This window comes from Thamnophis elegans, chromosome Z (assembly GCF_009769535.1).
Source record: "Thamnophis elegans isolate rThaEle1 chromosome Z, rThaEle1.pri, whole genome shotgun sequence".
NCBI lineage: Eukaryota > Metazoa > Chordata > Lepidosauria > Squamata > Colubridae > Thamnophis > Thamnophis elegans.
In genome coordinates, this window is record NC_045558.1 from 117,111,002 (window position 1) to 117,171,949 (window position 60,948).

The 60,948-nt window shown below is 42.1% G+C and overlaps 1 protein-coding gene across 1 annotated transcript; it reads right to left on the reverse strand.

The window, feature by feature from the left end:
• Nucleotides 1–31,232: 31,232 nt before the first annotated feature.
• Nucleotides 31,233–60,745, reverse strand: FLT3LG (fms related receptor tyrosine kinase 3 ligand). Its single transcript, XM_032237509.1, has 8 exons — nucleotides 60,537–60,745; nucleotides 50,765–50,852; nucleotides 46,309–46,419; nucleotides 44,335–44,388; nucleotides 38,363–38,509; nucleotides 36,159–36,312; nucleotides 33,088–33,248; nucleotides 31,233–32,398 (listed from the first exon to the last, which is right to left on the reverse strand). Exons 2-8 carry the CDS (start codon nucleotides 50,798–50,800, stop codon nucleotides 32,375–32,377), a joined length of 687 nt encoding a protein of 228 aa, XP_032093400.1. The 5' UTR covers nucleotides 50,801–50,852; nucleotides 60,537–60,745; the 3' UTR covers nucleotides 31,233–32,374.
• Nucleotides 60,746–60,948: the final 203 nt, after the last annotated feature.

Sequence of the window (60,948 nt, forward strand, 5' to 3'; positions counted from 1 at the left end):
ACAAGGTAGCTGATAGAAATAACAGCTGGATAAATAAATTTACCACCAAGAAAAAATATTGATTGAAACCCATTTGGAAGTCACCTTCACCTCCTTTTAATTCTCAGGTGTCTTGAACATAATAACATTCAGTTCTGACTCTTCACAGGTAGTTTGAAATTCATCTTAAAGGCTTTTGAAACATGTGTTTAGATGTCAAGTTGTTTTGACTGAAATTCCAGAATATATTTTGGAAAATGTGTCTGGAGAAAGTTAAAATTAAAAAACAAACAAACCAGGAATCGGGGAGAATCCTGAATATTGGATGAATCCTGATCGTAATGGAGACATGCAAACTGCTGCTAAGACAACAAGAGTTAAAACATTTTCTAAGTCCACAACACCTACAGTAGATAACATTTGGAAACAGCTCAGACAGAAACCTCCCCAACTCATAGGAATGTAAAAAGTGGGAGAAGGTACACACACATCAAATTTGCAAGATTCTGTTATTATAGTCAATAAAATCAGTTTTAGCTTTCCTGTGGACTTGATTTCTTGAAATTCTTAATTAGTGAAGCTGATATTTGAGAAAACCTTGGACAAAATCCAAATCACACCAATAACATCCTTACTGTGGATGATAAGGAAGATGACATTGATAGAGTTATGGAAGATCTATCACCCTGGACCTCCACCAAGGTCCTCTTCCTTACTCTCCCCATTTAATTTGCACAAATCTTTTCTTTCCCCACCATTTATGGGAACAGAGTTTAGATTTTGCTGTAGCTCAGCCTTTGCCTCCACCATCCTGCTTGCATGGTGCCCATCATAAGCAACAGAACAAGACTGTTCCTTAGCATTAATTCCAGATGGAAAGATCCAGTGCAGATCTTTCCATCTGCATATAGAAATTTCACTTCCAACTGGCATAATTTCCAAGTGGCATAACCACTGATGGACCTATCTATCAAGTACTTGTTATATCCACATGACCTTCAGCACCTCTAGTGATAAGGAACATAGTGAGCTACCTAATAATGGCATCATCACGGAATCCCCTCAATAATACAATGACAGATGTTTCCTATGTGTAAACAAACTGCATATATAAACATTCACCACTAGGTGGGAACAAGAAAAACACCACTCAGATCTCAAAGACTCCCTGGAAACTCCCTAGTGTTAACAGCTTTGCAGAAGGCCAAGAGAGTCAGTGTCTGATGCGAGGTTGATGCTCCTCCAGGAAACAGGGGAAGCAGGCATCCCCATAGATGATGCTCCTTAAGGAATGGGATCTGGATGAAACCCTCTCTTCCAAAACTCAATGAAAGGAAAGAAGCCCCTGGGAGCAGGTGGCTCTGTAGATGCTCAGATCTGAACAATGGACTTTAAAGTGACAACTGCCATTGTATTCAATAACTTGTATGTGTCTCAGTGGATAACTAGTGCCCATAACTATTTGGGTGCTGTATTTCAGACCATATAAAACTTCCAAGTGGTGTTCAAGGGTAGCTTCATGTGAATGGATTGCAATAATCCAAATGAGAGATGACCAAGGCATGAGTGGTGATGAACAAAACTTCCCGATCTGGAAATGCTACAACTGTTCTTGATAGAATCACACTTGCCATCTGCTCATCCATGAGCTATGAATCCAGAAGGATCCACAGAGTACAGATTGATTGGGAAGTGTGAACCAGTGTAGAGTTAAGGATGTCATATTTCTGAAATCAGACAGCCTTCACACCCAAAGCCTTTCTGTTTCACTGGCAAAGAGCCTCCACCTGTTTCTTCCCATCTAGAGCCCCAAACCTTCCACATATCAACCACATACATACATACATACATACATACATACATACATACATACATATATACATACACTGTGTATATGTAGATATTTGGGTATCATGCTGCTGATAGCTGATTATTTCCAGTAGCTTCATGTAGATGATAAAAAGGAGGGTGAGAGTTTCAACTCTGTGGCATCTGTCTCTGCCTGCCTGCCTGCCCTCCCCTCTCTCTCTCTCACACACACAGATTGATTGATTGCATTCCTGCACAGAATGCTGCCTACTCCCAATAATTGTATATACAACAGTTCAGAAGTCCTTGATCAAAGGTATGAAAGTCAAAGAGAATTCAGGTATCAAAAGCTGATGTGAATTCAAGGAAGAGAAAGAGGGTGGTACTTTCCTTATTCTGGTCCTATTTCAAGTTGTCTCCAAAAGCAATCAAGGTGCTTTTGGTTCCATACTCAAATCTAGTTAGAAAGAATCTAGATCACCCACTCCTCCAGAGGCCTCCACAAATGGAGCCCTACAAACCTCTAAACAACCTTCCTACAAAAAAGAACATTGGAAACCAGCTTTTGAGAAGTCCATTACCCAGGCATGAGGATAATAACATTATTCATTCTTTTTAAAAGCTTACTGTCTCTGGAAGTAATATTTGGCTTTCAAATCTTTCTGTATACGCATAGCTATTATCATCCTTATCTTCCATTAAATCCACAATTTCTTTTCAAATTATTTGAAGGTAGTGGTCATCCCCATACATTATGTCTGTAAGTTCCATATGAATGGAATTTTGTCACTCCGATTCAACCTTTGAATGAATAGATATTGGAAACTTACTTTAGGTCTACTGAAATCATAATTTCCCTGTTCTAAGGGTGAGGTTCTTTTGAAAGCAAAAATAACATCCAGAAGATAAGAAATGGAAGCATGCCTAAAGAATATGAGCAGTCAAGAACATATATTTGTATACAAAGCTGTGTTAACTTTGTTATCTCAGAGGCTTATATGCCTAAAAGCTTCGTTCCTACCTTTGCTTCATATCCTTCTCTGTCACCTACTCCTGTGTTCCTTAATTTGCACATTTCTCTCTCTCTCTCTCCTTGCTAATCATTACATGCAGAGCTGATCTAAAATGAGTTGGTGAAGAACAAAATGGCAATGAACCGAAAGTTACAGCTTACCTGCCTAGAGAATGCAAAAAAGATCCTGATGTAAGCAGCCCACATGAACTAAGAAGGACTACGATGGACAAGATCCCTTTGTGTGCACCAGTTACAAGATCCATCGCTTTGTTGCTAGAAAGAAAAACAGAGAAGCAATCAACACCAACATGGACCAATGTCACACCACAGCCTATTGGTATAATTACTTACAGTCTCTCCTTCTCCTTTTGAGACAGACACTGGATCTTCTAACTTCCTCTGACTTCTCCTAGTCCAATTCTCTGTCCTCCCACACATCACCAGCCTCTTTCAGGGACATTTATACCTTTCCACCTCTTCTTGTGACGTGCTCAGCAAGACCAGGGCAAGAGGCTGGTGAAGGCATGAGGGTCCAGATCAATAGAAAACCAAGTCAACATTTTGAAGGAGGAAAAGATGGAACGGATGTGGTTGGAATGGATTGCCCCGTGTCATTCCGATCAAGAAAATAATGAGGTAGCATAAGCATGGAGTCATGACATGGCTTGTTTAAGTGGAGGAAGATGTAACGGAGATTGTTAGAGGAAGCTTCCTTAAGTAGGAGAAAGACAATAGCGAGAAATGGTAATAAACAGAATGTGTTGCAGGGAGATTGGCCAGTTAGATATGTACATTTAAGACATGTATAAAATGGAATGAAAGATAAAGACGGAAGAGTGGAACTAAGAGATATTTCTGTGCTATTAAAATTTTACTCTACTTTTCACTTCATACATTCAGGTGATTTTTTTTTTCTCCCCTAAAAAAAGAACTCAAAGCAAAATATGAAAAATAAGACCAGTATTGTAAATAAAAAGTCACAAAGGAATTTGTATCACAGCCAGTTTGGTGTAATGATTAAAATGGGATATGGTAAGTTCTAGTTCTGTCTTAGGCACAAAACCAAGAACTGGGTGATCTTGGACCAATCACTCTCTTTAAGCTATAGGAAGAAGGCAATGGTAAACCACATCTGAAAAACCTTACAAAAAACCTGCAGAGACTTGTTTGAGAATTGGACACGATTGAACAAAAGAAGAAAAAGTAGCCATAAATTAATAATAAATAAATTAAAAGTAGTTCAGAATCTAGACCAGGACAAGCTGCATCATTATGCTTAAGGGAGTGTTTCTCAATCTTGGCAACTTTAAGATGTGCGGACTTCAACTCCCAGAATTCTCCAACCACTGCCCAACCAGCATGGCTGGCCAGGGAATTCTGGGAGTTGAAGTCCACACATCTTAAAAGTTGCCAAAGTTGAGAAACACTGCAAAAAAATACCAGATTAGGCACAAATAGTGGTGTCCTCAGGATAAGGGGTGAAAAATAGCCAAAATGGTAGTCACAACCCAAAATTTAAAAAATGATGAGGCTTTGATTGCATGGTATTCCAAAGACATAAGAAAGTAGCACTACATCTTCTGCTCATAAGTTGAAGACTTTTTCCTTGAAGCAGAGAATTTAAACCAGAAACATCAAGTTTTGTGTGTGTGTGTGTGTGTAAAGAAGAAAACCTTTTTGACTTCCTCTCACAATCCAAATACTATGTAAACATCTCACAAGCACACTTACCTAACACAGGAAGAGAAAATATCAGGAGGAGGAGGAGGTTGGTCGCACAGTCAGCCAGATTTTAGACTGGATTTGGAGAAAATTACAATCTGTAACTATGAGTAGAAAAACTGTGGCAAAAAAAGAGCAAAGACTAATAATTAATACCTTGGGTGCAATCCCAAAACATCCGGAGCACCACTTAAACACTACTGGCCTTGACAAAGTCACCATCAGTCAGTTGCAAAAAGCAGTTTTACTTGCAATGGCTTACATTTGCAATGGTACCTTAGCACCTTCAAACAATAGCATCTGCCTATTCCAGTTGTTGGGAAAGACTCAATAAAGTGGATAAAAATGTCAGATTCAGTCTATACATTTAGTTGACTATTTAACAAATTAAATAATAAAAATAAGCATCTGCCTATATTTTTAGACACTACCTTAATAATTCTTAGATCATTGGTTAGGAATTGAATTGTTAAGTTTCCATCAGTCTTAGACTGTGGATCTAATTGCAAATTACCTATGCATAACCATAAATATCTAGGGCTCCATTTGAACACAACCAGCGTTGACAAAAATCACTGGCAACTTTACTTGGATCAGCTGACATCCTGTGACTAAACCTTTAACATCATCAAATGACACTATCCCAGGTCCTTGGGAAGGACTCAATGGGTAGATAAATATGCCAAATGCTGTTTAAACATCTGGATGATTGTGCAACTATTTATTCAACTTTTAAAGACAGATAATAATATTAAGGAAATTCAGAACACACACTACAAAGAGAATGAGACTGATGGAAAAGCAGAAAGGTTGGGGTCATGCATTAAATGAAGCCATAAAATAATAAACATTAATGTTTTATGTCAAGCCAACTATTAAGGTTTATAATTAAATTGTCATCTATGGCTTAATAATATTTCCTTGCTTGGTTAAACCCGCCACGGTATAGTAGCATATTTTCTGAACTTGGTCACAAGTAGACAGGAATTTAAGAGTGAAAGTCAGAAAGAATAACTAGCAATTTTTTAAAAGTGGGGCTGTATGAGGGGAGGAGATAAAATGAATGTTAACAAGGCAGGGGATTTAGATAGCTCCATTACTTCATTCTCGTTATTGAACTATTTGTATTGGATTGACCCTGCTTGAAAGGTCTTGTCAACATCGCACTAATGAAAGCGTCTTTCATACTATAAGGTGACTCACTGCTGGCCTGTCAATGGAAAGTGGATGGCTGTATGGTCCTACTTCTATTGCAGCCTCGTTAATATTGACTTCATTAGTACAGAAACACTAATAAGTTGCAGTGGATATCATTGTGGGCAAAGTAAGATGGCGAAGCGTGTGAAAAAAGGACATATTATATCGCACAAAGTCCTGAGGGGATAGACTCATCTAGCTGGAGAATACTCCAGCTGTCTCAAAGTATTTTGTGTTCTGCTTATTTCTGGGAGAAGCATCATTATGTTTTTAAGTCAAATGAAGCTCCCTAGGAATCTGGTGCAAACCATGACAACGTCACAAACATTATGGTGTCATCACATAAATGTTCCATTTAGGCAAAGATGTCATAGCAAAGAGTGTCATTTGTCCCCACAAGACCTCCTCAGGGATTCTTCTTTTAAAAAAAAGTTTATTTAGATTGTTCATTCACATAGTAAAAACTAATGTAAACTAAGCTGTTGGTTTGAGCTCCAAGCTTGGCAATTTGGTTGCAAACATTTCATCACCATTCAAGAGACATCATCAGTGATTTTTGAATTGTGCTCGTCTGTCAGAACACAGGTCTTTAAATTCCTTTTCATGAGATGCAAATTAGTGTGTTGTTTATTCAGATATTTCTGAGTCATATACTGACTTTTTATCCTTTTTAAAAATTACAATTAAAAAAAAACCTCTTCTCCCCATAACTTAACTTTTTTCTAGATGCAATCCAGAAATCACCAACCACTTCAGCATTAACCAGAAGTATCAAATGAATTATTAATCCCTGATCAAATAATCCAACGTTATATTCCTTCTTTTTTCCTCTGCACAATCTTGACCTTTAAATCATTCATGTGGCATTGCAGAATTTGATCATTCATTATGCTTTGATATTTAAAAGGAGTCTTCAAAGCTTTCATCAAGGTACTTTATGAAACCTATAAAGAGGCATTGTCAGAATTTCTTTTCATAATTGTTCCATCTCCAGATTGTTTTCTTGAATTGTCTTTTGTATTCCCATGTTGGTAACCTCAATGTTGTTGTCTTCCATGCCTTCAAACCCGATAATATCTACGTCAGGTAAAAATATTTGAAAGCTTTTCTCATCATGTTCTAAAGGTTTGTTCATTGAAATCTGTATTCTTTCTAAGAAAGAAATTAATATTATTAATTAAAATCTCAGTCCATGATTCAAAAACATGTTTTTTGGAAGAACTCTTTTTTGAGATAAGACACTTTAACTCTTTTCTGCCTCACCCTTTAGTTCCCTCTAGTGCCCAATTGAAAACTTCTTCATGCTTCAGTTCCTTAAGATGGGTTTACAGTAGTTCTATTTCAGCCATTTCCCCACTAGTACAGGTAGTCCTTTACTTATGATCACAATTGATCCCCAAATTTATGTTGTTAAGTGAGATATTTGTTAAATGAATTTTGCCCCATTTCACAACCTTTCTTGCCACAGTTATTACGTGGATTACTGCAGTTGATAAGTTAATAACACAGATATTAGATGAATCTGATTTCCCATTGATCTTGCTTGTCAAAAGATTGCAAAAGGCAATTGCATGACTCTGGGACACGGCCACCGTCATAAACACGAAGCAGTTGCCAAGCAGCTGAATTTTGATCACATGATAATGGGATTGCTACAAAAGTTTTAAGCATGAAAAATTGACATAAGGCACTTTTTTTAGTGCTAAAGTACTGTAATGTTGAACAGTCACTAAATGAATTTCTGTAAGTTGAGGACTACTTGTATAACATAGACATCTTTTAAGAAAATTTGGAAGGACACCTGAGTTCTAAGACTTTGAAAAAAATGCATAGGGACTAGTCAAAGATGGATCCCCTTCCTTCCTTCCTTCCTTCCTTCCTTCCTTCCTTCCTTCCTTCCTTCCTTCCTTCCTTCCTTCTTCCCTCCCTGCCTCCCTCCCTCCCTCGGCAGCTTTTTAGTAATGACACCTACCGAAGGGCTTGAGGTCCAAGTATTGGCCAACAATTTCTGAATGCTAACCTTGGCAATGGAAATTGAGAAATTAGAAAATAGGGAAACATGACAAGGGAAGGATTCCAAACCTCTGGTTCTTTGAGACGGAGCCTTCTAACTTAGACAAGAAGTTGATGTTTACCAAGCAAAAAGGGCTTTCATTTAAAAAAAAATTAATCTTTTAATCAGGCATGGAGATGGTGCCTTTCTGAAAAAAAGATCAAGCAATGTGTCATCTTCTCTAAAGTTCTCAGTAGTAAGACAGCAGAAAATGTTGATCTCCATAGGGCTAATTAGGCTTTCAGACCAGAGATGCATAGCCAGATATGAAACTGTGCTGATAAGTTAATAGCCCTGGCCACCGCCTTCAGAGGTGCAGTTCTGTTTGGCATAATCTTTTCTCAGAGAGTGGGTGTTTGACTTTTAGCCAGTTCCCCCCCCCACCTCTCACCCACATACGTACATATTAAGACCCACTCATATAGATGCACAAGCACATTTCTTTCACATTAGATTAAAGAACTTTAAGTCTTTAACCTATACAAGAACCAAACCAAACAGAAAAGAGGAAATTAACTTATGGCTAGAAATAATGAGATGAGCATACTTTTCTACTTATTGGTAGGTCCTTTTTCTTTAATAATATTAATACTAGGCTGACAAAATTCCCCAAGTCCCTTCCCTAAAATCTTGCCATTTAGTAGGACCTTCAAAGTGTTCCTTTTCCATGACTGGCCCTACCTTATGGAACATCCTCCCTCCAGCAACTCTTTCACCCTTTCAGAAGGCCATCAAGATATGGACAGAATGTGGATATCTGGATTGTGTGCCACATCTCTAGAGAATGACTGAGGCACCAGGTGTCCTGTTTTGGTTGCACGTTTTACGGTCTTATTGTTTTGGATTCTATTGTTATCATGAGATGCCCAGAATTGTGTTTTAACATAAGCAGCCAAACAAATCTTAAATAAATAAGCCATGCGATGATTGTGATTCATTGTGGTGGAATATAGCGGGGAGCCGGGGGGGGGGGGGGGAGGCGCATTCCTGTGAAGCAAGAGACATAAAAGTTTAGATAGTTCGGATGGAAGTAGTTGTAGTTGTAGTTTATTTGTCTTGTATGCCGCCCACTCCCGAAGGACTCCGGGCGGCTCACAATAAACAAGGGGAGGGGGATAAATAGACAAAACAACACTTTAAAAATACGCAACATTCACAGTTTCCATGGGGCTGGATATTTCACAAGCCCCCCGGCCTGCTGGAGTAGCCAGGACTTGGTAGCTTTGCGGAAGGCCCGGAGGGTAGTGAGGGTCTGGATCTCCACGGGGAGGACATTCCAAAGGGCTGGAGCTATGACAGAGAAGGCTCTCCCCCAGGGAGTCGCCAGCCGACATTGGCTGGCAGATGGAATCTGGAGGAGACCTAACCTGTGAGATCTAATCGGTCTATGGGAGGTAATCAGCAGGAGGCGATCTCTCAGGTACCCAGGTCCGATGCCATGTAGGGCTTTATAGGTAACGACCAGCACTTTGAAGTGGGTCCGGAGACTAATGGGTAGCCAGTGCAGCTCGCGGAGGATAGGTGTGACGTGGGTGTATCTGGGTGCACCCACAATCGCTCGCACGGCTGCATTCTGGACTAACTGAAGTCTTCGGACACTCTTCAAGGGCAGCCCCATGTAGAGCACATTACAACAATCCAGTCTTGAGGTCACAAGGCCGTGAGTGACTGTCTGAAGGGCCTCCCGATCCAGGTAGGGTCGCAATTGGTGCACCAGGCAAACCTGGGCAAAGGTCCCTCTGGTCACAGCCGACAAATGGTGTTCTAACATAAGCTTGGGATTCAGGAGGACTCCCAAATTGCAGACCCTCTCTGAGGGGTGTATAATTTCACCTCCCCAGCCTGAGAGGTGGAATACTTGGCCAATCTTTGGGAGGGAACATCAGAAGCCACTCGGTCTTGTTTGGATTGAGTGCCAACTTGTTTACTCCCATCCAGACCCTAACAGCCTCCAGGCACTGGCACATCACTTGTACTGCTTTGCTGAGTTGGCACGGGGCGGACAGATACAACTGTGTATCGTCCGCGTATTGGTGGTACTTAATCCCGTGCCGGCGTATGATCTCACCCAGCGGCTTCATGTAGATGTTAAATAGGAGGGGGGACAGGACCGAGCCCTGCGGCACCCCATAATTGAGGGGCCTTGGGGTCGACCTCTGCCCTTCGACCAACACCGATTGCGACCTGTCCGAGAGGTAGGAGGAGAACCACCAAAGGACGGTGCCTCCCACTCCCACCTCTCGCAACCGTCGCAGAAGGATACCATGGTCGATGGTATCGAAGGACGCTGAGAGGTCAAGGAGCACAAGGATAGAGGGGTGACCCCTATCTCTGGCCCGCCAGAGATCATCGATCAGCGCGACCAAAGCAGTTTCCGTGCTGTAACCAGGCCTGAAACCTGACTGAAAGGGATCCAGATAATCGGTTTCATCCAAGGACCGTCAGAGTTGAGAGGCCACCACTTTCTCAACAACCTTCCCAACAAAGGGAAGGTTGGAGACTGGACGATAGTTGCTCAAAATGGCTGGGTCCAGAGATGGTTTCTTCAGGAGGGATCTCACCACCACATCCTTTAGGAGGGGCGGGAAAATTCCCTCCCGGAGAGAGTTGTTAACTATCGTCCGGATCCAGCCATGTGTCACCTCCCTGCTGGTCGAGACCAGCCAGGAGGGGCACGGGTCCAGTATACAAGTGGAGGCACTCACCGCTCCCATGGCCTTGTCCACTTCCTCAGGAGAAGCAGGTTGAAACTCAATCCATAAAGTATGCTCAAGACCTTCCCCCGGTACCTCGGCTGGTACCGTGCAATTGGAGTCCAGCTCTGTCCGAATCCGAGTGACTTTATCCATTAAATACTGAACAAATTCCTCAGCTCTACTTTGTAAAGGGTCATCCATGTCCCTCCCTTTCAAGAGGGAGCGGGTTATTCTAAACAAGGCGGTTGGGCGCGATTCAGCGGATGCAATAAGGGCGGCAAAATGCGAACATTTCGCCGCCCGTATTGCCACGAGAAGGAAGGAAGAGGTTCAAGAAGTTCTCCTCCTTAGAAGTTCTCAGAGTTTATCTTTGAATTATGCAAATAGTTGCTTTAATGTCAGGTGTGAAGAATCAAGATCACATGTTAAGTTCCAATTAAGCTGATTTATTGCTCAAGTCTATATGCAATAATTTAGGCAATTAATGGTCAGCACTAAATTGGCGATAGGTAAGAATTAATGGAATTTAAGGAAGTCTGGACTTGGATCATTGTGGGAACATAAGGACTCCAGATTGATTCCTCTCTTGACTCCACCCCCAGGCTCTGTCTTTTCTTCTCTTTCATCTATTTTGGCAGGATCTCTGTCTATAGGTGAGCAATAATAAAGGAAACTGCTTGGAAGAACCTCAGTGTGTCTTTCTTGGTATTTGGAGTTTAGAGTTTTAGAGTTTTATTTCATTTGTATGCCGCCCTTTTCCCTAAGGGGACTCAGGGCGGCTCACAGCTCAAACAAGGGAAGGGGGAATACAGACCGTTGACAACAACACAAAAACAATACATAATTAAAAACGCAACAATCATACCATTCGAGATAGGGGCAACGATTCTTTAGCCCCAGGCCTGTCGGAACAGCCAGGTTTTAAGGGCTATGCGGAAGGCCTGGAGGGTGGTGAGGGTGCGAATCTCCACGGGGAGTTCGTTCCAGAGGGTCGGAGCAGCAACAGAGAAGGCTCTCCTCCGGGTAGTCGCCAGTCGACACTGGCCGGCGGATGGAATTCGGAGGAGGCCTAGTCTGTGCGATCTAATCGGTCTGGTGGAGGTAATTGGCAGCAGGTGGTCTCTCAAGTACCCAGGTCCAATACCATGAAGGGCTTTATAAGTGACGACTAGCGCCTTGAAGTGTATCCGGAGTCTGACAACAATATACATAATGTGGTTGTGGGTGCAGTTGTTCAACAGAACTTATTCCATTTTTTTCTTTGAAATTCATCTGTTTTTTTAAAAAAAACTTAATGCTGCTTCCTTTCTTGAATGTGGATGATGCTATTTCAAATATATGTGCTATATATGTGTCTTTTGAGAAAAAAACTTAATTTATTCAAAGGTATAGATCAGGGGTGTCAAACTTGCAGCCTGTGGGCTGGATGTGTGATGTGCTGGCCCCCGCCCCTGCATGGTTTAGCGATGGGGGTGAAGTCCTGATGAGTCACGTGATGTCACCGTAATGACGTGAGTTTGATACCCTTGTTATAGATCATGCTAAACCAGGATTTGGTTTGCTCTGTTTTTGGCTTAGTGTGTTGTGTGGATCAGAAGTACATAAGCCACTTCAGCTCTCATTTACGAGGAAGCAAGGCAAGTAAGATTTTTTTCTCCCTATGTCCAACTCACAAATTCTTATCATTAGCAGAGGGAATTGTGCTTAGACATAAAATTGAAAAATTCAATACTAACCAGCAAGAAAATACTCATTAGCACATGTCCAGATTCTGTGTTCAGCTAATGGCCAGGAAGGCTCTTAATGGCTATTGTTGGCTCTATGTGATCTCTGCAAACTCAGAAAAATATAAACATGCTGTTTTTAGATTATTCTGCTACTAAATTTACCTTGCATCCTTTTTATGGTTTGAGTATTTCAGGTTTGTATTAGTTTGTTTATTATGCGGCACAGTCTCTTCCATGATAAAGTATTTCTCATTTGTTTCTTTCTATTTATGTATTAAAAAAAGCCGAGGTGGCACAGTGGTTAGAGTGCAGTACTGCAGGCTACTTCAGCTGACTCCTTGCTAGCCGCAGTTCAGCAGTTCAAATCACACCAATTCAAGGTTGATTCAGCCTTCCATCTGACCAAGATGGGTAAAATGAGGAGCCAGATTGCTGGGGGCAATATGCTGACTCTGTAAACCAGTGTTTTTCAACCTTTTTTGTGCAAAGGCACACTTTTTTCATGAAAAAAATCACGAGGCACACCACCATTAGAAAATGTTTAAAAAAATTAACTCTGTGCCTATATTGACTATATATAAAGTGTTTTTCCCACGGCACACCTCACACTATGTCACGGCACACTAGTGTGCCGCGGCACAGTGGTTGAAAAACACTGTTGTAAACTACTTAGAGAGGGTTGTAAAAAGCATGGTGAAGTGGTATATAAGTCTGCTATTGCTAAATGCTATTGCTATTAGTTTCTACACTGATGATAAGAAGAATGGCAACCACCATCCTCTTACAAATTATTTCAAATCCCAGTTTAAAGTCAGTTAAAAAGACCTGGTTTCCTTCCCATTAAAAAGTTGATTGGGCTGGCAATTGACTCTCATTTCTTCAATGGATGAATGTTCAACCACAGCATCTAATGATATCAGGCATATTTGCATGTTGTGTAGTTGTGAAAACAGATATTTTTTTTCTCCACTATTAGTACTAATCACCTGTCTTCATGTATTTGGTTAGCCATAAAGCATGGAGTATAAATACCACAGTAATTGGGTTCAACAGACCCCTTGGCCAAACCCAAACTCTGCCATGGTTTAGTGTAGTATACAGGTATGAATCTATCATGCTGGCTACCTTTGATGAGTAGTCATATATTTCATTCAAAATTAGTCATTCGGAAAGCATCCATTTGCCATTCAATCACTAGGCATCTCTCTTCCAAAAGGAGACTGTAGACTGATAGAAGATAATATTTGTATCTCGGGGTTGAACTGTGGAGTTCTTGGTGCTCTCTGAACTTGATTATTTTGGTGCAGAAGTTCAAGAACTCTCCCTCCAACACTGACAGGGCAAGCCACCCAACCCTCTCTAGCACTGATGATGTTACCTAGTTGGGTCATGAAACATCTGCAAGCCAAGTTCAGAGATCACTAAGAACCCCATGGAGATCCCCCTCCAATCTTAGCACTCTGTGTATGTCCTGTGTATGCTGATGAGAAGATAAAAAGAGCTTATAGTCCAGCTATCAGAGAGAAAGTGTCCCAACAGGCTAACTTTGATGCAATTTTTTTTTACTCCAATTAGCAGTCTCCTGTCTAATCTTCTTGCTCCCCACCCCCCAAAAAAATCTGAACACCTTTTTTCACAATACCTACATCAGTAAGAATTGGGTTGTTTTTTCCTAGCTTGGTGTCTTCCTAAAGAAATAGGCAATTAGCCCATTTACTCCTACCTACAAACAATATATCTGATTAGAGGCGGAGAGATGATAGAACATTAAAATCAGAGGTGCCTTTCTGGGAAACCGGGGATAATCTCCTCAAACAAGTGTGTTGCTAAGATGTTCTCTCCTGTGGCTCATAATTTGTCAGCTTCTTCTTTCCCTTGAGATAAGGGGAGCTCAGTAAATTGGGGGGTGGAGCTTTTCTTTTTTTCCTACACGTTCATGCTTTTCTACCTGGCTACAAACTGTTCATGCTTTTCTACCTGGCTGCAGGTTTTAGGTTACCTGGATCAATTTCTTTTCCTTAGGCAAGTGGCCGTATCAGAAGACTCACTTTCTTTTGGATGGTATGTACACTGTCAGCTCTTTAGAACTTTTTGTGCTTTTCTGCCTTTCAAACTCTGCAGAGTTGCTGAACATTTCCATTGTAGAGCTGTAATGAAAAAGCTGGCCTATTTTTTTCAAGTTGGTTTCTGAGTTTTGATTAGATTATTATTTTTTTAAATGGAGAACGTTCCTTCCAGGCCTTCCTGTACTCCAGAGGTAGAGGACAGGAAGACCTGGAGGAACATAGTCCACGACTTCGCAAGTAACAACATTTTTAAAAAAAAATAGTCTAACCAAAAACCAACTTGAAAAAAAGACGCAAACTTTTTCATTACAGCTCTATACTGGAAATGTTCAGCATCTCTGAAGAGTTGATAGTTTGAAATGTAGAAAAGCACAAAAAGTGTGTGTGTGTGTGTGTTTGTGTGTGTGAGTGTGTGTATAAGAAAGCTCAGGACATTATTTGTTCGAAACATGCAGGAGAGGTCTTCATCCTGCAATGGACAGACAATGGCTAAAATGATGATGATCATCATTATTTTAGCCATTGTCTATCCATTGCAGGTTGATGTTTCGAACAAATAATGTCCTGAGCTTTCTTATACATATTTACATACATATATACATTTGTTAAAATAGTCTTCTAACCAAAAACTCAAAACTAATAATTAATAATAATATAATAAAATTATATAAAATTATAAATTTTGGAATAGTGGTAGAATTTTGGATATTTAGAAATTCTTTATACCTTGTTCATCACATCCAGATTATGTGGCTTTTAGAAGGGGGGAAAAATCCTATGAGCTGCAGTTTCATAGTTTGAAAACATGAAATTGATCAGAAGGGAGACACTGATTCACGTAATCTGATGATAATCTACTCAGAAGTAATTTCAGTTCAGTGGAGTTTATTCTGTGGTGAGTGGATACAGGATTTTGCTTCTGTATAGTTTCAGAAGGGAGCTGAAGGTTGATAGATGAGAAATCTATCCATTCTCACAGACAAAATGGACTGCAAAGAGAGAGAGAATTGAAATGTATGTCATTCCAATACACAAAGAGGCAAAGTCATAAAGAAACTTTGCTTTTTGCACCAACCCTCACCTTCTCCAATATCATCTTTTAAATTTCTATATTTTGAAAGCCATTTGGAAATATAAAACTTTGTTTATGATGATGGGCAGGAGGAAATGGGTGATGAAAGCTGTGTAAACAATAAACAACCCTGAGGTCGCTGTTGTTACTCAGGGGAGTTGGGACATTGTTTTCGTATCTAGGGCTGGGTGATCACCTCTTGTCAAAGGTTCTTGTGAAAGGCAGGGTTTCATAACCAGAGGGATTTTCCAGGTGTTGCTGATAGTGGCGTTTGATTTAAAAAGATGTTAAAACTGTAGGAAGGGTGCAGAGAAGAGCAACAAAGATGATTAAGGGGATAGAAGCTATACAATAGAGAATTGCAGGAACTGGGCATGTCTAGTCTAACGGAGAAAAGACTAGGAATGACATGATAGTAGTCTTCTAATGTTTGAGGGCTGCCACAGAGAGGAAGGGGCCAAGCTATTCTTCAAAGCACTTGTGGGCAGGACAAGAAGTAATGAAGGAGAGAATCAGCCTAGAACTAAAGAGAAATTTTCTGATCAGCTTGCCATCCAGAAGCTGTGGATGTACAATCATGGGAGGTTTTAAAGAAGAGATTAAACAAACATTTGCCTGGAATGACACAGGGTCTTCTGCTTGAACAGGACGTTAATCAGAAGACCAAGATCCCTTCCAACTCTGTTATTTTGTAATCCAGCATTCAGCTAGCCAGCTTGTTTGAATGCAAATCCTTTGAGAGACTTTAAGGCAGGGGTGTCCAAACTTGGGAACTTTAATTCTGGGTGTTGAAGTCCACAAGCCTTAAAATTCCCAAGTTTGGACACCTCTGCTTTAAGGATTTGTTACTTACTCAAATCTAGTCATCTTTGAAAATACATGGCAATTCATGATATACGTACAGGTAGAATTGATTAAGACTCCAATATTCATAGTTCTCATATCAGATTTTTTTGGGTGGCAACACAAAACTTCACTCTCTTAGAAACCCAATTCAGCCCCCTTGAATTTTATTTGTTGAATCCAATTCCCAAAATATTGTGAGGGTGGGGGTGTTTTCTTACACTTACATCTTCGTTGCCACATCTGTTTAGTGGAAGTAATGGGAAATTATTCATTTTATATAATTTTTGCTCATTGACGAGGACAACTATCTGTAAGTTCAAACATTAGTCAAGTCCATTTTAGTGATTTATAGTATCTATAAAGCTTATCTTCAGCACAATTATTTTGACTTGACATTTCGATGATTCTTGGGGAATCTTTAAATCCTTAGTGTAAAAATCATCTATAAATCTCTTCCCACAATCACAGAAAAAGATAATTACGATCCCCTAAGAGAACATCTGGCTTAATCCTACATCCAATCCAGATTCTAATCACAAGTAACATGTGGAATCTTATGTAGTCATGCAAATATGACTAAGGTTGGAGAAAACCTATTTTTGCAGCAAGATAAAATAATTTAAGCTCAGTGAAGGTTAAACATGCTCAGTGCCCAAGAAATACAACTTGGCTATGAATGAAAATCAATAGAACATGGAATGGGGGGGGGGGGAGGTCTTGAATGGCATACCCTAGGGCCTAGAAAGCTCAGAGGCCAATTGTTGCTTTTTAAAAAATTATGTATTCTTGGCCTAGAAGTCTGGGATTCAAAATCCAAGACTAGAAGGCAAATGTAGGTTGTTTTTAAATTCACAATGAAATATCTGAAAGGTAAACAAACATTTCTCCATAGTTGATGTTCCATGAAATTTTCTGTTCACTATTCCAGCTTCTCCATTTCTTCATGTTCTTCTTGTTTTTCTGCATGTGCACCCCTCCAGCAATCAGCAACCCTTGGCTGTGATTGTGAGGTTTTGGGAGTTCTTCCTTCAAAATAACCCCCCCGCCCCCAGGTCCCCTTTACAAAGTTTAAGATTCCCAAGACTGCTGATATTGTGTAGGCTTTCACAGCCGGTATCTGCTGGGCAATGTTGAGCTTCAATGGGGACAACAGTCTAGAAGACAGCAGATTTTCTGTTGTTTTGCTGGTAATCATGGCTGGCATTTTCAGAAGTATCTAGACCGGTGAGGGCTAATCTTTTTATTGTTGCGGGCTGAAAGTGTGTACATGCAACAGCGCATGTGCATGTGCTCACTCCTTTAATGCAATGTGTGTGCAACACCCCCAGTGTGTCCCATCCCTGCACATGTGCACATCCCCCTGCGCTCCCTGTGCATGTGTGCATGATCCCTCCCACGCAGGCTCACATGTCTCCTACATATGTCCCATCCCAGGGCATGGTGGTAGACCCAAAAATCAGCTGGCTGGCGGGAGTGGTGGAGTGGAGCTGAGGCGACAGCTCGCAAGCCCGAAGAGAGGGCTCCACATGCCACCTGCGGCACGCATGCCATAGGTTTACCATCACAGGTCTAGGGATAACATTGGCAGACTGAGCTTCAGAAATCCAGGAAACAGCTTGCAGATTCAATATGTAGACTAACCATTTAAAACAATTCATTCGAGATACTGCAGAGAAGTATATTTATGCCTCACGTTGCTGCCTGATGACATTCAACTGACATGTTAATTATTGCTGAGTGAAAAAGAGTAAAGCTTTTCATTAAGTGGCAAACCACATCAGCTCCCGTACAGTGTGAAAAAAGGTAAGCAAAGGATTTGTGTGGTCAAGTGAGAACTTTTAAAAGATGCAATGTGTGACTGATTGTATTTGTAAGTATTTTTATTTTTCTCCATAGAAATTCTCTTGGGTGGGTGCCTGAAAATGAATCTACCTTGCGTTGCTTTTGGCCCGTTGCTACTTATAAGTCTGAGTTATGCAAGAGCTAATGTGTCATCAACCACATCCCTTTACTCTCCTTCTCCATCTCTCCCCATCACATTGTCATCCACGCCGCCAATGTCCTCTGAATCCACGCCCAACCCCAAATCTCTCCTGCACCCAAGTCTGGTTACAAGCTCTCCACCCAATTCATCCTTGCCTCAGCAGAACCCGACTCAGCCCTCGGTCTCCACTGCCCAGACTGAGAATACCGAGTTGATCCAGGAAGAAGAAGATAGTCCATTTGGGATTTCTGACCCAAACATGGATGATCCTATAAGAAATTATGAGTGGGAGGCTTCAGCCAGGCGTGCGGATATGGTGCTGAACATGTCTGAGATGTTTCAAGAAGAAGAGAGGGCTCGTTACAATCTTTCTCTCCTAAACATGGGAGATTCCGAAAAAACCCAGCCTGCACCTCGGGCCATGGCAGTTGCGCTGCTGAAACCACAAGGTGAAAGACAATTGAGAAGGAGGTTCCTTGGGGGAAATCTCATTTTTGTTCAGTTGAATCTGAGATTATTGAATAGTCCATATCAGAGATGGGTTACTCCCAGTTCGGCCTAGAAGTGTCACGTGCACGCACACATGCACAAGCAAACCAGTAGTAAAAAAATTGGAAACCCACCACTGGTCCAGATTTAGCTTATCCATAATACAGAGAGTAGTTGAATGTTTAGAACAGGGGTGGGGAACTATGGCCCTTTTGTGACTTCTGAACTTCAACTCCCAGAATTCCTGAGCAAGCACGGTTGGCTTCTCTGGTTTAGAAGATGGTCCAGCCTAATGTGTCACAGTGATAAGAATTCGGTATCACTTTTCCTTCTCATAATCCACAGTAGCTTTTATTTGCTACGTGCATCACAGTGTCATTGTACAAATGAAGTTACGTCATTTGGGCAATGCCATCATCATGCACATTATTTCCCCCCCTTGCCCTTTCTTCTTGGACGCTCAAGCCAGGATTTTAGAAAAAAGTTAGCTAGGAATGAAGGAGAATCATGACTAAGGCATAAAATCAGTCATAGCAAAAATGATCTAGATCAGGGTTTTTCAACCTGGTCAGCTTGAAGATGTGTGGACTTTGCTCAATTACTGGGTGGGTGTGGCCATGGTGGGTATGGCCTATTCAGCCTCCTGAACCATGGCAGAGGGGGGGGGCATTTTCGCCTTCCCCAGGCTCCAGAGGCTTTCCTTGAGCCTCAGGGAGGGCAAAAACTGCCTCCCCCAGGATCTGGAAGCCTTCCGGGAGGCCTGTTTTTTCCCCCTCCCTGAACCTCCACAAGGGCCCTGCACTTACCTCACATCCAAAATGGCCACGTGGAGACTCCGGGGAGGGGAAGGGTGGGCAGGGCCAGCCAGTGGTGGCATTTGGAGATTCTCCAAACCAGCCATAACATTAGCTACGGGTTCTCTTGAACCAGGCAAACCCGTAGCAGCCCACCCCGCTGAATTTGGTTGTTTTCTTGCAAATGTTTCAATACCTAAACTATATAGCATCATCACCTTTGCCCCCTAGTTTGAGTAATGAAACTTCTGTAAGAAAACAACTAACCTCATTTTCAACCCTAAGCACAAATATTCTCTTTTATGGATACAGTTTTAAAAACTTATACTTTATTTATTTGGTCAAGAGTGGTTAGACATACAAAGAATGGGTCTCTTGAAATCATCCATTACTGCTAGGACCGATAGGAGGGAGTTCCTTTTTTTTACAAAGAGCTTTGTTAAAACATAACATTTGTTGCTAGCAGCTGTGGTGCTTCCATGTCCTTATGGTTTTCTAGATCCTCTGTAACAGAAATCTGAAGTGGAGATTCCTCATTTTATTTGTATGTGACTGTATTCATAAATTCCTGAGTTCCTAAAAAGTCTGTGGAGGACAGTCAAACCTTCTCATATTGGATTCTGAAAAAACCATGCCATACAGATATTTGTCTACTAAATTTGACTAGTATTCTGTGCAGCCTTGTTCCCGTTCCTCAAAATAATATTCTACTATGAAAAAAGATGGAGGAAACAGTAGGAAAGCAGGACAGATATGCCTATTAAAGTTACAATTGCTGGAGTCCCTTATAAGCCTCCCTGATTGAAGTAATACAATTGTAAATTGAAGGCCCTTTGGAATTGGTTTATGGGCCTCAAAAATCTTAGTCAGATCCCATCGATACTCAAAAATAATAATCTAGGGACAATAGAAGACAAGATAATTCAATACATGGCTGGAAAATAATAATTAATTTAAATCTTACATCAAGTTTAACATTTCCCCATCCAGCTCCACCATTTGAATTATTGTACCATAGTATTCCAAAACCAATTGCACCCCACAGACTCAGATGAATGTGTGTCTCCCCAGGGAAGCAAAGAGAGCATTGGCTGGCTTAGTCAGGTAAATGAGATATTCTAGGCAGAGGAGAGAGAGATTTAAGACCATTCAGTGTGCTAAGCTCTGTGTTTGATTTCTTGGCTTTTATTCAAACAGGGAAAAGTGAAATTGGGCTGGGTCCAGAGGTGGGTTGTTCCCGGTTCGGCCAAACCGGTAGTAGCGGTGGCGTGGGAGACTCCGCCCACCCGCTTCTGCATACAGGAGCATGCCTGAACCGGTAGTAAAAAAATTGCCAACCCACCACTGGCTGGTTTGGTTGCATTCCATGAAAACTGGTAGCCAGTACTCAGCACACTCTCTGGTTATAAACCCAGGTTAATAAAATGGGGTTGGTCTGAAAACCCCCAAACCCAAAGCAAACACAAGACAGCTTTAGCCAACATAGGGAATCAATGGCTGCTGAAGTATTAGTATATAAGTTGATACCATTTCCCCCGCTAGTTTGGCATATTGTATGTGAACTCAGGCATTTTTTTTCCCCTGTAAAGGTGAAGCTGGGGAAAATCAAGGACTATCCAAGAACGCCATAGCTCTGTTCCTCTGGGTGTGCGGTATATTGCTGTGTGTTTTCGTGGGAATCTATTGTGCCCACAGTCGGGGAACCAAGAAAGAACCATTCACACACCATCGCTTGAATGAGGATGCATTTGATGACCCGGGTAAACCTGTTCCCCAGGTCCTTTGGGAAGGGAAGGGTCTCTTAAGAGGGCACTGTCAATGTCCTTTCTCTGTATTTTTCTCCTGCAATGAAATATGAAGTTCTTCCTTCTGGTTCATCAGTTTTGTTGATAGCCTTTGGTTGAAAAAAATGGTGGTGATGGTAGGGAAGAGTCTACAACTCTTCATCTTTTAATAACCAAAGGCAGAGGTGGGCTTCAAAAAGTTTAGCAATGGGTTCTCTGCCCGGTTGCTGGGTGGGTGTGGCCATGGTGGGTGTGGCCTAATCGGCCTCCTGCACCATGGTGGGGGGGAGGTTCACCCTCCCCGGGCTCCAGAGGCTTTCCTTAAGCCCGGGGGTGGGTTGCTCCCAGTTCGGCCTGGATCGGGTGAACTGGTAGTGGCAGTGTTGGAAGGCTCCACCCACCTGGATGCAGGGGGGTGTGCACGAGCGAACAGGTAGTAAATAAAATTGAAACCCACCACTGCTCGAGCCTTCAGGAGGGCGAAAATGGCCTTCCCCGAGCTTCAGAGGCCCTCCGGAAAGTGGCCTGTTTCTGGCCTTCGGGAACTTCCGGGAGGCCCATTTTTCATCCTCCGCGAGCCTCCATGCGGGCCCTGTACTTACCTGGCATCCCAAACGGGCTGTGTGGAGATTCCTGGAAGGGGTGGGAGCAGTGGGCAGGGCCAGTCAGGGGTGGAATTTGCGGGTTCTCAGAACTGGGCAGATTCTTAGCTAGAGGTTCTCCCGAACCTGTGTGAACCCGCAGCAACCCACTCCTGACCAAAGGTTCTTTTTCCAAAAGGCAACTGGATGTTCTTGTTTTTTTGTTTGGAAACGTTTTGCTTCTCAAAGTTCAGAACCGAAGAAGCTCCTTGGATGAGAAGCAAAATGCTTTCAAACAAAAAAAAAAAAAACCACCACACTCTAGTTGCCTTTTGGAAAAAGCACCTTTGGGACAACCACAACCCGGAGATTGAGAAATTCCACAGACTTTGAGGACCAGCCAGTCAAAGTTACAACAGTGAGTGAATGAGTGGTACTTAAATTGGTCCTCAAAGTACTGGCAGATCTAGCACCCCTCTGGCCAGGTGACCTTGACAACTGGCTTGTTTTCACAACACTTGCAGCATGCCATAGTCAGGTGATCACCACTTATGACCTCTGTTGACTTCCCACAAATTAAGTCAGCAACTAAGGTCACGGGTAAGTCTCTGTAAGTCTCTCATATTTTTCCTTGCCTGGCAGGAACCATCCCTGACTCTGCCATGCTCACGTCGTGGCTTGCCAAACCACCTGTACACCCTCTTCTGCCCAGCAGCAGCTGCTTGTCTGCTTACAAGCTGCCTGAGACTTGTTTAACAACCCATGATAGCAATAGCAATAGCACGTAGACTTATATACTGCTTTACAGTGTTTTACAGCCCTCTCTAAGCAGTTTACAGAGTCAGCATATTTGCCCCCAACAATCTGGGTCCTCATTTTACCAACCTTGGAAGGATGGAAGGCTGAGTCAACCTTGAGCCTTGTGAGATTTGAACTACCAAATTGCAGGCAGCAGGCAGGCAGAAGAAGTAGCCTGCAGTACTGCACTCTAACCACTGCTTCACTGTGGCTCATGACCCTTGTTTAGCGATGGCAATGGAGAATGCTGGGATTGCTGCCATTAAGCAATGCAGTCATGTGACATCCCGCTTATGATTGCATCACTTAGTGGTGGATTAAAGTTGTTAAGGGATGATACTATACAATTAAAACACCCAGTTATGAAACTAAGGGCATAAAAATGTTTCTCTACCAAATCTTACAAACAGAAAAAGGTCTTTGTCAGGTACCAAAAATACATTGATGTAAGTGCCAAACAAGCATGATAAGCACTGGGATATCATAACAGAGAGGTTACCATGGCAAACTCACCACTGGACAACTCTGTGCAGCCAACTTGCCGTGGGACAATTTGCCGCGGACAATTTCACATAGAATAACTCAATGCAATAAATGTTATCTGCCAATATTTTTTCTACATCATTTTGTCAAAGAAAATAGTGTAGAAGAAACAATGGTGGATAGCATTTATTGCGCTGAATTATCCTGCGTGGATTGTCCTGCAGAGAGTTGTCCCATAGTAAGTTGGTCATAGTGAGTTCTCTTGTGGCAAGTTGGTCACGGCAAGATGACTGTGCCGAGTTGGCCATGGCGAGATGACTATGGTGAGTTGTCCCATTCCATAACAGAAGCATTTTACTGGGCAATGCCTTATTCATTTGAGGTGGTAGAGTATCTAGATAGATCATTCAACAACAATCATCACCATGTATAAATAAGTGGGATGGAAGGAAGATGAAGTAGCATTCTCATATAATTATGCCTTTCATGCCAACTGTTTTATGAATGGGAAAGCCCACCCAACAGTCATTTTGGAAGAGAACCAGGGGTGAAATTCTGCTGGTTCTCATCGGTTTGCGTAGGGCAGTAGGGACGATTGTTGTTGGTTCTGTGAACTGGTGGTAAAAAAAAGCTTCTGAGGATCATGATCGTCAGAAGCGTTTTTTCTGCACTTTAAAGCATTTCCCCCCCTGCCTTTTCCCCCAAACTGGCAGGAAAAAACATGATTTAAAAAGTGGAGGGGCGGGGGAACGCTTCCGACAATCGAGTGGCTCACAGCTGATTGTCAAAAGCTCCCCCCTGCTTTTTAAAGCATTTTTTTTCCTGCTGGTTATGGTGAATAGGCAGGGAAAAAAACTTCCAACGATCGCGCGGATCAGCTGTGAGCCACGCGATCATCGTAACCTTTCCCCCCGCCACTTTTTAAAGCATTTTCCCCCTGCCTAGTTGTCTGAACCACTAGTAAAAAAATGCTTTAAAAAGTGAAAAAAAAGGTACCATGATCGCACAGTACAGCTGAACCTCCCCCCCCCCCCGCACTTTTTAAAGCATTTTTTACTACCGGTTCGGGCGAATAGGTAGTAAAATGCTTTAAAAATTAAAAAATGTTGGCTATGCCCACCCAGTCACATAACCCACCATCAAGCCATGCCCAGAAAACCGGCGGCAAATTTTTTTACATTTCACCACTGGAGAGAACCCATATCGGCTACTGAACTTTTCAAATGCCTCAACCCATTCCAGACCTGCAATGCTAAACTGATAAGATAGACTACACTTATTTCTTTAACTTCCACCTCTCTTCTTTTCTTTTCAGCTCTCTCCCTGGACAGGCCCCAGCGTTATGACTGGTTCTTCCATGAAGCAGATGGTTATGTCTACCCAACTCCAACCCAAATCCAACTTAAACCAATGCAGGACCTCTCGGTCCCACATCTCAAACAACCTTCTCCTGGGATTGAAACGTCACCAGCGAAACCTGCTAAACCTGAGACAGGACCAGACACCAAGGAGGTGCCACGAAGCCCTGTGAAACTGGAGTGCCTGTCTCCAGCCAACCTTGGAAATCTCATCTGAGGTCCAGGTCCTCTCTAGCAGCTCCCCTTTCCTCCAGTACAACTCCTTCCCTTATTTTATTCAATGTGCATTCTCAATCTGGAATAATCTGGCAAAGTGTGGTTTGAAGGAAGCATGATGAATTTGCAGATCCATGAAGGGCTGGGTTCCCAACACTGATTTTAAAAAAACAGTCCACTTTCCTAAATTAGGCTATTAGAATATATGTGTAGCTATATACGTAGCTTACTTGTATACAGGTAGTCCTTGACTTACAAACACAATTGGGACCAGGATTTCCATTGCGGAGCAAGGCAGTTGTTAAGGGAGTCACATTGGATTTTACAATCATTTTTGCCATGGTTGTTAATTGAATCAGTGCAGTTCTTAAGTGAATCACTTGGTCGTTAAATGAATACAGCCTCCCGCATTGACTTTGCTGGTTGGAAGCTAGCTGGGAAGTTCACCAAAGGCGATCACATCACGCCAGGATGATGCAATCATCATAAATACATGCCGATTGAAAGCATCTGAATTTTGATCATGCGACTGTGGGGATGGTGCAATTGTCATGAGTGTTAGGACTGGTGGTAAGTCACCATTTTCAGGGCTGTGAGAACTTCAAACTATGAAGTCCCTAAATGAATGGTTATTAAGTCGAGGAATATCTGTATCTGTTCCCCTCCTATAGTTCCTGTCAATCTGCCCCCTTCCCTCTAGAGCAGGGGTGTCAAACTCAATTTCATGAGGGCTGCATCAGAGTTGTGTTTCACCTCGGGCGGGGGGGAGGTTGGGTGTGGCCAGCTTGATGTCACTCGGGTCAGGGGACCCCATGGTGACCCAAGTTCTCTGCCTGCAAAAAGGGGCTCCCGAATTCCGTTTTTGGCTGCAACTGCTTCCCACAATCCTCCACCAGTGAAAATGGGCATGCCCCCCCCCCAAGCTCCATTTTTTGCTGGCAGAGGCACTTTGGGCCAGTCCTTTGTTGTTTCCAGCCCCTCCCACCCGCCAGGGGTGGGTTGCTGCCAGCATTACTGCCAGTTTGGCATGTAAAAAATGTTTAGAAAAGGGGGGGGGAAATTACATTCCTTCAGTGAAAATTGTTCTGCGCATGCGCAGAACCGAAAATCAAGATGGCACCGCTGTAGGAGAACTGGTTCAGGGGCATGGCAGGCCTGGGTTGCTGTTGGTTCCAGCGACCCAGGCTTCCAAGTTACTACCGGTTTAACCTCTAGGTCCTGCAGGCCAGATCTAAGCACCTCGCAGACCAGATCCGGGCGCCGGGCCTTGAGTTTGACACCCCTGCTCTAGAATCTAGATGCATGTAATCCACTTTGGCATTGTATTGGAGCAGTGTTTCTCAACCTTGGCAACTTGAAGATGTCCGGACTTCAACTCCCAGAATTCCCCAGCCAGCGAATGCATTCGCTGGCTGGGGAATTCTGGGAGTTGAAGTCCGGACATCTTCAAGTTGCCAAGGTTGAGAAACACTGTACTGGAGGCAACATGCTGGAGGTGTTCCTGGCCGCTGTCTGATCATTTCCATTGCTAAGCTCCCAACAAATAGACAAACCTTAGACCAAACTCTCTTCCCTTGCACAAAAATAATTGCTGCATCGCTAGAGGTAACCGCAAGCAGATACGGATCCCGACCCAAAGGGGCCTTTGCAGTATCCCCTATCCTCCTATTTTACAAGTGGCAACATCACCAACTATTCTCCTTCATAAGATTCCGCCCATGAAAACCTTAAACTCCTGGTCTCCCTTGATGAAACCAGTTTAAGAATTTTCTCTCTGGATTTCAATCTGTTGTTCAGTTTTGGCAACAAGGGCTGTCTGGATAGTGAACGTAATGACATCTTATTGTTAGAGCCCGTTGCTTCCCTTCACTCCCATCCCTTCTGGGAAAGCACATGCCAATTATTTTGCTTTTACTAGAACATATGGTTTCCATTGATTGACCTTTTATAAAAGCTGAACTTTACAATGTTCCATCTGGCATGTCCTCTTGGAATGGTAGCAACAAAAAAATACTGCAGTTTAACCATTCTTTCTTTCAACTTAATGTAGAAGGGAAAACTGAGAGAAGTCTTAGAACTCTTGTCTATTTCAGCTGGGGAGGGAGGGAGGGAGGGAGGGAGGGAGGAAGGAAGGATCATGTTTGACTAGTCCTTATGAAACTATATTAAAAAAAAAGTTATGGGGATAGGAACCAGAAAATTGGTACTTCAGACGATCTCTTTCTAAAGATGTGGAGGGAACTATGTACAAGCCCAACTTGCAAAGCATGGGAATTCAGGCTTTATCTGGGCTTGTTCCTATCCTCAAACATGACATTTCAAAGATGATCATAGGGGGCAATAGCCAATGTGTAATCCTTAAAAGCAGTTCAGCCAAGAGTTCTCACTGGAGGCACAAATGACCAGAGTCAAATTGTGCTACTGCAGCCACATCATGTGAAAATCTAGTTCTCTGGAGAAGACTCTAATGCTGGGAAAGGTGGAAGGAATGAGAAGAAGAGGATAATATAGTGTACGGATTCAATTATTTTGGCAATAAGCACATAAGGCCTGGGTGACCAGGGTTATCCTGGACAAAATCTATCAATGTGATCCGTAAGAGATGACAGCACATAATCTATCATGAAGGCAGTTATTTCAAACACGTGACCTAGACACTGATATAGTATCTCTCTGCAAGGCAGCCTAACCTAAAGAGAATGTCTATAAAGCCTAGATGGTATGGAATGTGGACTTTGTTCTTCAATGCATTTGAAGACATCAGCTTGGGAAAACTGATGATGGGGAAGATCAGTGGTGAAATCTATTTTTTTTTGCCCATCCGTTCTGTGGGTGTGCCTTGGTGGAGGGGGGGTTTCATGTGACTGGGTGGGCGTGGCCAACCTTTCCCCCCACTTTTTAAAGCATTTTTTTCCTGCTGGTTCAGGCGAATAGGCAAGAAAATAATGCTTTAAAAAGTGGGAGGGGGGGGGAAGTTTCTACTGGTTTGCAGAACCAGGGACAATCGTCCCTACTAGTTTGGCTGAACTGGGCCGAACTGGAAGGATTTCACCCCTGGGATAGATCTTTCCATTGAAGAAAATGCCAGTTTCTTTCCTTGCTTAATTTCTGAACTAGTTAATAATGGGTTAATTAAAATACTATCCCATGGGCTAAGTTTAAACAAAAGCACAAACCAAGTATAATTCATCCCTTCTGCAAATTAATGGATTACTTTTACTGCAGCCTAATTACTGAAAAACTCACACCTAAAGCGTTGCAAGAGTTGCTTGTCGTATTATAGAGCTAAGGTGTACCTCCTTTAGTGCAAACAGAGTGAAGGAGTAAAGATACTGTCAGTTATATTGTTACAAATAAATATACTTTTTCCAAAGTTTCGTGGTACTGCTTCCATTGTTTGTTTGCGTTCATTTTGGTGTTTGGATATTTAGTGCAGGTATATTCATTGAGAATAAAGTTGTGGTGGCAAAAGTTTTAAGAATCCCTGAGCTAAGCCTACAAACTTAGCAAAAGATTTCAGGTGGTCAGTCAAATATCTGGTGTTTTCCAAAGGCAGAAAAATTAGATTATTAAACTCTTGAACTAATCAAAACATCAAACTTCTAAGGAAATTCAGCTGTTGTCTTGAGAAATGCATTTTTCTCTGGAAGATCTCAAGAAAAATTGGCTAGAGATGTATCAGAAAATTCTCTGATGTGTTTTGGGAATGGGTGAAACAGGCCAGAATTGATTCGTTCTGGAGTAAGAGCCAGTCCTAATGTCATGTCATAAACACTGTCTCTGAAGATAAAGTAATAGTTGAAATCAGTGAAAGGAAATCTGACTGATTCATGACTAAATTCACAAAAAGGATTAGTTAAAATGACGAATGCAACAGTGGCGGGTTGCAATCAGTACGCTGTGGCGGGGCCGGGTGTCCTAATTGGGCACGAGCGCTGCGCACTCTTGCGCACGCCACCGCCCTGCGACACCCAGCTGCTTGGCGGAGGTCGCGCAGGCACTGCATGCAGCTGCTCGGGGAAGGTCGCACAGGCACTGTATGCTGTGCGCACGTACGCAATTGGCCCAGTTACTTCAAAAACAGCTATGGAATGCGGGTGGGCAGGCAGGCCAAATGAGCCACCATACCAGTACGGTGGCCGCTGCTCACGGCTACTACCAGTACGGCCATACCAGGCCATACTTCCTGGAACCCACCACTGTTATGCAAGAGATGGCTCTGTAATGGAGAAGGAAAATTATGTTTGCTGGTTAAGTAGGAGGGGAAAGTGAGTTTTCTCCCTTTTCAGTCATTCTAAGGTGCATTGCCTTAATATGAATGAAAAAGAATGATGCCCAGATAATGTATGCAAAAGTGACCCCCAAATCTATTGCCTTTTAATGGCTATTAGGAAAGAATTCCACTGCCTTACTTTTATTCTCCTGCTAAAATGAGATGTTTTCCATTTAATAAATGGCGAAGAGAACATCTCCATCGTTGATTTCCCTGACTCATGCAAGATATCAGGATCAATTTATCATGCAAATTTATAAGCAGGTTAATCAGTTATTTGCTCAGCAAATCTTCACAAGAAGCACTAACTTTGATTCATAACACAACTTTTATTATAAGAGGAAACTAACAGAATCTTGCAAGTCTGAAAGGAGCTCTTCCCACCCTTACTTTTCATCAAAATTACGAAAGGTCCCATCTGGGATGCTTTCTCCAACCCAATCCCTCCTTCAGATTCAGATCAGACCATTGGGTAGGCTGTGGCCCCCAAGGTCATTCATACATACCATTACAGACTGGGAAACCTCCAGAGAAAGATAATTTCCTATCAGAGGACTCATTGGATACTCCCTCACTCAATTTTCTAGACCTTCCTAAAATTTCTTTGGAAAGACTTTCAAACACAGCCAAATCAATTGTGGATGATGAAATCCAGATTCTGATTGTTATTAGATACTGATTATGTGGGTAAAAGACTTGGGATGGAAGATGAATGAATGATTGCATAAAACCATCAGGAATAAACAGGAAAACCTTTTCCAGCTTGAGCTGAAGCCATGTCTAATCTGTGTTCTTTCTGCCGTGGAAAATTTGACAGTTTTTTACTAAAGGAAATTTCAGTTAAAAGTTAGATTTGGTCCCCAAGGCAGAAGACTATTTAGATTATGATGAGTGGCTGGAATCAAAATTCCTTTTCCTTGGAAATTATAATATCGACATAGAAAATTTTTAGGATGGAAGGAAAGAGAAGAGGAGAACAGCAAGGTTTGGACTTGATTACAGTGGTGATGGGAGAACTATGGGAAAGTCTGATGGACCAAACTGATCATCACAAAGAAAATCTATCTGCTTGTTGACATCAACATTATGACACTTATAGGTAATCCTCGACTTACAACAGTTCATTTGGTGACTGTTCAAAGTTACAACTCTGAAAAAGTGCCATTTTTCACACTTATGATCTTTGTATCATCCCCATGATCAAAATTCAGATGCTTGGCATCTGGTTCATGCTTATGACCATTGCTGTGTCCCAAGGTCATGGGATTCCTTTTGTGACCTTCTGACAAGCAAAGTCAATGGGGAAGCCAGATTCACTTAACAACCGTGTTACTCACTTATCAACTGCAATGATTCACTTAACAATTAGGGCAACAAAAGTTGTAAAATGGGGCAAAATTCATTTAACAAATGTCTACTTAGCAACATACATTTTGGGCTTCATTGTGGTCATATATCGAGGACTACCTGCATTGTCACCTTGTAGGAGTGCATTTATGGTGGATGCTTCTTCCTTAACTAGGAACTGCATTTAAAAGGTATTTTGTAACTACAGGAAATCCTACGCTTACGACTGGCAACTTAGCAATCGGTTACAATGGATCCAAGAAAAAGATAGTCAGATTCAAAATTTTGAAAAATGCCCTTGGTCAAGTGATCTCCTTTTGGGTGCTTGACAACCAATCCAAATGTATGGTGGTTTCTGGTGCTCCTTGACCACGATTTGCCATTATGTTGATTTATTATTGTTTTGTTATCCTTCAGCATCCTTTTGCCTCCTTTGTAAAAAGTTGTCAGCAGTGAGATAATCTCGGCTGCTTCATTCCGAGCGATCACAATGAGACAGTAAAATAATATACAAAGTCTGACTTTTCTCCTATCTGGTATGAATTGTCCCGTCTAAAATAAAACACCTCTAGTTGCCTTTCATGGTGTACATGATTCTGTTCTGACCAAATTCCCCAAACACGACAAACTCTCTGAAGTTAATGATTCCTTTATTGGAGCACCACCAGCCCCGGCAAAAAGTTTCTCTCTCACTGAGTGTGTCCAGCAGAGAGATGAATAGTTGTTTGCCACATCTATTCACCTCCGCCCCCCTGCCTTTTATCCCCAGAGCTAGGGTGGGGCTTCCCTAGCAGTGCTGGCTCTTCCTTCCCGAGGATCAGCCCATGGATTTCCACTGCTCTCCTCTCCTCTGTCTTCTGCGCATTTGCACGTCAGGCACTGGACCCAACTGTTCCTCCTCTTCCTCATTAGCCACCTCCAGACCTGGGGGCTGTTGACTCTCCAGCTGAGGGCTGATGGACTCCACCTCTGTCTCTCTCTCTCTCTGCCAACTCCATCCCCTCTTCCCCTCGGAGCTCTAAGGTTGCCTTGATGCTGACCCTGCCTCCTCTTCCTCATCTGATTTGGCTGCTGGAGGGGCTGGAAGCCGACAGGCCACAACAGATTCAGGGAATGAATAAAGATGTTATGTCAGAACCACAGCTACATTTAAGATGTATGGCCTTCAACTCCCAGAATTCCATGCTAGCTGAGGAATTCTGGGAGCTGAAGTCCACACCTGTTAAAGTTGATGAAGGTGAGAAACACTGTCTCAGACTTTGCTCTCCACAGATGATTCTAGGACAGGCTGTCTATTGCTTGATTCCAGTAAGAGACCAATACAGGTTAGCTGGTCACATTAAACAAAAATGCACTGGAAAGTTCCTCTTTGTGGAACATTCATGTGGTAACTAAACATTTGCTTTTATTTATACAAAATTAAAAAAACATATATTAACTCTCTCTCTCTCTCTCTCCCTTTTCACATAAGCACATACCATATAAGCACGAGTTACAACCATTCGTTTAACAACCATTCAAAGTTACAATGGCACTGAAAAACGTGGCTTACAACCAATTCTTGCACTTATGGCCATCTCAGCATCCCCATGGTCACGTGATCAAAATTTAGGTGCTCGGTTACAAGCTTGTGTATAGGACGGTTGCAACATGGGGTCACCATCGGTAACCTTCCCAGCTGGCTTTTGACATGCAAGTTAATGGAGGAAGCCGGATTTACTTCACAACTGCACGACTCACTTAAGAACTGCAGTAATGTGCTTAACAGCCTTGGCAAAAAAAAAAAAAAAAAAGAATGTAAAATCAGACACAATTGACTTAACATCCACCTTTCTTAGCATCACAAATTCTGGTTCCAATTGCAGTCATAAGTTGAGGATTAAGTATAAAAAGAAAGATGCAGCGTCTACCGCGGGGTGGGAGCCACAGCTGAGGCTCATGGCTCCTTAGCAGGTCTTTTTTTGACAGCAGCCCCTCTCACAGGTTGTGCCAGCTTAGTCCTTCAAGATAAAGGCTAGGAGTGGGATAGAACAGGCTCTAAGATGCTGAGTGATGTAGATCCCATACCACAGGGACGTGGTAATTTTAAATTGCTCTTGAAGAGGACCCCTGAAAAAGATAAAAAGACAAGAAAGGGAAAATATATTGAGGAAAATAAAACGTAGGGCAGATACAATCTGTCAAGCAATCTGTAGCAGTGTTTGTCAACCTTAGCCACTTTAAGATGTGTGGACTTCAACTCTCAGAATTCCTCCCAGCTATTCTGGGAGTTGAAGTCAACATATCCTGGTTGCTAAGGTTGAGAAACAACGATCTACCACATCAATAAGAGACAAGAAAGGTCTCACATTCTCTGGGCCCAGAGACAATGTCAGCAAGCAGCGTTCTAGCTGATTTGATTCTATGTCTCTTAGGCACCGTTTGGTCCCCTTTTCTACATAAAATAACAATTTTTGCTTAGAGAAAAAGCACGTAGCATATCCAATCTAGCATTTTTCCTAATGTACTAAATTTTGATGAGCATGGAGAAGAGCCTAATGCTGGGAAAGAAGGAAGGGACGACAGAGAATGAGGTGCCTGGATGGAGCCACCGAAGCAGTAGGCGTGAGCTTAAATGGACTGCAGAAGATGGTAGAGGACAGGAAGGCCTGGAGGAACTTTGTCCTTGGGGTCGCAATGAGTCAGACATGACTTCGCAATTAACAACAACAACAACTAAGGTAGAGTCCAAGGCTATTTCACATGCGACTGTTGTATAATGCATATTTACCTGAAGCCGTTTCTTATTAAGAGTTTACCTGGCATTTTTTCCATAAACTGATGAGAAGACAGACCAAGATAGCTGAAAGAAGTAACCACCAGTAAGTCCTTTTGTGGAAGATTGGCTTCTTCCTCTCTAGCTTCCAATCAGAAGTGTTGATGGGTAACAGAAGATTCTGAAGTACAGAGAGAGACTGACCTATAGGGGCAGATCAAATGCCAGCTGGTAACAAAGGGGTGGGGAGGATGGAGCAGAAAGTAAATGATATTCAGAGGAAAGACACAATGGGGGAATACATACACATGCTAAATTTTCATAAAACTCGTTGGTTATGTTGCCGGGGCCAGAATCAATCATATTATGGCTTTAGCATGATGATACTTCTCTCACAACATGCTATAAGGCAGTATTTCTCTACCTTGGCAACTTTCAGAGGTGTGGATTTTAGCTCCCAGAATTCCCCAGCCAGCAAGGGAATTCTGGGTTAATGTCCATACCTCTGAAAGTTACCAAGGTTGAGAAACACGGTGCTAAGACAAGAGCTGGATTTCCCCGATGTGCTGACCCACAAACGGCCCATCCATTTTAACTTAACCTTATACATTCTATAAAAACCACCCAATCAGTCACATTTTAGTATAATATTTTGTATCCCAAGTTCTCCTGGTTGACCTGCATTGCAATGTGCCTTGTGAAAAGGGTTGGAGAAATAATGTAGCATATCTAATGATAGATTCGTAAATTATCACAGGAAAAATCCCTCTTCTACGTCTAATTACTAAAAGAGTTTGGATAGTGGGAACATGAGATAAATGATAGATTTCTTTCTCAAAGGACTTCAGTCTATCTTGGATGGGATTTAGGCATTCTTACTCCATGTTATCCAGCTGTGAACAGATTTTGAAGGCTTAACTTTGCTCTTCTGATTTTATATCTTTGATACTAGTTGTTGCTCTTTTTTCCTTGCCAGCCGTGTGATTGTGGTGGTGACATTCCTTGTTAAGATTAACAAACAATTAAATCACTTACAAAAAAACCCCGACTTTTAGTATAGATGCTGAGAATTATTAGAGCCTCTATTTCCTGTAGAAATCAGGATGAGTTAAAAAAAAACATTTAAGAGGGTGGGATAGAAAGAAAGATTAAACCTGTCTTAGAAGAATAGCCAGAACTAAATATGGCCAGTGAAGTTCACAGCGACTAAATCAAGAGATACAATATTCCAGCTCAGCCATATTCTGGTAGCATCTGTGAGCAGTTATTTCCAATATCACAAAATCATATGTGATGTAAAGTAGTGAGGAGGTGGATCCCCCCGAGGGAGGGGCTGCATTCCAGAAGAGTAAGAGGCAGCTTAGCCCAGATATCGTGTGTGAGAGAAAGAGAGTGAAGACAGACCCTTCTTAATAGTTCACAGAGTATATTGTAAATGCAAATAGTAGAATCCTCAGTCTGGCAAGGTATTAAAAAATACAGAATTTGGCTTGAAGGAGCCACCAGAGGTGGGTTCCTATTGGTATAGACTGGTTCGGCCGAATAAGTAGTAACTCAGCCGGACACATGATTGTAATGGTTCTATCCTGGGTGCCACTATCTTTATTTTCTGATCTGCACATGCACAGAACAATCTTTACTGAAAAAAATGTAATCCCCCCCTTTTTTAATGGTGTGTGCATGTGCAGACCTTTTTAAATGCAAATGCGCATGCGCGCTCAAAATTTTTTGGGCACCCAACCAGTAGTAATGCTGCCAGGAACCCACCCTTGGGAGCCACCATGTGTCTTTGTTGTATTTGGGCCTGACTCATGCCAGGAGAATCCACAGCTATCTTCAGGATAGGATCTGAAGTTTCCACGGTGCCCCCAAACGGTGCTTTGTGAGTGTCATCTGCAGGAATGCTGTGGCTGTAGCTACTAAGGAACAGGCTATAGATAGTTCTCGACTCACAACAGTCCATTTAGTGAGCATTCAAAGTTACGGTAGCATTGAAAAACGTGACTTATGACTGTTTTTCACAGCTACGACTGTTGCAGCATCCCCTTGGTCATGTGATTAAAATTCAGATCCACAGCAATTGGTTCATACTTATGATGGTTGCAGGGTCACGGGGTCATGTGATCAGCTTTGCAACCTTCTGACGAGCAAAGTCAATGGGGAAGCCAGATTCACTTAACAACAGCGCTACTAACTTAACAACTGTAATGATTCACTAAACAACTGTGGCAATAAAGTTTGCATAAGGAGGCAAAAGTAACTTAACAAATGTCTCACTTAGCAACATAAATTTTGGGCTCAATTGTGATCATAAGTCAAGGACTATTTTGCACTGAGATGTTGAGATGACTGCTTGGGCCATTGTACCTCATCTGGTCCCAATCAATGTTGGATTTAAAGACCAGAGGGCACCAAGTTGGGGCAGTATGACATGGTAGACTATATTCCAGGAGTCCCCAACCTGTGGGTCACAGCCCACTAGTGGACCGTGGGGGATTTGCAACCAGGCTGGAGAAATGGCAAGTGTGCACATGCACACCACTCGCGCAAATGGAGATGCATGCATGTGCACATGCTTGCCGGCCGTTCACACGGAACCATCCCCCCCCCCGGCAGTCCTCAAAGCCGGAAACATTGGGGAACTCTCCCATATTCCACTGTGGGAACATTATTTTCTGAAAGTTAGCTTAGTATGTACCGAGGGCCTTTCCCCGCTGCCACGTCACACAGTGCTCTCCCCTGCAACTCCCACTATGCCTTTATTGAAATAGGGGGAACAACCCTATGTGGAAAATAGGGCAGATCTCTATCCTGCCTTTAGTGGTGAAAAATTTCTGTTTCCTCTCACTACCATTTACCCCATTTCCCTTCATGGTAATTAGGGACAAATCTTTACATATATGACACACCATTAACCTGTTCTTGGATGATGGAGGGATGGGGGGGAAACATTATTTTAACACTTAAGTCTATCTCATTTATGGTCTGGGGATGAATCGAATAGGATATTGGACACAAAATATAACATTGTTGAATGAAGCATGTTTAGGCACACATGGGAAATGGCCAAACTTTTGTCTCCTCACCCGTTTCCCCATCACTTAAGAATGTTACCTATTTGGCTCTGAATATTGGTGCAGTTCCTAAAATCAGCATGCTTTTCTTCTGTAATCCTTTCTATCTTCTTTGATAGAGACTGAAGGCAGGAAGGAATGGCATCTACAAATTGAGAGATATTTTTCAATTCAAAACTGGTAGAACTATCACCCTGAAAAAGAGCAAGAAAAATACAAAGAATTAACTGCAGCTTGCTCATCCCAGTATGACAGCTGTGATTACTACCTCATACTTTAGTAATCCATGCCAAAGTTCAGATACTATTATTCGTGCTTTTACATCTTTTGAAGTTTATTTTGAAAAAAAAAATCCCAACAATATGAACTGACTGAGATGGCAAAAGTGAATGCTTTGATTAAATATAAAAATTAGGCTGCTTTTCTTTCTATATAAAAACCCTTTTTGCTTGATAAAAGATAAAAATGAAGTCTTGATTTTGATTAGATATGTATTGATTGTTATAGAAATGTGCACTGCTCAAGTTTAATAGACACAGATTTTATTTTGGCTTTTTATGCATTTGTTTCCATTTGAAGTAAAGCAGTGGTTCTCAACTTGTGGTCTGTGGACTACTGCGGGCCACAATGCCACCACAGGAGGTTCACAAAGGTTTGAAGAAATGTAATAATCTAAATCTTAAGTTAAGTCTTGGGGGTCCACGGCCATAGTATGTGGCCACAAAAGGTATTTAAAGAGGGTCCATAATGAAGAAAAGATTGAGAACTACTGAAAGAAAGGATGTGTTATTATCGATACTTTCTTATAGAAATAATTAATAATACTATGTGTATTTGTGGAATTGATATTATGATGCATTAATGGGCTATATGTTTTATTTAAAGAGAGTTTTACAACCCTGTAATCTGTTTATTCAGAGTGGAATCTAAGTGACTGAATGGTGCTGAGAATTTATTATCCAGATGCCCTTCCTGATGCCTACACAGAGTTCACAGCAAATATTTTCTCTTAGTATCCTGATAAACACCTCTAGGCCACCGTGCCACACATTTAGACTAAGAGAGCATTATTATTATTTGATTTTTGGGTATGGTATGTATATCTTTTATATTTTAGTTTTGTATCTCTTTGTTAAACTAAAACAAAAGTTATCTTGTTTTATCATTCAACCTTATCTGAACTGAAGAGAGTTGGAAATAACGTTTATTCTGTTATTTTTGGAGGGGTTTCTGATATTACTTTTAAATTTTTCCCTGTTGTCCCTCCCCACTTTTGTCCTTTTGTTGCAACATTTTAATTTTTTTATATTTGAAGCTTAATAAAATTCTTTTTAAAAAGAGCAATGCAAATTATAGGTTATGGGCTTGACAGTAATTTCCAGCTTAATGGTGATGCCATTTATTGCGAATAGTAATCACTGTGGACTAGATGGCCTCAAAGGTCCCCTCCAATTGCACATTACATAGTGGGATTAGGGTTGATTCAGACTGGAAATGCTCAGCAGCATTTCCTTCAAAATGAAATGAACCTACTTGCAGAAACAGGCATAATAAATAAAGACAGTTACACTGTCCTGGGTTATGTGATTATCACCCAACTAGCTTCTGACAAGCGAAGCCAATGTGGGAAGCCAGGTTTACTTAACAACCACATGATTCACTTAACATCTGCAGTGATTCACTTAACAAGTGTGGCATAAAAGGTTATAAAATGGGGCACAACTCAACTGTCTTGTTTAGCAACAGAAATTTTGGACTCTGATGTGATCGTAAATTGAGGATTACCTGTAACAAAATCTGTATCTCAAAGGAAGGGAGGAATTTCCTTTCCAGCCAGAAAAAAAAACTGAGGAACTTAAATAAATTCAGATACTTTCCCAATTTCTCCCAGCCCAAACATAGGATAAAAAAAAGATTTTCAGAGTTCCTTTTTCCCTCATTTTGATTATAAGCGGTCAAACTGGTGTTGACTCTTAGTGACCATGTAGATACAAATATTCCCATCAGACAAGGAATATGCACAGAAGTATTCATACTTTGTTTAGCACTGTTAGAGCCCTGGATTAATTTAAGTCTTCCCTCTTTACTTAGTTCTGATCTAAATGAACACTGCATTTTAAATAATAGAAATTTCGATTGTAATCTGTTCTATTAGGACCAGGCAAGTTAGGTTAAATTGTGAATAAAATAGGAATGACTTGTATTGTCATTCCAAAGCACTCTAAACAAAGTTCTTCAACTTACTATTTTAATATTACAATCTTCAACAAATTTTGTGTGATCATATATCTTCTTGAATAACGTTTTCAGTTTTTCCCCAGACACGTTGATTAATTTCTTTAAGTTTTCATTGATGAAATGAAGGTCCCATAATAAACTGCAGAATGTGTCCTGGAGAATATAAATGGAGATGGGATGCAGAGAAAACATGAAACCAAAAAGAAGAAAAAAGATTGTACCCTCATTATAAACCAAGACTACCACATTTGGGTTACAAATCTTTGAATTCCCTCTAGAGGGCAACCTAGAAAGACAGAACATCTGGGTTCACTGCTGCCATCTAGTGGTTCTCTATATCATTGCAGACAAATCTGATAGATGGCCACCAAGAACATTTTACTCAAGCCGAATCCAAGATGGGAGATGAAAATCATATTAAAACCCTATATCCAGAGGCATATCATAACATGAGATCTGTATCTCTATGCTTGCTTAAAGGAAAAAGTTCTCTGTAGGGGTCATTTTGATTCATTACTAAGTCAAAACACTGATTCTTAACCAAAAGACATGATTTTCCAGTCAGTTTGGGAGCTCTTTCTACATAGTTGGAAGACTAAACAAGCCTAAACAAGAAACTTTTCAGTTATTTGAGACAAGACTTTTCCAAATGTGGCTGGACAGGCCAAAGATTAAACCAGGAACATTCAATGGATATGCAAAGATGTTAAGGATATTGCAGACTTCATTTCCCATTACCCCATCATGGACATATGAAAGGAATTTTGGTAGCCCAAAGAAATTGCAAGAATGGATTTTCTTTGCCAGTAGCGTATCAGATGCCTAAAACAGGCATATTAATTTACAAAAAAAAAAAAACCACCTCCAAAGCATTTCCAAATTGAACCCCACCAACTTTTTTTAAAATATAAAGTGTTTTTTTATTTTTTGTTCTCTATATACAATTATAGGTATACATTCACATAGTTATTATTCTTTTTTTACATTCATGGTTCTTATACATTTGTCATTCCATTTATAGAATTATAATATTCCATTTGGGTTGCTTTGTTTATCATCCCTCGCCTGTTTTGACACCACCTTCTTCTCCCTTGCTTTTCTCCTTCCCTCCCTTCTCTATTTCCTTCCTTCCTCCTTTCCCTTCCTTCTTTCCTTACCTCTCCCCTCCTCCTCTTCCTCTTCCTACCCTCTCTCCTTCTCTCTTTCTCTCCTTCTCCCTTCCATCTTCCTCTCCTCTCTATCTTCCTTCCCTCCTCTTCCTCTCATCTCCTCTCTTCCTTTCTCTCCCTCCCTTCTCTACTTTCTTCTTTCCTCCTCTCCTTTCCCTTCCTTCTTCTCTTGCCTCTCCCCTATCTCTCTCTACCCCTTCCCCTTCCTACCCTCTCTCCTTCTCCCTTTCATCTTCTCACCTCTCTCTTCCCTCCTTTTCCTCTCATCTCCTCTCCTCCTCTCCTCCTTTCTTTTTCTATTGTTGCAGGTGTCTCTTGCAGCTCTCTTAATTTATATTTTCTTGGGGTAGTATTTCCGCAAACCCAAAAATAGTTGAATATTATTTCTTGTTCCTTTTCCTTCTCTCTCTTTTTTTAAAAAAGTATATTTTTCTTTATTGGACAAAGACAGACAACACATAACGCATAGAACCTTCTTCAATCACATACAGCATGTCGTTTGGTTGCAAAGTTTTTGTGCATCATTTCCATAGTCCTCACTTTCAATTGTATATAAAATCACAAATTATCAATCTAGTATTTATGTATACATTATTATCATTGTACATCATTTATATGACTATAATTATTATTCCTTCATTTTGAACGAAATATTCTAGGTATTAGATTCATTTATATTATAACAATTCATTACATCATCCTAAATCTATTCAATGATCATATACCTTTGTATTGTTATCTGTATTATTCTATTATTCTTATATTATAAAAATTATTTTAATGATACATATAGGTATGTTATGGGGGGCGGGAAATGCTTGGATATCTTACTTAACTGAATTTGTTTTAGAATATGTTATAAAGGTGTAATGTTATTGGAGATCTATTGAAACTGCAAATGAATGCCAGTATGTGGTTATGTCTTTAAATATAAATGATTCTAGATAAAAACATGTTTAAATAATGGTAATTAAAGAGTCCCAAGGGAGTGGGCGGCATACAAATGTTAATAAATCTAAATCTAAATCTAAAATGAGAATTGTGGTACAGGGATAGTAAAATACACAATTTTTCTTTCTTGACTTAAAATGTACAAGTCGATTTGAATGAAGTATATGTAAGGATTGTGGAAGAAACGCACGGAATATATCTGTAACCAATCGATATGCTTTCTACAAGATGTTACGAAAGATGATTCTTTTTTTGTCTGTGTGTTTTGTTTAACTGAAACAATAAAAAAAAAATTCAAAAAAAATCTCCAACGTTTTTCATTTCCATGTTTTTTTTTAGCTAACCACTGGTAGAATAAATCCCATACCTTATAAACCCCACCAACTTTGAACTTCTCTCTTCCTACAAAATATTGGCTAGACACAAGTATAGGAGGTTAGCACCCACTCCCCTCCTAGAGGAATGAAATGTTTTAGGAAATATGAAAAAAGCAGAATATTATGTTTCCCTGGATGAGAAAAGAAGAAACATGTTTTAAAGACAAAGCTGCTTTCTGCAGCTCCCAAACCGACCCCCCCCCCCCACTCCAGCTCCAGGGTGATGGGATTAAGGCATGGCCCTCAAGACATGATAGGATTAGCACTCTACCCATCTCGCAACAGAACTCAATATATGGCACCTGGGCAGATTGCATCACCCAGCAAGGCTCAGCCAAGCCTGGGACACAGACAGCCCACATTGTTAGCTAAGACCTCCGCCCCTCTGGGAGTCTGACAGCTAATGGGATACATTTCTTGTACAGGAACAGGAAGGCGGGGCCCAAAAGAGTGTATAAGTATATTCCTCTCTCCACTCCATGTGCCTTTTCCCCCAGGACCTCAAACCATGTGGTCCTGTCCATCATTACAAACCATCTTTCCAAACAATCTCCATGTTTCCAGTGTCTTTCTTCCCACCTGGAACTGAACCCAGATGGACATTCCTTCCAACACAAGAGTCTCATTTCAACAGCAGGCTATATTCTCAGTTGCATGGTAGGAAATTTGTTGGGAGGTTGACATCTTTAGCGAATGTGCCATGAAAGAGGTGTGGCTATTTTCATGAATAGTAGAACGATCAATACACAATAGTAGAATGATCAACAATGAATGTACAGTATATGTACAATGTTGTTGATTTCATCAAAAGGTGAAAGCACTCATGTAAAGCAGGAATGGAGAAGTACGGCCCTTTTATGATCTGTGAACTTCAACTCCCAGAATTCCTGAGCCAGCCAGGCAGCCTTAGGAATTCTGGGAGTTGGAGTTCACAGATCGTTAAAGGGCCGTACTTCTCCACCCCTGTGGTAAAAGTTGCCATAAAGACTGTTAGATCGGGTAATGGAAAGGCACAATCAGACTAAAGGCAACAACAGCTCTTTATTGTAACAGGACAAGTATGTACAATCCAGCGAAGGTTCAGTCTGACAGCAGCCCTTTTATAGGGAGCTGTCAGACCCTTCAACCAATGAGATTGACTTGGTGGAAACCATTATAATAGTTGCTATAACACCCCTCCCCTCTTAGATGGAATCATCCTACTGGTAACGTAGTCAGGCAGGTAGGCGGGCTTTTTGGTAGCCCTGCCAGACCTGTGCAGTTCAGTTGGCGGGTGTTCTTCAGACAGGTTGGACAGACCGGTTTGCTTTGCAGCTTCGCTTGGTGGAAGCGCCTGGAACCTTTCACAGGCCGCGGCTGGAGCTTCGAGAGCCGGTTCGCTCAGAGCTCGCTGCAGGCCTGCAACACAAGTATCCCGGTGTCTTCAGGTTTGAGTTGGCTGTGGAAGGAGTGACTTCATGCTCCTTTTGGGTAGGGCTTTGGCTAACTCGAGCAGGAGTGACCTCTGGCTGCCCAAGAGTGGAGTTGGAGAGGTGGCCACGGAGTTGGTCAATGTGCCTTCTCCAATTCCGACCATCCTCGAGCTCTACGAGATAGAGTTGCTTAAAAATTGCTTCGGTACTCTTGTCTTTCAAGGCATTGATACCGGTCATTTCTAGGCCCAGGGCTCGAACCAGTCAAGCCCCAGGAGGCTCTGCAGGTCACTGCTGACCACCGTCACTAGGAGCTGGCTGCTATAGTTTTTGAATTGCACCAGGAAGGTGCCCTGGCCCACAATGGGGACTCTATTCCCCTGGTAATCACGAAGGCGCATAGATGCTGCTTTTTCAGGCTAGGGATAGCCCACTTGAGTGTAGACCACGGCATGATGGTTAGTGATGATCCCATGTCGATCTCTATTTCGCATGGAGAGCCCTCGATGAGGACTTTGATCTTCATCTTTTTTGGCCGCCTTGTGCGGACTTGGCCGATTGAGGTGTGGTAGTTAACTCTGGTGTAGCCCTCTGAGTGCCGTGGTGGCAGCTGCCAACGCCCCTTGGTTGTGCCTTTGCTGGCGGTTAGGTCGGCTTCTGGGCTGCCAGGTCATTGTGGGGTGCTTGGCGATGTGCAAACCTTGGCGATGTGCCCCTTTTGCTCACAGCGCTGGCAGATAGTGTTGCAGAAATGGCAAGACGATCTGGCATGGTGTCCTCCGCAGCTTGCGCAAGGCGGGAAATGTGGTTCGAATTTGCGCTCTGGCTTGGCGTGGCTACTGCGGATGTGGCAGCTGTCATCTTTGTCTTCTGAGCTCTCGGCCTCTGCAGCCTCACAATGTACGTGTGTGCTCTTACGCATGCCTTGTGGAGTGCTTTGCCGCTGCAGGGTTTCTGTAGACTTAATGGCCAATTCGGATGCCCTGGCTTCATCCAAGGCAATTTGTAGAGTGAGGTTAGATTTGGTGAGTAACCTCCTCTGTAAATTAATGTCCCGCACACCGCATATGATGCGGTCTAGTATAAGTTCGTATAAGAGCCGAGGTGGTGCAGTGGTTAAATGCAGTACTGCAGGCTACTTCAGCTGACTGCAGTTCTGCAGTTCAGCTATTCAAATCTCACCGGCTCAGGGTTGACTCAGCCTTCCATCCTTCTGAGGTGGGTAAAATGAGGACCCGGATTGTTGTTGGGGGCAATATGCTGACTCTGTAAACCGCTTAGAGAGGGCTGAAAGCCCTATGAAGCAGTATATAAGTCTAACTGCTATTGCTATAGGTCTTGGAACTCGCAATTCACTGCGGCCTTCCTTAGCTCCACAATGTACTCGTTGATTGATTCACCTTCCTTCAGATTACAAATATTAAATTCGTGCCGGCGGATATGCTTAGGCGACTTGTGAGCGTAGTGTGTCCTGAGCATCTGTTGGAGCACTGACTAAGCGACCGATTGTAGTGGTGTTGGCTTAGATAGGTCTTTGCCTGTTTCGAATGCTTCCCGTCCACAGTAACCCAGGAACATGTTCTTCTTGCAGCCTTCAGAAAGGCCCATGAAGTCATTGGCTTTGAGGAAGCAGTCGAACCTCAGCATATACAATTCCCAGTGTTCAGTGACTGGGTCATACGAAGTCGGTGGGGCATGCAAGGCCGTTTTGTGTTCTGAGGGCGTTTTGAGTTTGCCGCTCAAAAATGGCTGCTCGAAGCTGCACTGAGCTTCGGGCTGGATTTACTTGCTGGAGTGCTACGCTCTTTTTGGTTCGCCTAGTTGCCTTCCAATCCCACTCTTGTCACCAGTGTTAGATCGGGTAAAGGAAAGGCACACTCAGGCTAAAGGCAACAACAGCTTTTATTGGTACAGAACAAGTATCCAGCGAAGGTTCAGTCTGACAGCAGCCCTTTTATAGGGACTTATCAGACCCTTCGACCAATGAGATTAAACTTCTGTTCCCACCGGAACAGAGGACCTTGGTGGAAACCATTATAACAATTGCTAGTATCTAACAAAGAGTGTACCTGTTTCAGATTTAACGGCATCAATACTTTGTAGTCCAGGAGCAAATATTCTTTCTGAGGAGAGAGAAAGAGAAAGACAAGATTGCAGATAATCTTTTACTTTCAACACTCCATTATGGTTGTGATGATCGTAAATCAGATCATCCATGTGAGAAACCCAATGTTATGACCTTTTGAGTGCTGGTGTTTAAACAACTGCCATGGTCATTAAGCAAATGTTGTGGTTGTTAAAGTGACTGTCACCATTCTAAGAAAATCGTTAAGTAAACCAGTAGGCTGATTTTGCCAAAACCCAGGAGTAAATGCTAGCTATTGGCAAAACCATCATAAAAACATGAGCATTCACATGAGAATAGAATGCTGCAAATAGCTGTAAATACAGATAGTCTTCGGCTTACGACCACAATAGGGCTCAAAATTTATGTTGCTAAGTGAGACGCTGTTTTGCTCCATTTTACAATCTTTCCTGCCAGAGTTGTTAAGTGAACCACAGCAGTTGTTAAATTAGTAGCATGGTTGTTGAGTGAATCTGGCTTCCTCATTGACTCTGCTTGTCAGAAGGTCGTAAAAGGTCACATGACTCCAGGACACTATTAAGGTCATAAATATGAGTCAGTTGCCAACAGTCAGAATTTTAATCCCATGGTCATAAATCACTTTTCTCAGTGAAGTTGTAACTTTGGACAGTCACTCACGTTGTAAGTCAAGCAACAGTTATTGAGTAACACGCGGTCATGTGATCACAGGAGTGAGGCCCAACTGTTTGGAACTAAGTCATAAGTACCCTCAAGGAAGTCTGCTTTAAGTTTAACCAGTCGCTAAGCAATCAGTCATAAGGACTACTTATAAAGTGCCATTAAATTAGATGTTCCTTGTATTTCAGTTCCATGGGTAGGCTGAAGAGTGGAAATAAAGCACCCTTAATTCCTAGATCACAAGTAATTGCCTTCCTGGCTGGGAATGATGGAATGTGTAGTCCAACAGGATTTGGAGAGTGCCATGTTAGGGTAGAATGATGTAGCTCAATTTTGTGTGGTGCCATAACAAATGCTTTAAATTTAAGTCTGCCTTAACAAATGTTCATCCTAAACTTTTAACAACTTTTGGAATTTACAACTGCTTTTCTCTTTTACACATTTCAGTTTTCTTTGTCACTTTCTGATTTGCCCCTTATCTTTCTACTTTGGGGACTCAAAAGGGAAGGAAGAGTTGCAGTTGTTTTGCAGCGGCCCAAGATGAGAACATGATTATAAAGGTAAAAATGTACTGTAAATGTTTTCCTATCTGACTCTAGAGGGTGCTGCTCATCTCCGTTTCCTAGCTGAGGGAGCCAGCTTTGTCCCAAGACATTTCCCTGGACATGTGACCAGAACGGTGATTATATTTTAATTACTCAGGGTTTCAGTTCTTTCCCATAAAAACTCCTCACAAAACAAGACACAGTGCATCATTTCTACAAACATGTTTTTTTTGATTGACCATATTATTTTTTATCACTATCACCAGCATTTGCATTGATAGAAGTAAAAACAAGAATAAAAAGATGTGCAGAGTAAAGGAGATGACTTCGATAGGGATAAATAAGAACCACTATCTATTCTAGGCAAAACAGTTTGAAATATTTTTAAGGTCTGAGAAACAAGGTAATATCCAGAAGTGACTCAAGAAGGCACCTCCCTGATTCTCAGGGGTATTGGATGTTTGGGGGAAATGCAACACAATTAGGCTTGCCTGATTTTGAAATTATTTTCTATATTTTGATAATTGTTTTACACACTTATTTTAATTCATTGTTCTACACCACTGAGAATCTTTTTTTTTCCTGAACTGGGCAGCCGTATAAGTTTGTTAAACAAATAAATTATAGCCAGTGTCAATAAAGATAGATTTAATCTTCAATGGGGGTGATTTCCTGCTCTGTTCTACCAAATAGGGCTGGCAGCCTGATGAACTATGCAACATGTTCATACTCACCAGTGGTTTTATATCCTGGGAAAAGTTATAAGTAGAGATGGGTGAATAAGTAAAATTGCAGCCTTTGAGTGGCCCGAATGGGGAGAAAAACAGCAGTAGGAGCAGCAAGACCTAGGAGACAATTGGAACATTCCTTTTTATCTATATCTATATATCTCTATATCACTTTTACTGAATATTTTAATTACAGTAATTTAAAAAAAACTATTCCTTAGTGGAGTCCTTCATGCTCCCTCAGCTTGGTTGGTTCCTTGCAGATGTTTTATTATCCAAATGGATGGAAACTAATCAAGGAGAGATCCAATCTAGAATTAAGGAGAAATTTCCTGACAGTCAGGACAATTAATCAGTGGAACAACTTGCCTCCAGAAGTTGTGACTGCTCAAACACTGGAAGTTTTTAAGAAGATATTGGAAAACCATTGTCTGAAATGATATAGGGTTGAGTGGGGGGGGGGGGGGGTTTGCATTAGAAGACCTCCAAGGTCCCTTCCAACTCTGTTATTCTATTCTATTCCAAATAAATAACATCTTCATGCTCAGAGAGCATCAAGGACTCTACACTTCAACTCCAAGCTATGTATATTCTCTTCTATTGAAACATTCCTGACTTTAATCCTCTTATCTCATCCATAGGCTTCCGAAGTCCTTCCTGAATGCCATCCTTGTTTTGTAGATCAAGATAATCTCTTCTGCAAATATTTAAGAGTGTTGTTCATTCAGAGAACCATTCCAAACAAATATTCTTCTTTCATGCTTTTATTTATACAAAAATAAGTTAGACAATACCTAGTAGTTTTGAAATACTCTACTCTAATGGCATGATGGATCAACAATTACTAATTTGGGGACAGAAGTCTAGTCCAAATATTTCTTAAGGATGCCACTTTGGGGAACAATTTCATTCCTGCCAACAAAGCACTTGAAATGTGTGACCTAATATAACTCCTCATAACAATTTTTGTGGGATCAATGTTCCTGTGTCAATCGAAATCTCTTTTTACACGTCAGGAGTGCACTATTAACACTGTGTTTTTTCACAGTCATTTGAGTCTACAATCCAAATTGTTTTAATCTTGGGAATATTTATGGAAAGGTTCTGGGTTCAATTTGTCTGTATATGTCATTACGTGTATCCCCTCCCTATAGGTTGTAAGCCGCCCTGAGTCCCCTCAGGGAAAAGGGCGGCCTATAAATAAAAGCAATCTAAGTAATCTAATTAATACTCAGGCACGGAAGCTACTAGCTTAGCCTTAGAATTAAAGTTAGCTGATTCTAGGTCTTAGAATTAAAATTAGCTAATTCTAGGTCTTAGAATTAAAATTAGCTAATTCGAAGTCTAGCCTATTCAGAGAAGATCAACAAAGATGATTAGGGGACTCGAGGATAAAACATATAAAGAATGGTTGCAGGAAACGGGTATGTCTAATCTTATGAAAAGAAGGACTAGGGGTGACATGATAATAGTGTTTCGATATCTCAGTGGTTGCCACAAAGAAGAGGGAGTCAAACTATTCTCCAAAGCACCTGAGGGTAGAATAAGAAGTGGAAACTAATCAAGGAGAGAAGCAACTTAGAACTGAGGAGAAATTTCCTGACAGAACAATTAATCAGTGAAACAATTGCTTCCAGAATTTGTGAATGCTCCAACACTGGAAGTTTTAAAGAAGATGTTGGACAACCATTTGTCTGAAGTGGTGTAGGGTTTCCTGCCTAAGCAGAAGACCTCCAAGGTTCCTTCCAAATCTGTTATTCTATTCTATTCTATTCTACTCTACTCTACTCTACTCTACTCTACTCTACTCTACTCTACTCTACTCTACTCTACTCTACTCTACTCTATTCTATCTTGCAGAGTTTCCATATGGATAAAATGATGGTAATGGTTGTTATATCACCATATAATATTTCAGAAAAATGAGTTTCATGCTTTATTTTATATTTTTTGTTGTCACTGCCTCCCTACTAAAAGGAGATCTAAAGTTTAAAAATACACTACTGGGTTCAGAAATTGTGCCGTTCAACAATGTTTTTCAGTCTTAGTCTATTTTAGTCAGTTGATTAATCATGTCAGCTTTATTAATTCTATACTAAATCATGATTATAGAATACTTTTGGCTGGATTCTCACATATTAATATACAAACCTTATGATTAAATTTAACATGTAAATCCAGCAAATACCCATGAAATTACAGATTATGTTAAGTGATAATGTGGTTTCCTTGGCTTGGACTTTGCATAGTGGTTTCCTTAACAATATAAGTGAACTATGTCTTAGCATGATGCAGGAACCAAATCAAGAGAAGCTACTTAAAACAAACCCTCTTAAAACCTCTGAAAAAATCTGAAAAAAAAAGATGTTCTTTGAGAGTTAAACTAGATGAGTTTAACCCTCAATTAGTTTAAATTAGATTATTTATTTATTCAGTGGCTTTATTAGATTACTTTATTTTATATTAGAATGCCCTGTTCACAGTTAATAAGAAGAATGAAGAATGCGTGGGAGGTGGATTAGTTGGTTAATATTAACTTGACTCAATATTTAATCCAGTTTTTTGTTCTGCTGAAGTCTGCAAGCAAATCAAACCATTGCCTGTCTCAGCAGAAACTACTTAGATGGGCTCCGTTGGATAAAAATCTTCTTTATGACTAGGAAGTAACACTCTAAACCAGTGTTTCTCAACCTTGGCAACTTGAAGATGTCCGAACTTCAACTCCCAGAATTCTCCAGCCAGCGAATGCTGGCTGGGGAATTCTGGGAGTTGAAGTCCGGACATCTTCAAGTTACTAAGGTTGAGAAACACTGCTCTAAACAGTTGTCCAAATGTGGTAGAGCTCTTTCTTATACACATATTTTTTTCATGGTTTATTAGGCGCTTGCTTAGTCCAGTACTTTTCAAACTTTGCACTATGTGACTTTCACTTGTTGACAGAACCAAATTTCTGTCCTGAGAATCTCTTGTTCTTGGTTTAACTTGCAGAAGTAAAATATAAAATTAAAAAATACAGAAAAAAAAGTGTTAACAACAACAATGATGAAACATCTGAGAAAATAAACATTTTTAGGGGCATCTGTGTCCAAGATGCTTTTAAAAAAGGAAAGCCAGATATAATTCTTGCAAAAGATAGAATATGAGAATCAAGCATGAGAATTCTATAGCCTCGAAACGATACAGAAGAATCAAGAGTATCTGTAGGGCAAGGGTGTCAAACTAGTCTCATTGAGGGTTGCATCAGAGTTGTGTTTGACCTTGGTGGCCAGGGCAGATGTGGCCAGCTCAATGTCAATCTTGTCAGGGGCACCTCTGCTGGCTTGAGGGGTTTGCCAGAGAAAATGGGCTCCCAAGCTCCATTTTCATCTGCGACTGCCTGCTGCAACCCTCTGCCACTGGCAGAGGCACTGTGGACCTGTCCTTCAAGCTTTCCAGGGTGGCCCCATGGGCCACATCTAAGCACCCCACGGGCCAGATCTGGCTCCCGGGCCTTGAGTTTGATACCCCTGCTGTAGGGTGAGATGAGATTAAAAAATCAAGATGGCGGCGTTAATATGATTGAGAACCAAACAGTTTTAGGCGCCTCTAAGATGTTAACCTCCAGACAAAGATTTCTTTGTTTCTTAAGATTAAACATCCCCGATTCTTTTCATCACTCCTCATACAATTTAGCTTCCAGCGTTCTGACAATCATAACTTCCCTCTTCTTTCTGAATCTTTTTTAAAGTGCAAGAATAGTTTGCAATACAGAAGTTTTTTGGAAGCTGGGACTCTGCAAATGTGTCAGGAATACAGCTCCCCAAATTTCAGAAAATGAATATATAATCAAAATCTGAATTTTTTTCTTTTAGGGCTAATGGATAAAAAACTTGGAGGGAAAAATTGGAACGTTGCTAGTATATGTGCTGATTATAGCAAAAATCTTATACGCACAAAAATGGAAAGGTATGTCAATTCCATGGACTGAAAAAAATGATGGAATTGGTAGAGATGGCAAAATTAATTGTCTTAATTAAGGATAAGAACGTATGTAATTTTTTTTCCATTTGGAAACCGTCCTGGACTTCCTGCTCAAAAGAGGGTAAAGAATGGAATTCTAACTTTGCATTTTTATAATTGAATATGTTTTTTGTTATAGAAATGGCTAATTTAATCCTATATTAAAAATTGAGATTATAATTTTTAATATAGAATTTGCTGCACCAAAAAAGTTGGAAGACACTGCTTTTTTTCTTTCTTCCCCACCTTTTTTTCATTGTCCCTTTACTGATTTTCCCCACTGCCTATTTTCATTTGTATTTTATATTAAGAAAAAATTAATATAAAAATATTTAAAAAAAAGAATACAACTCCCTGAATTCCACTGGCTGCGCTGTCCAGAAATTCTGAGACCTGTAGTTTACCACCTTTGAAGGGCAAGCAACAGCAGACAGCTGTCATCAACTTATCTCATTTGACTTACCACAGAAGAATCTGGAGTTCCATGATACCGAATCATCTCCACGTAATTTGGTGGGTGGCCAGCATGCTGAAAAAGGGGGGAAGGGGTGCTGGAATAAAAGAAAGGATTTTGAGAAGTTTAAGCAGCAAAAGACACCATACAGTTAAATATATTCAGTACAAGTAGTCCTCAACTAACAACAGTTCATTTAGTGATGGTTTGAAGTTACAACAGTACTGAAAAAAAGTGACTCATGACTATTTTTCACACTTACAACCATTACAGCATCCTCATGGTCACATCATCAAAATTCAGATTCTGGGCAAATGATTCATATTTATGATGATTGCAGTGTCCCAAGGGTCATGTATTATTATTATTATTGTTGTTGTTGTTGTTGTACAATTGTATCACAGCGGCCAGATTTTGGAATCATTATTTTGGAAAATAATTTTGGAATTATTATCATTATCATTATCATTATCATTATCATTATCATTATCATTATCATTATCATTATCATTATCATTATCATTATCATTATTATTATTATTATTATTGTATCACAGCGGCCAGTTGTTTCGCCAGATTTGGCATTGGTTACTAGTCGGGCCCACCCAGGGGCCTAGGACGTCGTAACGTATTTTCGTAATATGCGTGCAGATCCAAGCAGTGCGGCTTTTTGCATTTGACTGATGGTGATTTTGTCAATTTTTAACTGTTTTAAATGTAATTCCAGTGCTTTTGGTATAGCACCCAGTGTGCCAATTACCATTGGAATTATCACTGCTGGTTTGTGCCATAGTCATTGAATTTCGATTTTTAAGTCCTGGTATCTTGCGATTTTTTTCATGTTCCTTCTTGGCGACCCTGCTATCACCTGGTATTGCGATGTCTATGATAGTGACCTTATTTTTCTCAACCAGTGTGATGTCTGGTGTATTATGCGCCAGTATTTTGTCTGTTTGTATGCGAAAATCCCACAAGATCTTGACCATCTGATTTTCGGTTACTTTTTCAGGCTGATGTTCCCACCAGTTTGTTGCTGTTTTAATATTAAAATTTTTGCACAAATTCCAATGGATCATTTGGGCTACTGAATTGTGCCACAATTTATAATCAGTCTGCGCGATTTTTTTACAGCAGCTGAGTATTATTGTTGTTGTTGTTGTTGTTGTTGTTGTTGTTATTATTATTATTATTATTATTATTATTATACTACAATTGTATCACAGTGGCCAGTTGTTTCATCGGATTTGGCATTGGTTACTAGTCGGGCCCCACCCAGGGGCCTAGGACGTTGTAACGTATTTTCGTAATATACGTGCAGATCCAAGCAGTGCGGCTTTTTGCATTTGACTGATGGTGATTTTGTCAATTTTTAACTGTTTTAAATGTAATTCCAGTGCTTTTGGAATAGCACCTAGTGTGCCAATTACCACTGGAATTACCACTGCTGATTTGTGCCATAGTCGTTGAATTTCAATTTTTAAGTCCTGGTATTTTGCGATTTTTTCATGTTCCTTCTCAGCGACCCTGCTATCACCTGGTATTGCGATGTTGTTGTTGTTGTTGTTGTTGTTATTTATTTATTTATTTATTTATTTATTTATTTATTTATTTATTTGTCTTGTATGCCGCCCACTCCCGGAGGACTCCGGGCGGCTCACAAAAGACAAGGGAAAGGGGGGAACGAGACAAAGACAACATATTAAAAACAAAACCAACATTCACAATTTCCGCGGAGGTAGATGCTTCACAGCTCCCCCCAGCCTGCTGGAACAGCCAGGACTTGGTGGCTTTGCGGAAGGCCCGGAGGGTAGTAAGGGTCTGGATCTCAACAGGGAGCTCGTTCCAGAGGGCCGGAGCTGCAACAGAGAAGGCCCTCCCCCGGGGAATCGCCAGCCGACATTGGCTGGCAGATGGAATCCGGAGAAGACCCAACCTGTGCGATCTAATTGGTCTGAGAGAGGTAATCGGCAGGAGGCGGTCTCCCAGGTCCGATGCCATGTAGGGCTTTATAGGTAGCGACCAGCACCTTGAAGCGGATTCGGAGATTAATAGGTAGCCAGTGCAGCTCGCGGAGGATAGGTGTAATGTGGGTGTACCTTGGTGCACCCACAATCGCTCGCGCGGCTGCATTCTGGACTAATTGGAGTCTTCGAACACTCTTCAAGGGCAGCCCCATGTAGAGCGCATTACAATAATCGAGTCTTGAGGTCACAAGGGCATGAGTGACTGTCTGAAGGGCCTCCCGATCCAGATAGGGTCGCAATTGGTGCACCAGGCGGACCTGGGCAAAGGTCCCCCTGGTCACAGCCGACAGATGGTGTTCTAGAGTCAGCTGTGGGTCCAGGAGGACTCCCAAATTGCGAACCCTCTCTGAGGGGCGTATAATTTCGCCCCCCAGCCTGAGAGATGGAATAGTTGGACAATCTTTGGGAGGGAACATCAGAAGCCACTCGGTCTTGTCTGGATTGAGTGCCAACTTGTTTGCTCCCATCCAGACTCTAACAGCCTCCAGGCACTGGCACATCACTTCTACTGCTTCGCTGAGTTGGCACGGGGGAGACAGATACAGCTGCATATCGTCTGCATATTGATGATACTTAATCCTGTGCCAGCGTATGATCTCACCCAGCGGCTTCATGTAGATGTTAAATAGGAGGGGGGACAGGACCAAACCCTGCGGCACCCATACTTGAGGGGCCTTGGGGTCGATCTCTGCCCTCCGACCAACACCGACTGCGACCTGTCCGAGAGGTAGGAGGAGAACCACTGCAAAATGGTGCCTCCCACCCCCACCTCTCACAACCGTCGCAGAAGGATACCATGGTTGATGGGTATCGAAGGCTGCTGAGAGGTCAAGAAGCACAAGGATAGAGGGGTGACCCCTATCCCTGGCCCGCCAGAGATCATCGATCAGTGCGACCAAAGCAGTGTCTGTGCTGTAACCAGGCCTGAAACCCGACTGAAAAGAGTCTAGATAATCGGCTTCATCCAAGGACCGTCGGAGTTGCGAGACCACCACTTTCTCAACAAACTTCCCTACAAAGGGAAGGTTGGAGACTGGACGATAGTTGCTCAAAATGGCTGGGTCCAGAGATGATTTCTTCAGGCGGGGTCTCACCACCGCATCCTTTAGGAGGGGTGGGAAGATTCCCTCCTGGAGAGAGGTGTTCACAATCGCCTGGATCCAGCCGCGTGTCACCTCCCTGCTGGTCGAGACCAGCCAGGAGGGACACGGGTCCAGTATACAAGTGGAGGCACTCACCGCTCCCATGGCCTTGTCCACTTCATCAGGAGAAGCCCGTTGAAACTCAATCCATAAAGCATGCTCAAGACCCTCCCCCGGTACCTCGGCTGGTATCATGCAATTTGAGTCCAGCTCTGTCCGAATCCAAGCGACTTTATCCGTCAAATACTGAACAAATTCCTCAGCTCTACCCTGTAGAGGGTCACCCGCATCCCTCCCTTTCAAGAGGGAGCGGGTTATTCTAAACAAGGCGGCTGGGCACGATTCGGCGGATGCAATAAGGGCGGCAAAATGAGAACATTTTGCCTCCCGTATTGTCACAAGATAGGCTCTAATAAAGGCTCTCATCAGTGCTCGGTCTGACTCAGATTTACTGGCCCTCCAGCGGCGCTCTAGGCATCTCTTTTGGTGCTTCATCTCCCGGAGTTCCTCGGTGAACCAAGGAGCCCTCCTGGATCCGCCGCCTCAGAGAGGTCGCAAAGGCGCAATCCGGTTTAGAGCCCTCGCCGCCGCTGTATTCCAAGCAGCGACTAAGGACTCCACCGGATTGTGGACAATAGTGTCAGGTATTTCTCCAAGCGCCGTCTGAAACCCCATTGAGTCCATCAGGTGCCTGGGGCGGAACCACCTAATCGGCTCCTCCTCCCTACAGTGGGGGATTGGCTTCCAAAAGTCAAGCCTCAGCAGGAAGTGATCAGACCATGACAAGGGCAAGGTTTTAATGCCCTTCAACTCTAGATCACATCTCCACTGCTCCGACAGAAATACAAGGTCAAGTGTGTGACCCGCTGAATGAGTCGAATCTCGAATTACTTGGGTCAAGTCCATGGCTGTCATGGAAGCCATGAACTCCTGCGCCCCATCAGAGCGTTCACCAAGTGTAGGCAGGTTGAAATCCCCCAGAACCATAAGCCTGGGGAACTCCACCGCCAACTCGGCTACTGACTCAAGGAGCGAGGGGATGGCTGTTGCAATGCTGTTGGGAGGTAGGTACGTTAGCAACAGACCCACTTGACCACCAAGGTCCAGCTTCATCAACAGGGACTCACACCCGACAAACTCTGGAGCAGGGATCCTACGAGGAACTAAAGACCCTCGGACGATGGGGTCGCGGCTTCTGAAGCACCTGAAAACCTTCTGGGCACATTTCAGTGAGGGGGACTCCTCCCTCTGGGCCCAGCCAGGTCTCAGTAATACATGCCAGGTCTGCCCCCTCGTCTAAAATTAGGTCCCGGACAAGGGGAGCTTTGTGAACCACAGACCTGGCATTTAGCAACAACAGCCTGAGACCAGGGCCCTGACAATTCTCGCCACCTGGCCCTGGAGTGGAACTAACAGGGCCGGAAGGAGGGATCTCTGTGATGTAGCGAACCCTCCTTCCCCGGTAATGGCCAGCCCTGAAGTTCCCGTCATACTTGCCCCTCCCCATAGTGACCGTAATGCTCTGGCCCTCCCCCGCTACCGTAGACCCCACAACCCCTCCCACAGCTCCCACACCATCCAGCAGGCAATCCTTAACACTCATTCTGGGACGGGAAGTAAGTCTGGGCCCCTACCACTTCTGCAGTGGCACTCAGTGGAGGAGACACCAGGCAATACTCTCAACCCTCTCATACACACGCAGCCACTCACCCATGCAGTCCCCACGAAATAAGTTAAACACAGAAAATACAACAGTATGAATTTAAAACAAGTGGGTGCAAACATCAACCAAGCATACCATTCACACTACATTCCTAAAAAATTCGCGGAGCACTGCGCTAGTGCAATGTAACACAATGGTGTGCAGATGGAGGGTGAGCTGCTCTGCTCTTCTCCCCTCCTCTGAGTCCTAGAAGAGCTTCCCAGGCCACAGGTCCAAGTCAGTAGCATATGAAGTGGCTGTAAGTGGAGAGGGCATGGGATAAGGGTCCGGTATTGGTACACAGCAGCTTTCCAGTCCTAAGTCCTCCGGATCCAATAAGCAATTTATGGCCCCCATGTCGGGGGGTAGTTCTTCTCCTTCCCCTGAGATTGAGGAGGGTCCAGAATCCGGGGGGGGGGGGGGAGAGTCTGTGGGGCCAACGTCTGGGACTGGCCCGAGCTGCTCCAGAAGACGGGATAAAGGGCGCCAATTCCTACAGAGCCAAGTCCTGACCCCTACGGCTGCCATCATCTACCACTCCTAGCCCTATTCCAACCTTATCCTACTACTAAACCTAATCCTAACCTAAAGCTAATCCTAATTCTAAGCCTAAACCAAAAACTAACACCAACCCAAACTAAGCACACCCATTCTAACCCTACACCAGCCTAATCCTAATAACCCCAACGTAGCCTAGCCCTAGCCCCCACACTAACTCTACCCCCAACCCTAGCCACGACCCCAACCCCGGTCTCCACTAGCCCTGCCCCAAGGCCGAGAGCACCCACAGATGGTACAGTCTCCAGTACTTATACCTAAATCTATATCTAATCTATGCCTAAACTATATCCTAAATCTATATCTAATCTATGCCTAAAGTATCTATAACTATAAACCTAAACCTAACTAAATCTACCTAATTAACTGGAGCTATGGCAGGCAGCAAACAGTCAGAGGGAGGGCAGATAGAATGACCAGAGCAGATGGTCCCAGCCGAGGCGAAGGAGAGTCAATGCTGGGTAGGGAGATGGTAAGGCTCGCCGATAATGGAGAGGGACAGGAGTGGTATCCGAAAGGCTGCATGGAAAAAAAGGAAGGGGAGGCATCCAGGCCTCTCACCGACTCAGCAATGGACAATGTGATCCCCTTTTGCAATTTTCTGACAATGGGGAAGCCAGATTCACTTAACAATCGGGTTGCTAATTTAATAAGCACAATGATTTACTTAAAACTGAGGCAAGAAAGATTGCAAACTGTGGCAAAACTCATTTAACCAAAGTCTTTCTTAGCAACAGAAATTTTGGGCCTCTTTAGTTGAGGACTAACCTCTATGCAACTTCCTTTCCACAAGTTAGTTTCAAAAACTGTTGCATGGGCCAAATAAGAAACGTGTAATTTACTCTACCACCTACTGTAGAAGATCAGTTTACAGGTTAGGCTAACCAGCAATATTTTAATTAACAAGTAACTGAAGAGCATAAACCAAATCTGAACTGGAGTCTATCTGGACAGTTCCATATTCTTTTTCTTAGCAACAATACAAGTAGTTCTCGACTTATAACCATTTGTTTAGTGACTGTTCGAAGTTACAACAGCAGTGAAAAAAGTGACATGAGCTTTTTTCACATTTATGACTGCTGCAGTGCCCAGTGATCAAAATCTGGGCACTTGGCAACTGGCATGTATTTATGACATGCAGCTTATATGATCACCATTTATAACCTTCCCTAGGCAGCTTCTGACAACCAAATCAAAGGGGGAAGCCAGATTCACTTAATGATTCATGATTCATATAACAACCACATGATTCATATAACAACTACAGTGATACATTTAGCAACTATGGCAAAAAAGTCATAAAAATGAGGTGCCTCACTTAGCAATGGAAATTATGGGCTCAATTGTGGCCATAAATTGAGGATTAAGGAGGTAATTTTTCCCTTTTCTAAAGTTTTCTCATACAAGTCCTAAGTAGACATTTTAAAGCATTTCATTCCTTCTTTCTCCTTCCCTTAGATAATATCTTTTTAGTCATCATGACTCAACTGATTAATGGTCGGTTTTTTAAATAAATGCATAAAGTATCAAGCAGGTTTAATAGTTGAAATATATTCATTTATTTAAAATGATCATGTAATTGCCCATCTTTCAGACAAGTCTGGGCGGCTCCCAATAGTATCATTTTACAAACTGCAAAACACAAACTCAGTTAAAATGTAAAACATTAAAAAGTAATAAAAAAAAAAATCTGGGGCCAATCCATGTAGATGTATCATTTCTAGTCTCCCAATGTTTTGCGGGAGGGGGGGACTCAGAGGTAGTATTCTACCAGTTTGGACTGGTTCACCGGAACCAGTAGTGGAAATCGTGGGACGCCCCCCCACCCAGTTCTACCGCATCCCATTTGTGCTCTTTTTTGCCAAAAGTGCATGTGCGCTTTCACATTTGTGAACTGGTAGGGATGGTGAGTGTATACCACCCCTGGGGTGGGGAGAATCAGGTTTTTAAGGATCTACAAAAAGTTGAAAGGGTGTGTGGCCTGGCGAATTTCAGAGGCTAAGATGCTCCATCGGGCAGAGGACTCTAGATGGAAAGATCATGCTCTTCAACAGGTTCATATATTCAGTGGCTCTGTTACCTTTCCGTGTCTAACTGAGCACCATTTCAGAGATTCAACATGAAATTTTCTGTCCACAAAACCTGCAAGAAAGCTGGGGAACCAATTTAAAATTTTAAGAGCTCTCGCAAAAATGAATCCCCTCATTAAATAGCAGGAGCAGTTCCAAATTTTCCAAAATCAATCAAACTCAGGACATGTCCAAATGCCCTCTTCACCTTTCCCCCCCCGGGGGGGGGATATTGGACACGTTTATCCAATGCATCCAACCATCATTTTTATTTTCTAAAAAAAAAAGATAATATTAGGCAGGTGTTTTATTTTGAAGTAAGCCACCTTTTCCATTTTTACTGAACACTTTTTTTTTTAAAAAAAGGAGAAAAATAAGTTCATCAGGGAACTCAGATGGTTCCAAGAGAAACTCTGCAGGGACATTGGGGGGAAAAAGAATAAGAGAATAACTTTTTTTTGATGATTCACAACATCTAGGACATTAAATCATCATAAAATTTGGGAATGTATTTATGTTTTCTAAGCAAATAAAAGGCAAACTGAAACTATTTCATGTTCATAAGATTGCAAAAAGAATAGGACAGTGTTTCTCAACTCCCAACTCCAAGAATTGCCCACACTAAATCATATCTTTAACCTAATGGTTTTTATTTTCTTTACTTCCTTGGGCTCCAGGCATATGGAGCATCACATTCTATGGAGCTGGAAGATTCTGAAAAATGTATTTTTAAAAAAATCATATCCTTCAAATTGTCTTCTGATAACATTATGGACATGTTCACCAGTTTTCTAAGCAGGAGTAATGGCTTATAGAAGTAATTTGCCAATTGTCTTCTTCTTCTTTCTACCATCTCTCCCCCCTCCCCCAATCACTGCCCCAGCTTCCAATCTACCCTGTAATCCTGGGATTTTGCTCCTTGTCTTTTCTAGGTCTGGTTCTGCTCATTTTTCAAGACCAACCAAAGTTTGTTGACTTAGCACCAGTAAATGGAGGATTATGTCTCCAACCGCCCCCCCCAATTAAAAGGGATTGCTTTTAAATAGCAAGAAAGAAACTAAAATCCCCCCCCCCAAGCCCTTGCTAAACTAGCTTTGATCCCACACAAACCACCAAAGTAGTTTCCATGTCAAAATAATCTCAATTACAAAGAATGTTTCTGTTTATACACTGGCAGATTATACTGTTTACATGTTATTCAGTCTCAGAACATCCGTTCACACAGTTATCATTCATGATATCAACCGCATTAATCAAATACTTCTGCTGAGAGGTATATACCAAAAGTCATTTAATCACACTTTCGCTGGCAGAGAGGGGAAATTTTTTTCTTTGCTGTTCCTTTTGGCTTAGCTGAGATAGCAGCGCAGTTTTGATGATTGTTTTTTGAAACTTTTATATAAATGGGGGGGGGGGAATAAGGGACATTCTCTCTACTCTTTTCGCTTATACTGGGGCTTGGGGAGTTTAGCAAAACTCTGTTCTTCTTGCCTTGCAAAAATTTAGCCCAAAAAGGAGGTGGGGGAGGAACGGACACGTTAGCATTCTAATCATCTTTCACTCATCATTAGATAGTTTGCTGAGATATATATATACACACACAAGTCATTTTCAGTGTGTTGTAACTTGGAATGATCACTAAATGAGCTATTGTAAGTTGAGGACAACCTGTACTGAGAAAAGTTCTGTTTCATTATGCCAATTTTTTAAAAAACCCAGCAAAGCACCGGAAAGGGAGGGGGGAAGTAGGGCTGCAGGAATTCACTTGACTGGAAAACGGAGCTGTCCGTCGGAAACTCCTCTCCAATATCCATGGCCACATGAGGATGCTCTGTCCAGAACCCCTTAAAAATGATACCAGTCCAAGCACCATGGGAGCCCAGCAAGTTCACCAGGGAACGGATTCTCAGAAATCATGATTATCAGTCCCAGACCATCAGCCCCTCGTTCCCCCGTTGAAGCCTATCCAGCAGGTGGTTCTCCTGAAGAAAACCCCAAATTCCTGAGCTGGGGTTGGGAGAGAATTAAACCAAGCGCAGAGAAGGTGCCCCGCGCAAACAAGCCCTCAACTCACCGAGCTTATAGGAAAAGAGTCCCCGAAGCCTCCCCGCCCGTTATCCTTGTTAGGACTCAGCCCTTGACATTCCCTGGAAGGCTCCCCGCTCCACCGCCCCAAAAATTAAAGTGGCGACATCCCGTTTTTCCCCTCCTCGAGACACCTCACTCGAAGGAACGAGGCGGCAGGATTGAACCTTCTGGCCAGCAAGAAAGAACCTTTTGGCTTACCTGCAGAGATGCGACGCTTGCAGGTAGAGGAAGCGCGCCGCGTCCCAGGAGAGCAATAGTTGTTGTGGGGTCTGGGATGAGGGGGACGTCGTTCAGCGCCGACCCACTCTTCCTCGCCAGCGGAGGTGCTGCAGGAGAGTTGCCAGCTGTGCTGACACGTGCGTTATAAGGGGAACGAATATAACAAAAAGGCCCAGGAGTTCGCTTGCATTGGCAGCGAAAGCGAAAGTTGTTCCTAGTGGGAGGAGCTCGCAGCCCGGGGGCTGCTGATATCTTGCGCAGAAGGGGTGGGGGAGATGGGGGAACCCGATCTAGGAATGAGTTGTTAGCCTGACAAAATGCAACACCTTCCTTCGTCCTCCTCGGTCACTAACAGCTGGTGGGCTCAGGAATCGGAGGGAAAAGCCAGTCC

What these genes read in the sequence shown, in the direction of transcription:
- FLT3LG (XM_032237509.1), bottom strand. Translation starts at nt 50,800, where the DNA reads ATGATTCGGTATCATGGAACTCCAGATTCTTCTGTG. An exon ending in AAGATTGTAATATTAAAATA is followed by an intron (nt 36,313 to 38,362) that starts GTAAGTTGAAGA and finishes GCTCTTTTTCAG; the next exon opens with GGTGATAGTTCTACCAGTTT. An exon ending in GTTTATGGAAAAAATGCCAG is followed by an intron (nt 32,399 to 33,087) that starts GTAAACTCTTAA and finishes TATCTTTTTCAG; the next exon opens with GGGTCCTCTTCAAGAGCAAT.